The sequence below is a fragment of the Tiliqua scincoides genome, chromosome 3, assembly GCF_035046505.1.
Source record: "Tiliqua scincoides isolate rTilSci1 chromosome 3, rTilSci1.hap2, whole genome shotgun sequence".
NCBI classification, from domain to species: domain Eukaryota; kingdom Metazoa; phylum Chordata; class Lepidosauria; order Squamata; family Scincidae; genus Tiliqua; species Tiliqua scincoides.
Window position 1 is genome coordinate 128,252,302 of NC_089823.1, and position 71,262 is coordinate 128,323,563.

The window sequence follows — 71,262 nt, forward strand, 5'->3', positions numbered from 1 at the left end:
CCTAATAAAATTGTGGCTATAATAAAGGTGAGATAATTATGCAGATGAACTCCAGTTCAGCAGCATCTAGCTTCCCTCTTCAAACATATGATGTTAGCAGCCAGAATGGAAGCAGCCTATCCTGGGAGTCGGAAAAGTTCTCCTAAAGTCAGCTTTGCTGGACATTTCTAAATGTCCCGTTTGTGTCAATTCATTCTCTTTTGTTGCCTCTTCTGCTTGTCCTACATAACTCATAAAAGATATTGATTTTCTAAGATCCATATATATAAAAAAATATATATATATATAAAAATAGTGGTAATTTAGGAAAGATATGTGAGCTGGAGCCAGTAGGAATTCACTATTGTGTTCAGATATCTTTCCAGAGAAGAATCCTGTAGATGCCCTGTTCCAGAGTAACATCTTTGACATGTCTGCCTCCATGCGGATCATTCCAAAAGTACTTCCATGGGACCGAATGTGGCATGGGAACTTTCCTCTTGCTTCTGTAGCAAATTCCACCTTTGGTCTTTTAAGTGGGGCTTATCAAACAATGGGGCATTTACCAGCTGTGAGCTCATTTTTTGTAACTCCTCCAGGAATCTGGCTTCGATTGCTTAACTTGTTTTACAAATGTCCTTCTCCAGCCATCAAGCCATGACCACTTTTGGTCACCACTGGCCTTGGTACAGTGTCAGACGCTATACATCTCCCTCCCTGAACACGAAGGAGATGGCAGGAGTAGGAGTGCTTTCCAAATGTCAGTGTTTCAATTTGCAAGGAGGCACTTTGTTATCAGATAGTTTCCATTCAAGTCATTTCGCAAAGCTCACTGGCTGGCGTCGTTCCTTCGACTTCAAAGGAGAGGCACCAAGCATGCATCTAGCCCAGGGAAGTGAGCGTCCATTTATTGCCTGCATGTTTTTCAGATGCCACTGCCAAGGGTTAAAATGTTTACATACCCCCTGAATTTAAATGGCCCGTTACATGTCAAATGCCAATGGGAGAGACAGCTGGAGTATCTAAACTGAGTGCTTTGATCTTACTATCTGTAGAAAGAGGTCATTTGGTTTCCCCAAGAACCACAGACATTTAGATGATCCATGTACGACTCAAGCAAGTATATTATTGGCTACATTTTTATTCATGTTTTAGTTGTAACACCTATTAAATATTAACTTAATGTACTTATTTACTAACCTATTGTGTATCTATGCAGACACTGAACGTGCTATGCTTATTGTGGATAACCCTTCGCAGAGAGTTTATGTAGCATGGCTCTACTGAGTGTTTTGCTGAATGAGGCATTTGATCATTCACAATGGAGATATTCTGATCGTGATCCTGAAAGTTAATTTAAGATAGTTTCTGAGCTTCTCAGAAACAGGCACTGCATACTTGCATGCAGTCAGTGCCTAAACCCCACTGAGTGCCGAAGGATTTAAGTAATCATACTGAGACCGAGACTGCAGCCAGTGTTCCTTCCAGTATATTCAGATCTAGCACTGATTTGCAAAGGGAGACTTCTCCAATAAGATATTGCACAGGGGAGAGATTTTACTTCGGTTCAGGAGCGGTCAATGTGCTTTAGCTGCAAAGCTGTTAAAATATCCAGTAGATGTTTGCTCCTATCTGCAGTCAGCAGATAGTTTGGGAATCTGTATGTAAGATAGTACTGTACTCTTGACCCATCCTCTTCTTACTGTGTTGGGAGAAATAAGTGAAGCCTTGAGCCTAAAGACCAACAGTTTCATAGTAAATGTATTGGAGAGTGGTTCTGGACAGATTCTGCTAAAGTTCAGTGATTGGTGCCCAGCTTTGGGACAACCTGTAGAGGTGGTTGATAGCCTGACTTTGAAACACCAACACTGACAAGTGAAATAAACAACGTTTGTAGTCACCACAATTATTTATGTTTTGAGGTGGCACATTAGGAAGAACCTTTTCCCAGCCTGCGAAACTTTCATGTATTTTTATCATTTTGACAACACTTTCTCTGTTATTCTAATTTCATACTTTCTTGGAGATTTTTTTAAAGATTGTTCTCAAAACAATATATTTAGAGACAACAAAATAGTACAGAACTACTGATTAATACAGTATGGTGATAATTAACTCAGGTTCTGTAAAGTTGTTTTCTCAGTTTTGTCTATATTGGTTTAGCTAATGCATTCTCAGCATGCAGGGAAGTATTTGTAGCTCCATTTTGGAGATTAGGGGCCCAAGGACATATGAAAATCACTAGCATTACAAGACAGAACCAGCAAGAAAGGCTAAAACAGTCATATAGACAGTTTTCTTTGAGACAGGAGACTAGAAATAAATCTGTCCTCACGGTTTGTTCACACACAGAGAGTAACACTAATTGTATTTCTCAGAGAAGCAATCCTTCCCTCCCACTTGAGGGAGAAGCCTAATGATGCAGATAGGAGTTTCAAATATGACCAATGGCAGAGAACAGAGGCAGTCCTGGGACTGTTCTGCCCCCTTACACTATCAATTTCAGTTAAGGGGAGTGGTCATTAATGAGGTAAACCTTAGAACTTCTAATATGGGATGGAGCCAGTCTCCACCCTTAGACTTTTCTTTCTCGTTCGTTTTATTTGCTAGCTTAGTTATGTTCTGCCCTACAATAAACATGCTTGTTTGAGTGCAATAGTGAGTCCATTATTTGTTCTGGAAAATGGGGCCCTATTCAAAAGTGGTGACTAGGAACTATAGTTATGGCATACTGTGGAAAAACTGGTGAGTTTGATCCTTAAAAAAAAAAAAAAAAGAGGACTGGCAACAATATACTGAATGGCTAGGCCACTATTTTTTTTTAGCAATTTTACGTAGACTTTGTGGCAACAAAACATACAGCCTTTGAAGAAATTGCAACCTCAACAAAAGAAGGAAAAAGTCTAGCAGATCTGCAAAAGGTCTTAAGAGATCCTTAAGACCTTAAGGCCTGAAGAGAGGTCTTAAGAGAGGTCCAAAGCCAAACACTACTGTGAAATATTTGAAATTCCATAACAGGGTACAAGCTAACTGAGCACTGCTCATTTGGTAATGTCCTCGATGATCTGTTGAGAGATAGGTTTGTTCATGGAGTAAATTAGGAGAAAATTCAAAGAAAGTTGCTGGTACAAGGAAACCTGACATTGGCAGCTGACCCTGCTTGGATGGGGTCAGCACTTTAGCAAATTGGACATGTCCCAGTCCAACCAGCAAATGAAACTGGAATACTATAAAAAATTTATTGCAATAAACACCCACAAGGGTTTGAAGCAATACAATAGAAATAGATTGTTTTGTGAAGTTTCTTCAACACCTGGGATATTCCAGAGCATGATGGAAAATCGGTTGAGGGAGATTCCTGGAGAGGTGGTGAGGACTGATGATATCCTTATCATGGGCAAAAGTGATCAAGAATGCGTCTGTTCACTGGAGAAGATACTTCAAAGATTAGAGGGACAGAACTGCTGTTGAAACAGAAGAAATGTTTTCTTCATGAGACCAGAAGTATACTACTTGGGATACAAGACTGACAAGGACAGAGTCCATCCTGTGGCAGAGAAAGCCACAGCAATTGAGAAAGTCTCTTAGACTCTAGGTGACTATGCCGAACTTTGGCCCTCTGGGTCTTCAAAACAGTTTGTCTACATGACACATTGACTGCTACTAAGATGTTGATTATGAGGGGATCAATCCACAAGAAAGTTCTGCTGTGCAATCCCTATTCAAATGAACAGGACACATGTAAGGCACAGAAGTGCTGTGCAGAAGAACTTTCTACTGGATTGGGCCATTCACCATTTCAAAGAGTACCTTCTAGCTACAGAAGAAGGTAGCTCAGCACAAGTTCCTTTCCTTGTCTGTTTAAACATTATATATGTATTCTCACACACTGAAGTTGCAAATTATATTTGCAAATGACATTGCAAATACCATGTTTGCAGAAGTAATTTTAAATAACTTTTTTGACAAAGCTATGTATGAGTCTGGTAGAATGATCTATTTATAAATGAGTGAATAAATGGAAGGAGCCATTGCTTCATTGCAGAGGACATGTAGAGGGGCCTAAAGCACAAGGACCTCAGGTAGGAAAGCTGGGAAAGACTCTTGCTGGAGAACCCCTGCCAGCTGGAGCAGACACTACAAGCCTAGACAGATAAATGGCCTGCAAAGGCACCTCCTGATGTTTGCAACACTAAAGAGCCAGGTCCCTATAGGATGCCTCAGCTATGCCCATAAGAGGAATGCAAAGTGTTTTATTAGAACTGTTACTATTAGTATTTCCGTGCAGATGAAACATATTCAGAACTCTGAGTCACAAGAACTATGGCTGTTATCAGTGAAGTCCCAGCAGGGTGGAATTATTTATGAATGAACAGTTTTTTGGTCTGGACAGCAGTCAGAAAGAAAGTGTGTTAACAATTGTGCTGACTACAGTAAAATGACACATCAAAGACTCAAGAGAGTACTTTAAAACAGGTGATTCGTTAAGTTGTCACTTTCTGCTGTTACTGTGGTCATATTTTATGGATGGGGAAGGAGAATGGTAGTGTTTTCTGGATACATTTGAGTTCTGCATTGCAAAGAGTCGAATGGTAGTATTTCCCAGCATGCACGTGCTGGTATCCCCTTGAAAAAGAGTACTGGCAAGCATGACTGAGCACTAGCAATTTGTTCTTTTAATCATGAAACAACTGAAAAACTGTCTTTTATAGTCGTTTGGTGAGTCAACACAGAGTGGGGCTGGGAAATATTCAGTCTGACTCATACAAAGTACAGTACTTAATGAAATCTTGTTTGCAACCAGGAAACGTGGCCTTCTGCTCTGTAGAAATAAATGCTGGGGAAGCTCCTGGATATGAATATAAAAGAAGAGCCTGGAGTCATGAGGGCCCTGAATTCTTCCCAGGCTGGGTTAAAATTCAAGCAGAGGAAGAACTCACTCCCTGCTATGCTCCAATCCCCAAACGCTTCCGCCTCTTGCAGTGTACACAACTTGCAAAGTTGGTTTGTTTCAGGAAATAAACCAAATTCGTTCAGTGATTTTTGTACAAGTATCTCAGCTTGTTTTCTGTGCAAGTTCAGGGAAAGCCATACATAACTAATGCTGAATAACTCTTCATTGATGTATTCAGAACACACTGGTTGGCAGTCTTGGAAAAGCTAGATATACAGTTCTTCAATCTTGTACACTGAGACCCTGAGGCAAGGGTTACATCAGGAGGTAGCCAGATAGGACTATGACTGTGCACATCATCTTTCTCGTTCTCCTAATTGGAATAAGGGAGTATGTGCAATCCCATTCCTAAATGTGGTGGGGTGGCTCAAAAGGTATCATCCAAACCAGTTCAATAAAATGTACCTTTAAGAGGCAACCAAGAGGCAATATTCAGACAGGATAGTCTGAACCTGCTCTCTAAAACCTGGGAAGAGTCAGGAGAAAGTACAGGTGTGCCCCCTTATCCACAGGGGTTCAGTTCTGGAACCCCCTGCAGATAGCTGAAACCGCAGATACAAGCAAGCGCCCATCCCCTCAGTCTGGAGGGCTGATTCTGGAGGGACTTTTGAGCTCCACAGAAGCCAAGGATGTCCATCCCTGGCCTCTGTCAGGTTCAGACTGAGCTTTAGAGCTCAAAACACATGACTTCTGGTTTTACAGAGTAGCCCTGGAGGGTTTTCCCAGGCCTCCTAATGCCTTATAAAGTATTGAAAAGCTAGTTTCTTCATGAAACATGTTTTGAGCTCTGAAGCTCAATTTGAGCCTGGCAGAGATCAGGGATGGCTCTGCTGATCTCAGATGCCCCTCCAGAGACAAGGGGGCATGTAAGGGGGGCACAGGGGGGCTCGGACCTGATCCGCGGATAACCGAATTTGTGGAAATGGGTGCCCTCTGTATGTGAATTTCCTCTCTGCTATAACACAATTTTATACAGCATCATAGTTCAAGAAGGTACCAGGTACTTAGCACTGAGTCTATCCCTCTTGCCCCATTTAAAGCCACTTACAGCCACTCCCCATTAAGACAGTAACAACAAAATCAACTTTAAAATGTTTTCATTTTCTTCTCCTGCCATGTATTTCTACTTTGAAACTTAGCACACTTCATTTGAAAATCTAGCACGTTTTATCCCAAACTCTCGCAATAATTTAAAAAATAATATAATAATTATTTTAATTATTTAATTATTATTTATTTTAAAAATAATAATTAAAAAAATAATTTAAAACAAATGTATAAAACTTGACAAATGGGATGTTAAAATATCCCAAGTAAATAAACATACTAGAGAGCTAAACCTCTGCAAGTGAGTCCCACTGTGCTCTACAGGACTTGAGTACATTTGCATAGCATTGTAGTTGTAAAGTAACATGAGCTACAATATTATCTTTCAGGTAGCCCTAGGAAAGACCATGGCCCAGACATTTAAAATATGTACATTTCTTGATGCTTCAAAGCAGCACTTGAGTGTTCCAACTGATGACATCACAACTCCTGCTGTAGGACACATCCCAGAGCTCCATTTCCCCTCGAGTACAGCCCTGCTTAACATTACAGTTGTTTTGCCGCCCATCCAAATGTTGGCCAAATATTGTTATTAATATTTATATACCACTTTTAACCAAAACTAGTTACAAGATTACTTTTCAATCACAATGAATATTTATTTCCCTCACACATGTACTGTATTATGAATCAGTAAGGAGAGTTGCATCTCAGAGATGAGAAGGATAGAAATATTGGGTCAAAATGAGCAGATTATTATAATTAAATGGATCTTCATGCTTAGATTCTTCAAGCTGCAACTAGTGAAGATGCATCTGTTGCTTGCAGAAGGTCACAGTGCAATAATTATATCTAACAGCAATCCAATACACCAGCGGCTCCCAAAGTCCTCTGTGGGAGGAGGGAACCACTTGGGTCTTTGCGGGGGCGGGGCTGCAACAGCAACTTGATCTCCAGGATTGTGCCCCTGCTGGAACAAAAAGGAAGCATTTTACTCACCAGGAAGTCCAGCTGGCTGGCTGCCAGAGTACCTTCCCCCTTTCCCGCTCCTTAAAGGGGCATAAGCCAGTGCTTCCTGGCTGGCGGGTTGTGACCCACCAGTTTGGGAACCGCTGCTATACACACTAACCTGGGAGTCTCACAGTGGAACTTAGGGCCCAATCCTAAAGGCCCTCCGCATCAGTGCTGAGTCTAGTGCTGGTGTCGTAAGTGAGCTGTAGAGCATGTTTACAGCACCTTCCATGCGGGAAGTGTGCGCAGGCCCAGAGCTAGATGGACGCTACCCAGAGCAAGGGAAAAGCTCTTGGTGGCAGTAGGTCTGTTGGACCAGGGAGTGAGGCATTCTGGGGAGGGCAGGGTGGGACAAGAGGAATTGGGATGGGAGGGGGTGGGACCTGCTCCACCTGTCTATCTACCTATCTAACAGGTCTGCTCCACCTGTATCCTATCCTCCGTGTCAGGCTGCCAAACCCGATACAGAGGCACTCAAGTCTGCGTAGCTAGCATAGACTTGAGAAAACAGCCGGAGTAGACTTGAGAAGCCCCACTGCAGGGCTTGGGGCTTTCCCTGGAGGAAGGGGATGAAAGTCTCCTTCCCCAAGGAAACCTCCAGTGACACCAGTGGTCCCACTGGATGCAGCAGTAGCTGTTTTGGCACTGCTGCACCAGGTGGCGGTACTGGGGATAGGATTGGGCTGTTACTTCTGTATAGACATGCATAGGATTGTGCTCTGTATCTTTAATATGCCGCAAGACTTTTTGTTGTTCTTTTTTCATAATTAAATGCATGACAAAATAAGCTTTGAGTAATAGCTGAGACATGGTAGTTACCTCAGAGAACAGCTTTAATTAGATAATTAAGTACCAATCTAGAAGTTTTTCCCCACAGACAGGATCTTGTCCATTCTCTACTCCTGAGGGTATCAGAAAAGCTCAGATCTTATTCAGGGGAAGTGGCTTCTGGTGAAGAGTCCTGCTTCAGGCAGCAGACTGTGGCCCTGTTTTGATGGGCTTGTACAGCAGCCCAACCAGCTCACACACAGAGGTGTAATGCTTCGCCCCAGCACCTGGTGCACCAATGTCACAACATTGCGCATTGTTGTGACGTAACTGCCCCAGGTTTTCCCTGGGGACAGGGCTTCGTGCACCTTGTCCTGGCTTCTGTGAAGGCTCCTACCACCTGCCTCTCAGGCTTCTCCTAAGGTACACCTCTGCACACACACACACACCGAACAGATGACCTACAGAGGAAGGAAGGTGGGCAGCAGGAAGGCAGCATGGTGCTTTTCCTCTCCTCTCCCCTTAGGGAAGGAAGGAACTGGGGACGCCTTTAAAAGGGGATTGGACAAGTTTCTGGAGGAAAAATCCATTACGGGGTACAAGCCATGATGTGTATGCGCAACCTCCTGATTTTAGAAATGGGTTATGTCAGAATGCCAGATGCAAGGGAGGGCACCAGGATGAGGTCTCTTGTTATCTGGTGTGCTCCCTGGGGCATTTGGTGGGCCGCTGTGAGATACAGGAAGCTGGACTAGATGGGCCTATGGCCTGATCCAGTGGGCCTGTTCTTATGTTCTTATGTTAAGTCGTTTTAGGAGAAAGACAGCAACTCTCTCTATTCATATGGACATTAGTGGACAACCCTTTAAAGCAGGGAACTATCTTCTTATTCTTTTGCTATGTAAAGTACTTTGAAAACTTGTTTGCTGAAAAATGGAATAGTAATAATTAAAAATACTTAATGGAAAAAAGGAGAAAAAAAGTCACCATATAGTGTTCTGCTCCAAGCAGCAAAATGTTATGGGCCAGCACTGCTTATCCCCTTTGCAAGTTGGGTCAGGGGGAGAGGAGTTGAATTTGGTTATGTACAGGAGTGCTGTCCTGAAAACTTTGACATGAGCACAAGTGGATGGGCTGGACTTTTAATGTGGCACAAAACAGAAATGTGTGGCCATTCTTCATCCAGTTTTCTGAGTCCCAGAAAGATCTGAAGAAACAGACTAGGTGGGCCTGCCCTCTAACTGCAGGCAGCAATTGGTTTTAAACTGTAGCAATCACAGTACAGCCACAGTTCTTTTATAGATTGTAAGTGCCATTCTTTCTCTCCTGAAATATTTGACCAAGTATACAGGAGCTGGCTTTTTTTCAGTTGAAATTTTAGGCTGCTAAAATTGAAGTCTAGTATATTCCTAGCACAAATGATGGTCCACACATTGAGAGGAGAAACAAAAGAAAATGTATTTTGTAGAATTAATGTAATCAGATTTATCCATGTCAGAGAGAAAGCAATTTGCTATGGAAAAAAGATCTGGAAAGAATCTCTGGGCCTGCTTAATCAGAAGCCAGACTGGCCTGTGGTTACTGCTTATCATTAGCATGTTGTTAGAATTTATTTGGAATTTTGTAGCAAATACAGTGGTATTTCAACCACTTTGTTTGCATGTTTGCCACTTTAAATTGCTATACAATTCCTTTTACTAGTTCTGGGATGAGAAGCAGGGAAAATGTAACTTTAACTTGTGAAATCAGCCTGCTAAGTTACATCAAACTTGCTCCAGCATTTCTTTATTTTTCCCAGCCTTTGCCCATTTAAACAGAAAATTCTGTGGGGACCAGTGTATTATGGTAACTGAACTATTTTTATTCATAGATGCTGCTGCAAATGGTCATATTTTGAGCCTTGAATACAAAATGTTCCTGATCCTTTCCCATTTGGATTCTTCTGATTCAATGTTCCAGTACATTTAAATTCCGCTAAAGTCATTTTGAAACAACTGAAGTTCTGGCACCATTATACTCTTCTAAGAAACCCGCATGATTGAAATCAAAGCAAAGCTACACATACCCAGCGAAATCACCACTTTCACCACTATTGATGCTAGCTCTGCTTTGCAGGCCAGGTAACTGCTTCAAGGAAAGTTTGTTACCTCATCTCCCCCCCCTGAATAATGATCTCAGACATGCAAGCATGTACATGTTCATCATCAAAATATCTCTTTTGGGTTCTTTTTGACACAATCTTGGCAGAAAGGACAGTTCATAAGCCCCTTCATCTGAGGTCACGGTTGCTGTAAAATCACACACTTATAATATCCAGACGGTGCTCTGCCCCTATTAAAATGCTGTGTCTCGTTCCTATGCTGGGCTGGGGAAAAACTCTATTAAGAAAAATTAAAATATTTTTAATTGCCATATGATTTCCAAAATGTTTGCTAAATCACTCAAGCAATTAGTAAGTAAAATGTTAAATATGGCTTGTCTGTATTTAATGACTCTAAACATACAGCCGTTATTGAAATGGTGGGTTCCACTCAGCTCAATACCTGGAACAGAAGAGATACTTTTTTCTTATATTAATCATACATACATTTATATAGTGATTTCTGAATCTGCAAAGTGCTTCACTTTTCTTATCCTAATGTTGTCATTATAACAACCCTGTAAGGTGAGTAAATATAATTATCTGGATGTTGCAGCTGGAGGACTGGAGGCTGAGAGGAATTGCCTGAGGTCCTTTTAGAGAGCATTCATAGCAGTGGAAAGATTCAAACTGGGGAAGTTCTGATTCACAGCTCCAAATAAAGAAACTTTTAAAGTCTACAGAATTCCATCATTTTGACTGTAAACACTGAGGCTGCAATCCTAAATGCACTTACCTAGGAGTAAGCCCAATTGAACAAAACGGGGCTTTGGAGTAGACATGCCTAGGATTGCAATGAGTTGTATTCACAAGCAAAATGAAAGGAGACACTTGGATGGCAGAATAAAATCCTGATTTATTTTATTTTATTAAACTTTCTTATTTTTTTCAGTTTTCTTGAATCCCTTTGTTTAGCTGTACAAATTTTTAAGTGCTTACCAAAACAGCAGTTTTGTTGGGGCAGGGGGGTGCTTTTCCTGAGGGTTTTTTTTTGTTTTTTGAAAAAATAATTGTTGCAACAGTTATTGAAGATGGCCAGATTCTTGATTTTTGCCTGTCCTTGTTTCCATAAACTAAATTGCCATCCAAACATTGGGAAGCGATATGATGGTTAACATTTTGCAGCAGTTTCACAAGTACTGTTTGCATACTTATTGAATGTAATATTCAATATAATATTTAATAGACCTAATTCTTCTAGCAAAGCAAATTTTTTAGTAGCAGGGCAAGCTGAAGTCACGTATTGACACAATTTACAAAATATGTCAAAGTGATAATATAAATTGACAATATTTTAAATAATGAACTTATGGCTACATATTGTTTTATAAGAATTATGGCTGCTTCTTTCTTTATGGTTCTCATTCCCTGTCAGTTCCAGTTATAGTTCTCATCTTTTATAGTTTATACCTTTTAGTAATAACCTAATTGTTTGATTTGTATAAATATTGCCCTTAAAAGTAACATGCCTAAGATCAGCCATGGGTGAATATTTAAAGGAGTACCTGTATATTTCCTAGCAACACATTATGCTTATATTCTTCATTTCCATTTTTTTTTTTTTTAGAATAATGATATAGGTTAATGTAATAATTAAAGTGATATAATTATAAAAAATAAAGTGCAGGTCACCAAAGTACAAAAATGTTTTAGGTAAGTAATCTGACTAATCTGAGTAAGGCTGCAATCCTACAGACATGAATCTGGGAGTAAGTTCCATTGAAAAAGTCAATGGAACTTACTTTTGGGTAGGAAAATTGGAAATTGGGTAGGAAAACTAAGGAAATTGGAAAAGGTTCTGAAAATTGATATAATCGGAGGACTTTATATTTAGAAAATGCGACTATTAAGCATGTATCCGGTTGAGTCCAACTGAATTCGCCCAGGTAACAGAGGATTGCAGCCTAAATGTAACTAAAAAGGAAAATTCCTTTCCAATAATATTATTGGAATTTACCCCACAAATAATTTTCTTTAAATGACAGAAGTGAGGTTGTATAGAAATCCCATGGGGAACTGGTTGATTAACTCTCCCCCCTCCCCAAAAGAAGGAAATGATCTGTGGAGGAATAGAGAAGAAGAGTCACCAGACCGAACAAATTCAACAAATGTGAATGGAGCAGGTAAACTTGTCCAGCCTACTACCCAAAAGATGGCAACCATTAATTGCATATTGGAATAGAATGAAACCTGAAGTACCTGAGCAATTACAATGATTGTTCTTGTTATCAGGTAATATACTTTTGCCATCATAACAGTGGCTGAGTTACACATCATTTGAAAATAAAACATGGAACTGACTTGGTCTTTATAGCACTAAAGGCCAATTTATTTTATCTGAAGAGAATGTTTTTTTCCTACTATGTCAGATGCTAAAATTGATCAAACAGCAAGTATACAAGTGCTGTTTTAAAGAGATGCTTCGGTAATATCTTCATCTGTTCAGAAGTGATAACATTGGAAGCTTTATAATCAGGCTTTATAATGAAAAAGGTATATTGCCCTGTTGAAACCTTTGTCTATGTAATTAAATCTTCGTTTCAGTTCTGCCCCTTCACTTTCCATATGTTCACCCAAATTAATTCATTCTTTCATGGAATGGCCAGGAAGATTAAAGTTTTTCCCCATATGACTGTTGGCATTCCTATTCTTAAAGATCACATTTGTGAACATTCACCCTCTTGCTTAAACAGTCTGGCCTACGGAGACTGCTGCATTAACTAGACTAAAATTTTGTTTTGTTTGTGTATTTTTAAAATATATATTTATTTGTACACCTGTAATTTGTAGTACTAATTAATAAAAATAAAATAAAAAATCAGGTAGCAAAATATCAATTTCTAAATGGCATTATAATTATAAAAGCTTCAGACTATTTGACTAGCGGTACTGCCAATAATTTTGTACCTTTTTTTCTTCATCTGATGACACCTACGTATATCATTATTGTCCCATATTATACTATACTATTGTATAAATCCTACTCCTGTATTATTATTCATTAAAATTATACATAGTCATCTTGCATTAAGGTTTAGGGAGAAAATAAAAAAGAAGAATAGTGAGAAAAGAAACTGCAGGGACAAAATAATTTCCAGATGAATCAAATGGATATTTTGTACAATGCTGAAAATTATTTGAAGATTGTCCCATGACATTTTGACCTCTGAGAAGATAAATCCTGATAACAAACCCATCCCATTAATTAACAGGAAGCACATCCATTGAATATGATCTCCTATACAAACTTCAGGGAAATATACAAGGTACTTAGCAAAATGTTCTTGTGCAGCTCTGTTCACATCAGTTAGGCTTATACATGGAGTCGTCACTATGCATTGTGTCTTGTGGGATCGGATCTATTGGACACCAATTTTAACACAATTTCTAGCACCCAAAATTCACCTAATGGTAGGGGCACCTCTGGTGTCATCATCACAGACACATTCCTGGAGATACTATAGACACTATAGATTATAATTTGATATTAATTGCATGGAATCATGAATTATATGGATTATTCTGTGAACTGAATCAGAAATATTTGCAGTATGTAATACAGAAGCATAACTCTTGGACAGATTCAAGCATGGGCAGTGTGCAGACAATTTAAAAAAAATAATTTCCTCCTGAATAAGAAGAGTCCAGTTCAACAGGAGAATCCAATTGCCCTTGTCCACAGAATCATGGAACCAGTATGAGGACCTATGTAAATTGCTACTTGCACATTCACACTAATCACATATCTGCAAACCTTCGGCACTCATGGATCTGTCATGTACAGAACAAATGATTGTTTGGATGGAAGAAAGTTGCCTTCATCGACAGAGAGGGGGAGTTCCAGTGGACATAACAGTGGGTGTGCAGATCTTGGGATTGGGTCCCCTTCCACAAATGCAATCTGGGCTGGTGGCTGGAGGGTATTTCTTTGCCCCAGCAGCAGTATTTTCTTGTACATGTGGTTGGACCTCTCTCTCTCTCTCTCTCTAGAGAGAGAGAGAGAGGAATATGTGTGATGTGTTACTAGATTACCAGAATTTAAAAGATACTTCTAAGTCTTGTCATAAAATCCTACAACTTTTAATACAGTATAAGCATTTAAATATTGCTATCATATTCAGAAGTAATTTTCATTTAGGATTACTTTTGAAAACATATTTCACATTAGAAAATAATGAGTGTTTAGTACAGGAAGTTTAGAAATAGGATTATTTATTAATATTTAAACCCATGTCCTTCATGTGTAAATGGTACAAAAAAGCCTCCAATATTATTTTAACTAATTCTGCTTTTGCTTTAATCAGTAGCTTGTGTGTTTCACAGGCAGGAGCTTATTCACTTTGATTATAAAACTTCACTAAGGGCACAATCCTAACCAGATCTACTCAGTAGTAAGTCCTATTTTATTCAATGGGGCTTACTCTCAGGAAAGTGTGGTTAGGATTGCAGCCACAGATACTGCATTAAAAATTAGAGCAGGAAACAAGGGCAGTTGGGGACAATCTCAATGAAAGTGATGACAGAGCAAGGAAACTTGTTTCGCTCCCATATTATTTAATTTTGGGTAAAATAATTTGGCCCCAGAATTACAAAATATTGCTTATTTCCATCTTTTTGTATTGTCACACCAAACACATGTATATCACTGATTCAATGTTGTTCCCTGTACAAGTTGGCTTGAAACAGCAACAGAGAGATATTGGGATGTGTTGGTGGTCAAGGAGCTACCTTAAACAAATTTGCAGTTTTAATTATATTGAGAGACATTTTCTCCAGAAAGAGATTGTTAGACTTGTTACTTAAATTCACTGCTGCCACTAAACCAGTGGTATTCAAACTGGGGCATTGCGACGCCCCAGCCTGTGGGTCCTGGCCTCTGCCCCCTTAAAGGGCAGGGGCAGCCAGGAGACAGGGGGAAGGCAGCGGCACAATCTGATTGCGCCGCTGAGGGGGGCTGCAGGGGCTTGGGTGCACTCGCCCAAGCCTCCTGCAGCCTCCTGGGGGTGCGGGGAGCCCTGCGCAACCTTCGGCAGGGCTCCCCAGGTCAGAAAAAGTGAAAGCAGAGCGATCACGCCCCACTCCGCAAAACCGGAAACAGAGCACAATCGCTCTGCTTTCCCTTCTGACAGGGCTGCAGGGACTGGGGTGCACCCTCCAGTCCCTGCAGCAGCCATCCCTGTGTGTGGGGGCCCTGCGTGAGTGGGGTGATCGCACTCCGCTTCCACTTTTGCGGAGGCAGAGCAGATCGCTCCACTCTCACTTTCCCTGACCTGGGGCGCCCTGCGGGCACACACGCAGGGCTCCCCACGCACAGGGACCGCTGCTGCAGGGGCTGGAGGGTGCACCCCAGTCCCTGCAGCCCCCTGAGCGACGCAGTCCTGGGGATCGCGTTGCTGCCTTCCCCCTGCCCCTACTGCCTTCCCCTCACCCCCGCAAAGACTTACTGCGGGTTTCAAACTCCCGGAGAGTTTGAAAACCACAGCACTGAGTGGTAAACATTGAGGTTTTAGCAAATGGTTCTTGGTTTTGCAAGAAGTAAATGGGGACATTTCTCAAGAGTGTACATAGTTTTGGGGTTTGTTGAAGTTAATGCTAGAACAGCTCAAAATCATTTTTTCAGCTCCTTGCTGCATGCAGTACAACGGGAGGAATTTATGCCTTTGAAGTTTCATACTCTTATGTCATGTTTCATGAATTGCTATAAGCTTTTAAATATTGATACTGAATTACCAGTAACAAAAAAGGAGAAAAGATCTAGAAATGATTGATCAACTAAGTGCAAACTGAAAATGCAGGTATTTGGCATCGTCACCCAAAATTTAAGAGACCTGGAGTCCAGACCAGGTGTACAAAAATGTTAAAAAGAAGCTGAGGAATTCTTTTTCTAAGCAAAATATGTAAACAGGTTCAACCTCTTTATTTAGTCTTATCTCTACCTGATCAAACCGATCATGCTCTTGAGAGATGCAATCATACTTTTAGTTTTTAATCACTGTTATGTTTTACAGAGCTCAGGTGTCTTTGAGCATGTTTGGAACTATGAGCTCCATTGTGTGATAGGAACAAAACCTAAGGAAAAACGGATTGAGAAACTATTAGGGTGCTTGGCCAAATGATTTAATGAAAATAGCTTTAATCCTGCTTAATGGAGAAAAATCTATGACATGTAGAGTTGCAAACTTAATTGTACTTATTTGAAATGCATATGAGATTTGTTGAAACAAATATAGTAGTGAATAGTGAAACTGAGCATATAATGTTCTGCATTCCATTGGAGAAAATCATGAACCCTTGGGTTTTATTTTGGTCTATGATAAACGCACAAATTTATCAGTGTCTGCTTGTACACAGATTAAAATGTTTTAGAAAGATGCAATGTCTAGATATATTCATGCTAATACTGCAATCCTATGCATTAATTAGACACAGTGAAACTGCATACAAGTAAGCATGCATAAAACTGGGCTACAAATCTCTCTTTTAAAGGCAGTTATTCAACTGCTTAAGCTAAAGCTTGAATATTTTCTTTGACTTTCTTAACTTTGAACTACAACAAAATTCAGTAATTTTTATTTTTCATTGTGCACGTTTCATCAATAAAAAGACAGCTAGTACACAATAAGTCAAATAATAATTTTACTATTGCAGTCCTCACTTTAAGATACATTTTATGTTTGTTCCAGTTGGGCCTTGAAGAAAAATGGCATTGATTATTTCATGTAAATTATGGTGATGATCTTTCTAACCAAAATCAGGTGAACAACATTTTGACTAAATAGTGATTTGGATTATTATTTTATACTTTGTTTCCTTCCTGCATCTGCTGAATTCAATAAGATATACAATTTTTTTCCATTTTGTTCCAGAAACTAATGCTGTATTTCATAAATATGTTGCCCACCAGTCATAATGGTTTACAGATGGCTATGTAAAGCTAACTGACCTCAAATTATTGACTGTATCTTGGCCCATAATTCAGAACTGTTCATTGAACAAGAGTAATGTATGAAATGTGTTTATCATACAATACTCTTGTTCTATGATTTGGTATATTTATTCTGAACCTTTCTCACCCCCTCATTAAAAGAGATTCTGGTAAATGTCCAATCAAAGGCTTCAGGTTAATTTTTTGTTGCTTAATGTGATGATGTCCAAGGCTTGACCAGCCAAAGGTGAAGATCGATGCAGACAAGTTGAAGGGCAAAAGTGTGAGGTAGTGACATGTTCGCAAAACAAAAAATAAGGCTTAACAACAGCTGTGTGGTGTCAGCTTTGCTTGATGCTGCAAAGACCTGGAGCATTACGCAAGCTGACAAGAAAAGATTTGATGCATTTGCTAGCAGGTGTTTAGGAAGGATGTATAATGTCAAATGGCACCACTATACTGGGAACATCAAGTTTCAGAAGATAAAAGGAAAGGATATTACATATTTCCTAACAAGGCCATAGCTGAGGTGGTCAATGGTAATGAACTCCGGAGTAACCTTTGACAGAGAAACTTTAATGGCTGGTCTAATGGCTCAAAAGATAATGATCAGAGTTAAGCCTGAACATCTGGCAAGTCTAGTCTGTGCATCTAGAATACATGGGTGATAAGGAAATAAGAAACATTCTGCTGAATCAGACATGCGGTCCATCTAGATCAGCATTCTGTTACCAGCAGTGCCCCTTCAGAGTCTTCTGGTAATCATACAAGCAGGCCATGAACTCCCCCCCCCCCACTTGTTTTCCTCTGAACATGTCACTCAGAGGTATTCTGTTTCTGAATTTGGAGGTGATGCTTGGATAGTAAGAAGACATCTTGTCAAATGGATGAACATTGCCAACTTTTTGGTGTAATGTAGAAGGCATGATTCACAGCCCCAGTTAGTCAGACTCTCTCTTTTGTTCTCTATGAGGAAACAGGACATGCATGGTGTTTTGCCAGATTCCCAGTCCAAGCTCCACCTGGAGAATTATGCCCACTTTGAGCTAATTAGCTTCCCTTTTTTACCCAACAATGACTCTACTTCTGCCTTGCAGTCCTGCTAGACCTCACCACCAGGGTAGCTCGCCTGTTCAATCTGCAGAGGTCCTCTCTCCTGCCAGCAGCCTCCCACCACTACAGCAGCCCCTTGGTCTTCAGCAGGTCTTGGGCACGGCAGCCACACACCAAGCTCCAGTGTCTCCAGCAGTCTCTGCTCCAGGAGTCTCCAAAGTCCATTAGTCTGCTGCTCCAAAGACCATCAGCAGTTCTGTAGTTCCAGCTGTTCTCAGTTGTATCAGCCATTAGTTTCTCAGTCCATTAATCCAGTCTGTCTTTCCTCCTACTGCTACCCACACCAAACTCTCCCTTCATCAGGTGCTTTTATGCCTGAGGACCCTATTGCCTTAAAGCTGTGTAGTACACTCTCTGCTGCTGAACGCCCAGGCCTTACCCTTAAAGGAGCCACTGCTGACACCACATCCTACCTCCTTGCCAGATCTTCCGTGATTACAATACACATGGTGACTTTCCAATACGTATCCAGAGTGTTTCCTTTTACAATTAACACAGTCTGCATTAATATGTTTCATTTAATGTGAAAAATTTAAAATCAAGATACTTCAATATTTAAGGACGTCATTGTATAGATCAGGGGTGTCCAAACATTTTGGCAGGACGGCCACCACATCAACTTTCTGACACTGTGTTGGGGGACGGGAAAAAAAAGAATTAATTTACATTTAAAATTTGAATAAATTTACATAAATGAATATATTCGAGATGGAACTTAAATGAATGAATGAAGGTCTTGCAGTAGCTCAAGGCCTATAAAAATCCTTGCACAAAGCAAGGCCGGCCTTTCCTTTGCTGCCACTGCTGCATCACAGATCTGAAACAGCAAGTAGTGGAGGGAGCCCTCGTCCCACAGCTCAAGTGAGAGGTTGAACAGTCATCCTCACACTGAGAGCAGTTGTGTCGGGCCAGCATGGGCTCCAGCAAGTCTTTGGAGGGCCAGAGGGTCATTGAAGACTGGGGGCTCACTGCGGGCCAGACTGGGAACCTCTGAGGGCCGCAAGTGGCCCCCGGGCCAGCGTTTGGGCACCCCTGGTATAGATCATTCTGATTTACAGAAGCCTTTCATGAATATGAACATTAAAGTGAATCAGAGTCCAATCCTGTGGTCGACGGCATGGCTTCGTGCCGCTGACCACAGTCACAAACGTGCCATAAGGCACATTTGCGGGGCTCACTGCCGGGCTCCCGCCGGTGCGAACCCAGCGCCGGCCAGTGCTGGGTTAGCGTGGGGCGGTTGCCCAGGTTCCGCAGCTCAGCAGTCTCCCAGACTGCCAAGCTGCAGAACAGCAGGCAGGGAGGAGGCGTTTTGGGGAGGGGGAAGGCCGGCGGGAGGAGGCGTGCCGGGGGCGGGCGGGAGGAGGATCCGTGGAACTGCGCTCCGCAGGATCCAGGGCGCTCGTGGAGGGCTGCATGCCCTCCACAAGTGCCTTTACTTGTGTAAAGTGAGTAGCCCCATTGCAGGGCTGCTTACCTTACTTGGGGGAAGGGGACGGACGTGGGGGAGCCCCCAAACCTTGGGGAGCCCTGCATAAGGCTGCTGAGGGCCCCCTGCACCTCCTGCTGCTTGCCCTAACACACAGTAAGTAAAAGCACCCCTCTAGCGACACAATCCTGAGGATCACATTGCTACACTTGCCCCTCCCTCACAAAGACTAACTTTGGGAGTAAAGCTCCCCCAAAGTGTGAGAACCACAGCTGTTCACCATGGTGTCACATACCATATTCCTTGACACTGATGTCAGTGGAGCACTGTTGCCTGGGATACTTCTTATTTGAAAGAATACTATGGTGGTTTTTTTCTGCAGTGCATAATATTTGCTAGCCTTGACCATAAATATATTTTTAATCAAATTTGATGCAAGGAAGGAGGAGCTGGTCAGTGCACATAGTTTCCTACAAAAGTACAGGCCAGGTTCCTGAGGTCTTAAGTTGAAACATGTATTCAGGGACTCCGAGAGGAATTTTATCAGGGGGTACAAAATTTCTTTTGGGCCTCTTTGCAAAGGGGGGGGGGGTGAAACAGAGCAGGGGGGGTGATGGGTGAGCAGAATAGGGGCAGGGAGGGGCGACACATGGTGGGGGAGGGTAGAGACAGCTGGAAAAGTCTTTGGAGCCCAGGTCTACCCACCCATGTGACATCAGTAGTGTCCCCAGCATCCCATATGAGCAACAAATCTGAGTAGGCAGGAAAATGTCAGATCCCAGGAAATTTCTGGGCCCCCTCCTTTGGCTCCTGGGCCCCCCCTTTTGACTCTGGGCCCGGGTACAAATGACCCCCTTTACCCCGTTCTCCTAGGTCCTGCATGTATTTGTTTGTTTGTGTGATGTAAACAAAATTATGAACAACTGTCTGTAGTCATTGAAAAACAGTACAGAAATATTTATTTCAATAAATAACTATCTCTAAAATGGATAATAATTACCCCCTACTGAAGGTATACTCTGTTCATGAGCACAGTTCCATTATGGCAGATACTAAAGTATAAGTCAATCTCACATACAGAGGGCAGGTTTTGAGCCAAATATCATGAAATTTGTTATGTTCCTCAGATAAGTGGGGGGTGGTGGTAAACTTAGGGGGTATCTGACTATAATTTTGTCTGATTTTACCCAAGGCCAGATCTTGAAAAATAATCTTCCAGTAATTGTTACCTAAGAACTGTTCAGTCTCTAATTTGTTAAAAATTTAGAGAATTTAAAGATCATAAAATACATTTTTATTCATTAACTTTTTTAATTCTGCTGTTCGCAAACTTTTTGTAAACACCATCAGAGTAAGTGCACTGTAAGCAACATAGCAGTAGAACCATTCATCAAATCCTTCTTTCAGGTGCCTGGTATGTTAAGCCAGAGTCTCTACATATAACATACAATGTATAACATATAACTGAGAATGTGCAATTCAATTCACAGCAGAGAGATAAGCAACAAGGACTGAGTGTGAGCAAGCAACATAGCTGCAAACTGATTTCCTCAGAAGTTTCCTGTGTGACTTCTAATGCCTGCAAACCCTTAACAAGGGCATGACTTGGCCAACCTCTGATGAAGCCAACTTGGAACTGATGAATCAGGGCAGGTTTTAATCTGTGACTAAAGCTTTTGTTTAGTTATTTACTTAGTTTAGCTTGTTTAAATTAGGTAACTAAGTTACTAAGTAACTAGTTTATTTTGTTTAGTTATTTAGTTATTTTATTAGTAAATAATAAGATCTTTGGCAGCACTAGCAAGAAAAAATGTGTGGTTGTACCTTCCTGTTAACTGCTTGACAACCAGGCAGCAAAAATAGGTGAAATAAGTGAAGTTTTTGTTTGTTTGTTTGTTTTTAATTACAGTAACTCAGTGGTTCTCAAATTTTTAGCACCAGGGCTCACTTTTTAGAAGGAGAATCTGTTGGAACCCACTAGAAGTCTTGTCATGACTGGGAGTGACATCATCAAACAGGAAAATTCTTAACAAGCCTAGGCTGCAATCCTACCCACACTTACCCAGGAGTAAGTCCCATTGACTATCATTGCTAAAAGGCAGATGTGTAACATTTCCCCAAATGCTGTCACATACCATGGTAGCATCAAGTCTAATATATTAAAAATAAAATATTGAAATGAATGGAGACCCGCCACCAGTTTGAGAAACACTGCAGTAACTTATTCGGAAACCATGTAAAGAGGGAGCTGTTCTCAAATATTCCTGTAGTTGGTTCCAGAGACAATGTGTCGCAACAGAAAACTCCTTGCACCTTGCCACCATCCTGTTGGCTTCAGATGGCAGAAGTATCTTAAGCAGAGTCCTATCTAATGATCTTAGGGGATGTGCAGGATTACATGGGAGAAGGTGGCCCTTGAGGTGTCCTGGTCACATGCTTTATATATTTATTCTCTCACACTTGAACTTGACAGTACCAGCTACATACTTAGGATAACGTTTGCTAAGCCTAAGCTAAGCTTTGAATAAAAAAACTTCTATTGTGGTTCAGCGACTGTAGAATCACTATTTTGTGCGCTATGGCTGGCCAACAAGAAATTGTTCTGATTCAGGATGTGGTTTTGTAAATATACGAATAAAATTATTATAATAGGTAAGCAGAATCCTGGACAACATCTTATCAGAAGTATAGCCGGGGGGGGGCAGTACGGTAAGTACTGCAGGTGCTGCAATCCCACTCACCATAGGAGTCATTCTGGTCAGCAATAGAATCAATAGAGCAATAGAGCTCAGGAGGTGCTCCAATGGAGAGTGGGAGGGGCCACTTACACAATTCACTGCAGCGCCTGCAGTACTTACTACACTGCCTTCCCCTCTAGCTGCTCTACTGCATCTGATCAGGCACAGGAGAGCTCACAACCTGAACGATTTGACGTAACTGTCCAGAATATGCTTGGACATTTTAATCCAATGCAAAAGAGAGAATGAAGTCAGCAGCACGGAGCCTGGTCAGTCCATGCATATATAGCCATATGGTGATGTCGTCTTAGGATTTGCTTCATACTAGTTGACTTTTAGAAGAAATGCAAGGATGTATGTGGTAAAGGGGAAGTGCAGAGGGTCAGACTGTCACAATGCCTAGTGGGTAGCAGTGTCCTTTTCTCCCTGGCTTGCAATTTCCCACTTCCTCTTACTGGTCAAACTGTGTTTAATAAGGAATTGTTAGTTTTCTTCTGTGATCATCCATGGCTAGGAAGCTATTAAAAGGCCAGCAGGAGAGGAACCCTTTCCTAAGATAATCAAGGAGCCCCTAAAATCTGAGGGTCACCCTTGAAACGAAACAATAGCAAAACTGAGGCAGTCCAGTAGACTTGACAACCTACTTTCTAGTGAACTGAAGCCAGGCAGGTAGAACAGTTTAAAAAATATGAAAGGAGTTTATTTAAAAGGTTCAAGAAGCAAAACAAAGTGGGAATATCTTTCCTCTTATTTTCAGGGTGTTTTTTTTTTTTTTACTGTAACCTTTTCACTTTGCTTCAATACTCCAATGTTTCATTCAAGTAAAATAAATATGATTATGCTAGCAGTTGACACCAAGATCTGTTCTCCTTCTCCAGCTAGTGATTTTTTTCCCCTTATATTTTTTATAGCTACAGTTCAAAAAAGGCTTCCAACAATAATAGATTGTCTTTTTTAAATGCAGTGCACATCATTTCTCCAACGCCTGTGTTGGAAAATAACACTTTTTCTGAATCGTTAAACAGAAACAGTTATAAAATACATTCTAGCATATGATGTGCATTGAGGCCTTGAAAAGACTTTAGCTTTCAGCACTTTCCAGTGAGGATCAAAAGGTTTCCAAACAGCAAACTAAACTGAACACAACTCAACCGATTCAGCAGACCTTCAGGTCTTTGTGGAACGAACACCACTTTACATACAAAATGCATGTTACTAAGTCTTAATGACATTTGAAAAATGAGAACCACCCTTTTAACAGTTGGTCATAAAGGGGGGAATTACTGGTGCACAGAAAGATGGCCCATGGGCCTGGCTCAAGGAAGGTCGTACCTCTGACCTCAGATTCCTGGAATTTTCCCCATTGTGATGTTAGTCTACATCTGGGAACAAAGAATTTGGGGATTCTGTCTGCTCCTGATATAACAACCAGGCTGTGGACAATCAAGCAGACCTCCAGATTACCTAGGGTCATGTGGTTGACCTTCATCATACAACGCTTTCAAAACAATGCTTTGTTCATTGGGAGTCATGTATCTGTGTCCAGAACCAGTGATGTGCAGTGAGGTCCAGGCTGAGGGAGGTAATACACATACACACTCACTCTCCTCCTTCCCTTCCTCCTTAAGTTCAATTTCTGGAACACTCTTCCTGCCTAAATAAGTAAGTAAGTAAGTAAGTAAGTAAGTAAGTAAGTAAGTAAATAAATAAATAAATAAATTACTCTCTTCCCCCCATCTCCTGAAATAATTTTTTAAAGAATCTCACCTCTTCTTCCCCCCACTCAGAGCTAGGAGAGCTCTGCAACATACTCCCGGAGGCAACTGAGAAGCTACCTCTCCTAGTGATCAAACAAAGTGATCGTCTGCACAGGCTCCCTGCTTTTTTCATGGCTTTTTAAAAACAGAGCTGAGGCAACTCTTCCTGCTGCCTCCCCAGAGCTTGTTGATGCAGGTGTCCCTGTTTTTTTATTGGAAGTCAGCCCCCCCCCCCAAGCTTTTTTTATTTATTTATTGGAAACCAGTCATAATGACAGCCTAATCTGCTGGAGGCAACTTTTTCTGTTGCCTCCCCTGAGATTGCTGACACAGGCACCCTGCTGGTTTTTTCATTGGAAACCAGCCATTATGGCAGTGAATCAGCTGCTGGCTGCTTCTCTGTGTATTATAGTGGGTGTATGTGCTGCATAATCTGACTGGCTGTGCTGGAGAAGAAAGGAGCAGCATGAAAAGGCAAAGAATTTTAAAAAAACTTGTTGGTTCCTTGTGCTTTGTCGGGTCTGGTGAGGCTCTGCCTCCCCTGAATACATGTCACTACCAGGACAGCATTTCTGATGCCCCCTCTTGTTTACAGGTAGCATGTTTTCAGAAACTGGCAGCCTTTGCATATGTAAAACTAGAAGCAATGCCTCACGATACTCTAGAATTTAACTATACATATGAGGGTGCAGAATTCTGGCATTTTCAGTTAGAGTAGTGGTTCCCAAACTTTATCGACTGGTGGCTCCCTTGCCCTACTGGGCCATTAGTTGCAGTTTCCTGTTAGGGCTACAATCCTATACACTGCAGCTCTGATTCACAGTTTGGGAACCACTGGGTTAGAGTGTCACTTGGGAGAGGTGTGGCCTGTCCCCAGAGAATCTAATGTAATTTTGTGATGCATCTTAGAGGATGGGCAAGGCTGATACCCTGCTAATTGGTTACCTGCAGCCTTGATATTTTCAAACCAAAACAAGTACCTTTCTGACGCCTCCAAACACAACAGGAAGGCAGTTCCAGTCATGTCTGGAGGTGCTATTATGGGCCAAACCCACAGATTATCCATGGGTTTTAGTATCCCTGGAGGGGGGGAACAGACCCCCCCCAGTGGATTCTGAGGTTCAACTGTACTGTATAATGAGATCTATTCAATTCAAAATTCTCTCAGGAAACAGGAAATCGTAAATGTTAAATATTTCTGCACTCTGATTCAAGAAGACTGATGTTATTAATTCCATAGTAGTTTTGTGCTTCTACAAAACTCTGCATAAACCTTGGTATGGCCATAATTTGAAATACTATTGTTCATAATATATTTGACCATGATAATTGGATTTCCACTCGCCATCGTCTCGTGCTACATCAAGTGAACGCCAATTACAAGTCACAGATGCTTATGTTATTTATATATAAATGTGTCACACATGTGATGGAGTGGCACAGAGGGATGTTTTATGAGTGTGGGATGAGTGTCTGACTCACCAGTGGCAAGGCCCCAAAGTGAGTAATGTGGATCATCCCAAAGGAATGGCAATCAAACACACTGGGCTGTGCAATCTCATGTTCTGCATGACCTCCACAGATTGCTGAGCATCTATTTTAGCAATGTGTTTTGCGGCAGTTGAACTTGCTTTTTAAAAAGAAAAATTTGGGAGTATTTTTCATGGTTGTGTGTGTACAGAGACAGGTGCTTGAATAACCACCTGTTGGAACTGAGTTTGGAAGCAGTTCGAAAAATGTCTAAAAATCTTCCCCTTTGCAAATAGGCAAAACATCAGAATCTTGAAGGGGGTGGATGTGATACTTGGCTTTTAGTGCATTCGTATGCTATTGTCACTGGTTAAAAAAATTACACATGTAAACATAAATTAGGGCGCAATCCTAACCGGTGGTTATGTTGGCATAGGAGGCCCTGGAGGGTAGCAAATGTGCCGTAAAGCACATTTACACCTCCGTGGGAGGAAGCTGTGTCGGCGCATCCAGATAGATAGATAGATACTTTATTTACGGTCATCCGACCAGCTCGTCACAAACAACAAAACAAAATACACAGAATTAAAACCAACACCCCGTTACACATATGTAAAATCATAAAATCAGAGATTTACGCTCTCAATTTTCTTCCTTACCAACTGTGCAGCATAACAGAAGCGGGCAACCCTGAGTGATATATCCGAGTAAACATCAGAAAGCAGAAAAGCAAGCTGCTCCTCCACCTGCATCCCCGTTTCAATACCGAAGATCGGGGAGATAAATTTAGATCTCAAATCGTCATAGTATGGACATTGCAAAACAATGTGGGCAGTTGTCTCCACCACATTTTGAGGGCAGGGGCACAGTCTCTCTGAATAGGGACGCCTTGCATAACGCCCCAAAAGAACTGCTGATAAAAGTGCATTACACCTAGCTTTAGTAAAAGCAATCCTAAATTTAGGTATAACAATATTATAAAAATATCTAGCAGGAGAAAATGCAAGAGCTTGATCCCCAAGAAAAACATACACTGAAAGTCTGGCTCTCGCAGATCTCAATTCAAGGTCTACCAACCTCTGACACAAAATTTCTTTTGCGTCTCCCGGGCTCTCATCATTAAAGACTCTGGGGAGAGATTGCAGAGTTTGAAATGATCCAAGCACCTTTTTTCCCAGGTGCCTACAAAAGGATCCGAAAAGATCAAATAAGTAAAGTTATCCTGTCGCGAGAGAATCTTCAAAAAATAATGTAAGGCATTTAGCCACATCGACATCTCTATACTTGGGGTACCGGATTCCAACCTGACCACAGTATTTGGCACACATCGGGGAACATACATCAATTGGCGCAAAAATTTGGTCTGGATCACCTCCAAAGACCTGGTATTTAAATATGGGGCAATCTCAGAGCCATAGAGCAATTGAACCCTAGTTTTAGCAGTGTGCAGCCTTAAAGCTGCAGGGAGAAATTTGGCGCCTTTGGATGAATAAAAACGATAAATGGCACCAGATGTTTTCTGTGCTGATTGACTGACATAGTTTTTGTGGGCCAAACAGCCTCCTTGATAATGAAAGATCACCCCCAGGTATTTTATTATTTTAACCTGCTCAATAGGTTTCCCATTTAGGAGCCATCGAAAGGCCTTATAACGTCTAGCAAAAACCAGCACCTTTGTTTTATCAGAATTTATAATTAATTCCTCCTGTGAACTGACCAGGGCTAGATGGCGAAGAGCCCTCCTCATGCCGACCTGTGTTCTTGATAATATAAGCACATCGTCGGCATATGCCAAAACAGGAACATGACGATCAGCAAGCTTTGGAGGATGTAAGGCCAGATCATCAAAAGAAGTGATCAATGAATTTATATAAAAGTTAAATAAGAGGGGGGCAAGAACACAACCCTGTCTGACCCTTTATTAACCAAAATTGGATTCGTTAGATGACCATTAGATGAACACCTAATCCTTATGCCAGAATTGCTGTACAAGCTAACCATAAGCAGCAATAATCGACGGTCAATGGACGAGGCTGCAAACTTATCCCATAGCCTTGATCTAGGAATTAGGCCAAAAGCAGCCTTGAAATCAACAAAGGCTGCAAAAAGTCTAGAACCCCTAGTGGCCAGATGTTTTTCGACAAGAAATTGCAGCACTAAAGTCTGATCAAGATGTGATCTTCCAGGGCAAAAGGCTGCCTGAATATCGGCTATAATGTCTTGAGATTCCATCCAGGCCAATAGCTTCTCTCTCAGATGCAAGGCATAAAGTTTACTGATGACATTGAGCAAGCTAATAGGCCTGTAATTTGAGGGAATTTCATGACCTCCTTTTTTATAAATGGGAACTATAATCGCCCAACCCCAATCAGAAGGCATATTGGCTGTTTCATCAATATACGAAAATAGGGCAGCCAAAGTTGGAGACCACCAATCCTGATGTTCTTTAAGCAAATCACTTCTAATAAAATCTTCCCCTGGAGCTTTTCCACTTTTAACTCTCCTAATAAGAGAGACAACCTCCTCACTGGTTACAGGTTCCCAAGATGGAAGATCTTCAGCTAGTAATTGAGATCTTAAATCTGGACAAGGGGGTTCTTCCGATGCATAAATCCCCTGAAAATGTTCCACCCATTCTGATGCTGTAATATAATTTGGGGCTCCTGAGGGAAACACCTTCAGTAGTGGATTAATTATGTGCCAGAAGAGAGATGTATTTTTCTGATTAGCTGCACTAATTAAATCTTCCCATTTTTTCTTTATAAAGATTTCCTTCTTAAATTTAATAGTTTCCTTAAATTGTTTTTTTTAAATTTTTTAAATGCACATAATGAACCTCCAATTGAGATTCTCTCGCCATAATCAAAGCAGCAGTAACCTGCTTCTTCAGGATCCTACATTCAGAATCATACCAGTCATAAGATCTACTTCTCAGACTAATATTGTTGCGCGTATAATTACTTAAAAAAGGTTTTAAGGCAGCAACAACATTATTATAATGTGACAAAGGATCACCTTCCTTAGCTATAATTGCATCCCTAAAGCCCATTACCCGCTCACAACTCAAAAGCCCTTGAATTTTAGCACTAACATGACTGGTCCATTTCACACAACTTGTCACAGGACCTAAATGGTCAGTAGGGTGATGGATCTCTCTTGACTTAAACTGCTCAACTGTTGACAATTTGAGCGATAAAGGGAGATGGTCGCTCTCTGATCTACTGAGTACCCTAAAATCCAACAAATCTGGTAGCAACGACCTAGAAATAGCCACATAATCTAGAAGTGAGGGTTTAGTCCCCTTCCAAAAGGAACACACTGCTGGGTGATCCTCTGGCCATGAGCCGTTAAGGATTATTAGATCTTGCTTTATGCAGCATTGGGCCAAAAATAAGCCCTGACGATTACACCTACAATCGTTAGAAACACGTTTGCGCAATGGAGGAGGGTCAGAAAAAGATGGGGGGAAAGCTCCAAATTTTGTAAAAAGTTCCAAATCATTTCTGCCCATTTTAGCATTAAAATCCCCCAAAATGACCACCTGAGCAGAAGGATATGCCTCTTGGATCTCCCCGAGATGCTTCTCAAAATTGATCCATATTTGCCTTAAGGTGGTTAAACCCACAAGTGGCGGAAAGTACACATTTACCAAAATTAAGGGAATTGGCTGTAAATTAAGTTTTACCACCAGAGTATAACGGTCAAAAGCGGGCAAGGATTCCACTACAATAGACAAATTCGTAGAAACCAATGAAAGTAATCCCCCCTTAAGTCTGCCCCTTCCCAAACCAGGGACCGCCGGGGTTAAGAAAGCTCTAAAGCCATCTACTTGGGGGGGAGAGGAAAGCCAGACTTCCTGAAAACATAAAACATCCCATTTCTTGACGAAATCAAAAAAATCAGACTGCCCAAATTTCCCGGCCCACCCCGCCACATTCCATGAAACAAGATGAAGTACATTAGCTGCACTTGGGTCAAATACCCGCTGAAGGAGCCTGACTATTTGCAACAGAGGAGATGGTAAAACTAATATCGGCTGCCACACAGGGATTCAATACTGGGGTCACAGCCCCCACATTTCTACAGGGAACCCCATTGGAAACTCTTTGGATCCCAACTGGGCTTGAGCCCAACTCCACAACAGGATACAAGTTTGCAGTTTTTGGAGAACACTGAGTACCCTGAGCTGGATAATCCAAAATTGTCTGATCATTGCCAGATGAAGGTTCATCAGCTTCCAACACAGTCAAATTACTAGATAGATGACTTTGCTGTAAAATATCAGTTTCTATTAATCCAGGGGTTTGACATCCACTTTGTGCAGATAGGAGCACCAAGCCATGGACAACAGACGCAGACTTTACTTCATCCAGGGTATTCTCTCCAACCTGAGAAGGGAGTAACAGAGAAGTTGAAGAAAGAGAAGATATCATGGACTGTTCTTTAAAGTCCATTAGACACTGTAGGTCTGGATGAAGAGTCCTAGGAGTAGGTTGCTTCGCAGCTACCTCCATATCCATCGGATCTTCTGGAGAAACATCCTGTTTCTGGAAAGGAGTAGAAGCTGATGTGTCTTGTATGTTTTCAAAGTCTTGCACCAGTTCTTTCAAGGCAGAAATCAAACGCTCCTGTTCTAGCAAAGCTAGCTCTGAAAGTGACTCTTTCAATTGAAATTCAGAAGTGGGGTCCAAGAGTTGTGAATCCAGATGCTCAAAAGTTCTAGGCCTAATAGGAGAAACCTCTGTCCTAACTGTATCGGGATGTCTAACTCCCTGAGATTGGGTAAAAGCAATAATGGGAGGTTCATAATAGACTTTCTTAGGTCGTATTCCAAAATGACGTAAAAGAGAAGATGACTTAAGAAGCATTTGAGGTATAACATCCTGTTGAAAAGACAGCAGGATATTTTGCCATTTGGGAGAAGACCTTAATGTGGTCACATTCTGCAAGTCCACTTCGTGCAAATCACAGCGTAGAAGACTGCTCAGAGAAGATTTTGCTCTGAATTTTGTGTGCCATCTGCCATAGTTTAGCAGGCTTTGAAAAATGGAGAGGGTGATCTTGTAAGGTTGCAATCTTCTTCCCGTCTTCACTTCCGACGTTGAGGAAACAGCAGGAATGTCACCCACACAGGGAGGCCTGTCCTTCACTGTGAGTGTTTTCAACTGACGACACAAAGCCTCTAACTTACAGGCCATAGCCTGCTGGCCTCTGAAGATAGTAAGCAGAGTTTGTGAGATAAGAGCACATTGTTTGCCAGACAGGGCTTTCAGTTCCTTGAGACCTATCCATTCCAAATTATCTGTGCTGGTAGCTGCATTACACACAGAGCTGGATTTCACCGCCCCCTTGAAAACACCGGAGGATAATGGCGTCTCACTCCTCTCTCCAGGATGACTTAATGTTTGACTCCCTTCTTCTACCACCTCAGCACCCTCTGAGATTAATTCCACAGTCTTACTCACTTTTCCATGATTAAGTGGACATTCCGATAACAGCAGCTGTTTAGAGACCTTGACGCTGCGTTTCTTCTTCAGGGCGGTTTCCCCGGAGGCAGCTGGGCTGGTTCTCTGTCGTTTACTTCGTTTCTTCATACTTACAGATAAAAGCTGATTTCTTATCCCCAATAGGGACATTTGCAAACCAAAACACTTGGCTTGCAAAACTGCATTCAGAGGTGCCGCAGAAAAGAAAATATTGTAAGAAGGCACTCATAAACAGGAAAAAAGGAAGTTTTTAGACGGAGCTCAAGTAAACGTGTGCAGCCCCGGAGGCAGCCTCTGTCTGGCGCATCCAGATGTGCCAACGCACGGAAGCCGACAGAGGTCTCCGCAGTGGCTTCCTCCCCGCCGCTTGTGCCAGCGCACCCACGCTTACACAAGTGGTGAAGGTAGGCGTGGGGGGGCAGGGAGGAGGTGGGAGGGGGCGTTTCTGGGCAGGGGGAGGGTTGGTGATGGGCGGCCCCAGGGCGGGTGCACGGGGGTGGGACTGGGACCCGGCGGTTATGCTGGATCCCAACCCCCATCCCTGGGGTGAATGGAGCAACTTCGAGCCGCTCCACTCTCCTTGGACTTGCGCCACCTCCAGAGGTGGCACAGGTCTGAGGAGTCCCATTGGGGCGCGCAGCCCTTACCCAGGGGTAAGGCAAAGAGCTTCCCCTTGCCCCTGGCTGAGCCACTGCACCAACAAACCTGCGTTGGTTGCAGCGCAAGCCTCCTGGCTTGCCTGCACCAGTGCAGGCTTGGATTGCGCCCTTAATGATTGAAGTATGCAGATATCACAATATTCTGTAGAAATACAAGGGTTGTTGGGGTTTTCTTTTTATAATGCTAGATTTAGGTTCAAATATTTTAAAGTAGGCAAAACAAATGCTGGATTTAACTATAACGTACTTGCCATGGTAAAATAGTACATGGTAATGTCTCTGCAGCATCCATGCCACAGGTTATCTTATCAATGAATTGTAGCATCAAGGCACATTGCAACATCTGAATTGTTGTAGCTCTTGAAAGATAGAGCCTTCTTTCAATTGTAAAAATCCCTACGGGGATTTAAATTAGCCTGCCTATGTAAACCGCCTTGAATAAAGTCTGAGGAAAAATCTGAGGACCTAGAAAGGCGGTATAGAAATACCTGTATTATTATTATCATTGCAAGGGAGACAAGGAAAACCATTTCATCTTACTGTGTTGTCAGTCAAGAGTGTGGATTACAACCTAAAACCAAGAATTTATGGCAGGGGTGTCAAACTCATTTCATCCTGGGGGCCACATTGGATTCAGGGCACCTGCTGAGGGCCACACTCCAAATGTGGCACCCGGAAGTGACCTGAACACTTTTAAAAACTTTTTTTTTTAACTGAGGCTTCCCCTTCACTCTGCTACTTCACCCCACCCCATCCCCCATCCTACCACAAAGCAACACCTGCCTGCCAGCCAGCCAAGCCTCCCAGTCACCCCCAGCCCCCACCTACCTGCCACTAGTCAGGGCCAGGGAAGACACAGCGAGAGAGCTCTGGCCCCGGCCGGAAGGAGGACTGAAGGCTAGGGATGCCGCGCACAGCTGCTCCAGCCCTCGGAACTCTCTCTGGCTGCGGGCAAGCCCTGCTCACACCCAGAGGGAGGACCAAGGGCCGGTGATGCCGCGTGCCACTGCTCCAGCCCTCAGTTGCCCCTTCCAGCCGTGGGCAAGGCCCGCTCACAGCTGGAGGGAGGGCTGAAGATGCCACACGCGGCTGCTCCAGCCCTCTCTCTGGCTGCAGAGCTCTGCTCGCTGTTGGAGTGAGCGGGGGTGGGGCAGCCCCAAACTCCCCCAAAGCCCAGGGGGCCATCCAAAATGGCTCTGCGTGCCAGATCCGGCCCGCGGGCCTTATCTTTGACACCCCTGGTTTATGGTATCATCTTATTCATCCAAATGGTTATAAGTTTATTCAAACATTTGGAGAGCTAGTGGTTTTGATGAATGGTGTGTGATAAGCTGGCAAAATGCTGATCTTCAAGAGGCAAAGTGAGGTGACCACTACGGGAAGTAAAATGTTTGTACCATTAGGACAGCAAACAAAGTGGGAGATGTGAAACAGTCTGTCAAGAAGTTCCCCTGTCAAGCCTCAGAAAAATGAAAAAGAACTCCATAAGAGCACAATAAAGCAGTTCTCTCTCCTTTTGATGAGACTGGTGCAGACCAGTGGATTGTGCCACCCACATCAATTAGGGGGCGGCAATGGGTGCTGTCAGGATTTTGCACCTCATGGACCAAATTACCTGGGACTGGCCTGACCCCAAGGAAAATGTGCTCTTCTATTCTTTTGAAAACCTCCTACGTAACCAATTGGCTGCTACCAGAATCAGGCCCCTTCACTCTTCTCCATTGCTGCTAATTAAGTCATATTTTTATTAACATTTTATTCATAAAACACAAAGCCTTACTATGACTCAGATCTTCTGTGGATGAGTCAGTGTTCATATTAAAGATTTGATCACCTTAACAAATCATTTCCATAGCCTATAAAGCGACATCTGGAAAACTGTTCTAATAAACTTGTCATTTTCAGTCATGGTCTGTTAATTAACACTGTTTACTAACACTGTCTAATTTAAAGAGCAAAACTTCCTGTCAAACTATTGGTATTGCCAAAAACAAATACTAAAGACTGAGAGAACTCATTGATAGTATCCCAAAGTAAAATAAGGGAAATGGGAGTTTTTGTTGCTTATTAAGATAATTAAATTACAGTACATTTCAGTACTGTTGCATATTTTACTACTTCTGGCTTCATTGCTACTTCACTAGACCAAGTAAGACGAGAACTTTTGTATTATGAATAATGGTAAAATATGCTTAGTTTTCCCATTCTCTGTTTAGAAAATACATCTAAATTCACATGAAGTAATAATGATAATAATACTTAGCTGTTTTATAATGTTTCAAAGCAGTGCTTTCCAATCTTTTTAGTGCTGCGACCCACTTAATGGGTCACAGCAGCCAGGTGGTGCCCCAGAATGCCTTGCGGTTTCTGGGTAGCACCCCAGAACACCTTGCAGTAGCGGCTCTCAAACTCTCAGGAAGAGTTTGAGCTTCAGTAAGTATGTGTGGGGGTAGAGGGGAAGGGCTGGGGTGTTGCGACGCCCCAGTTTGAGAACCACTACCTTGTGGCATCACAGCCATTGTCAGTTACAACCTACCAAAAATTGGCTTGTGACTCACTTGTGTAAAGCAAGCAGTGGTAGGGATGCAATTTAAAGCACAGAGGATTCTCAGTAGAGGTGCTGAATAACCTTCCCTATCTGCTCCTTTACCATCTGGAATCCAGATCAGGATTCAGAATGTTCAATTTTTTTTTAAAGCATTCACCATAGAAATAGAAGTGACCATAGGCAGCTCAACAAAGCTCATGCAACTTTGGAAATGTCATTTTTTAAAGTTGCGGTGAAAAGGAAACATTGACCCTTTGTTCAAACCATAGCCTGTGTTTAAACTGGAACTGGCCTGGCTGAGGTTTGCGTTGTTTAATTCCTCCAATATAAACTCTTGACCTCTCACATCTCCCTACCCAGGGTGTGCCAACACCCTGAGATGACTCACTCTGGAAATTATGTGAGAAAACGCCATCCTGGCTAGCACCTACTATGCCCTTTTGAGCAACAGGCATGGATGACATGTTTCGCACCCTTCCAGGATCTGGCTAAGTTCTCCCACCCGACCCTACCTAGAGGAAGGCCAGGGCTTGGGCTAGTTTTCCTGCCAAGGGCAAGCCAATGAGAGAGACTGAAACCCAAGCTCAGAGACACCTTTAAAAGGGAAAGATGGTGTGTTTTTTGTTTAACTGGGGAGAGCAGAGCCAGCTGTCCAAGATGACCCCACCTCTATCCTCATCAAGGGACTCCATTTCTTCAAGCGGGATTGAAGAAATGTGGGAGTGGATTTCTTAATGCAGTGTAATTAGAAACTGCTTTTGATTTATTTTTTATTTGCCCTGCCTCTTATTATTTTCCTTCTTTTGTACTTCGCCTATTGTCCCCCATTTAATAAACCTTTTCCTCTATTTTGAAATAACGCTGACTGTTTCATTAAGGCAGAAGTCAAGAACTGTTTGCCTGTTTCTTCTTTCTTTGACTACTTGTGTCAGTGCAGCAAGTGTCTTTGCACGTGGGAATGCAAAGCAGGGGGCAGCTGGCACCCCTGTTTTCTCCTCCAGTACTGAGGAATGCCTCAGTTAACTGGCTAAGCCCAGGCCAGGAAAAGGCTTGAGGTGAGAGAGACCATCAGTTCTATTCTACCCCAATGGTTAGACTGGAATAGCCAGGTTCAGTTGCTGTGGCAGGCTTTAGTCTTCCTGGAGCCAGTTCATCCATCGGGCCAACTGAGAGTTGGCTCAGGCCATACATTGATGAGGGAGGGCCCACTTTGCCCACTCATCTCCACTCTTCTCCTTCTCTCACTCCCTGGATTGGAAAGATGATGGGGATGAGAATGGAAGTGTGGTGCTGATGGGAAGTCCACTTCTTCTCTGACGCCCTCTTCCTTTTCCAATACAGGGGAGGGAACAGAGGCTGGCACATCAACAGGTAAAGACGGTATCAGGAAGTCTTGGGCTGACTCTTAATCTCCCCCTAATCCTGTATGCTGCACAAGGAGCATGCTTACATCACCACCACACAAGCTATGACATTTCATCAAGAGGCTAAACTCTAGTTTTGTATTCTGTTTCTTTTACAGGTGAAGATACATAAAGAATATTGGTGAAACAGAAGCCTTTGGACATATTATGGACATATTATGAGGAAAAACTGGGTGGGAGAAAAAAAATTGATATACATGATATAATCCTTGATCTTTTAAAATGTACTAACCTCAAAACAAACAAAATGTTTTGCTTTGATTTTTTTTAATTTTAAAATATAATTCTATTTCTGAATCTCCCAGAATAATTATGTGTCAATTATTTTGCAGTAAGAAAGTAAGTAAGTAATTAAAGATGACTCACCAAGAAGTTTTCTGGCTACCCACTGAACCCCCAAGGTTTGAAACACAAATACAAGGGCCAAATAAATCCTAGAATGATTTGATTCCTACTGAGTCTGTTGAAGAGAAGAAGTCTGGATTTTTGAGGAGGCATAATTGGCCATTGGAACTCTGCCTTGAAACCTGCAGAGGAAGATCAAGTGCTGAAACACCCTAGTGTAGACAAACTGTCGCCTAGCTATACATTGGAGTGTTAAAATGCTAAACTGTGCTCATGGAAGAATTTCAGCTGTTTCTTAAAAGTCAATTTATGGCTCTGAATTAGCCACTGTGTTTTACTAGTGGGAGTCCCTAAAAGTCTATGGTAAGAGGTAGATGCTCAGGGAGAGACAGGGAAACCGCTTCCCAGCTATTATCCACACAACAGTTTCTACGGATGTGTCTGCCTTTAGGAATTCAACCGTCAATGAGAGCAGCAATTCCTTTGTCTGTACAGCTGCTCTGTATCAGAGTCTCCTCAGCTACCACAACAGGTTTGACCACCTCCTTGTATCAAGAAGCTAGGGGACAAACTGTTCCATATGTTACAATGTCTCTACTACTCACTCACTCAGCCCAAGCATGCCCATGTTCAGTGAGTGACTGGTTGTGGACAATCTCTTTCCATTCTCCCTACAGTAAACGTGTAGAACTGGAAGGGCTGGCCCACCAATTAGGCCAGGTGAAGGGTCTCCTTCAAGTGGTGGGGCCTGCACTCCATGTTTGCCTACTGACAAATCCACCATTTCCCTCAGTTGAAGACAGCATATTCAGCAAGCACTGCAGCTCTGGCAGTGGTGGCTAGCAGCCATTCCTGGCAGTTTGGGGGGAAAGGAGAGGCGATGGCTTCATTCCTTCCACACCCAATTGGCCCCCTCCCTTGCCAGCTGGCTATAGCCCCACAAAACAAATATATTTTGTATCTTCCAGCTTCTGTGAGCTCTCTTTTTGCTGTGTTTAAATTGTTTCATTGGCTAGTCCAGTTCCACTAGGTGTAATGGAATCAGCTGATGACAAGATAAAAATAATTTGCATTGGTAAATCCAACACCAGATACATTTCTTACCTGGAGACAATTTAATGGCTTATGCACTTATACACACAGGCAGGTTCAAAAGAAATCTGCTCAACAGGTTGGCAAGTTCTGAAGGCATTTTTTAAAACCAATGTTCTGTGGAATTCTGAAGAATAGTAATTCCATTTCCTGTTCTCCCAAATGTTTGCTTCAGGCACAATTTATAAGCATATTTGTCATTTCTGTATAAATGTTAACAGTACAAGGGCATGAATAAAGTGGGCACCGTCCTTAGAATCTCATGTTATAAATCACATTAAGCATGTTCGCATTGCTCATGAAAAGGAAACCGCTGCATTTAAAATAACAAAAGTCGGGACTTTGTGCTTCAGTGTAGGCGCTCTCAGATTCCTGGTGAGTTTAGTTAGGAATGCTTTAAATGGACTAGTTCATGGAACTGAAATACTGTAAGTGCACGCTTAAATGAAAAATAAACCCCTCCTACAGCTTCAGACTGTGCCTGTAATACTTTTCATCTGCAGTTTTAAAAATTCAACTGAATTTCATAGGATATGTCTTTTCTTGTCTGGTGACCCAATCCTATCCAACTTTCCAGCACTGATGAAGCCATGCCAATGGGGTATGTACTATATCCTGTGGTGGGGCAACACTCATGGAGGCTCCTCAAGATAAGGGAACATTTGTTACCTTACCTTGGGGTTGCATTGTGGCTGCATCAGTGCTGGAAAGTTGGATAGGACTGGACCCTGAATCATCACTTAAAATCTGTTACACACACATTTCTCCACATTAGCCTTTAACATACATATCATTATTAGCCTTTCTTTACTTTAAAATGACAATCATTTGGGTGAGATTTTAAGAGCCTGCAAGTTAACATTTAAGGAAAATGAGGAATACTTTTTGATATGAATCCTAGGGCCTCACCTGCTTTGCATTTATACTAAACTGGTTTACCTTGGTAATTCAGTGCAACCACCTATATTTAATATTTAATAACTAGTGGAAGAGCAGCAGTGTGGTTTGAGGATGGAGGTGAGAAAGGCATTGAAGCAAATGGTAATATTGGACGGAAGCAACAAAGCAAACAGGTACATGTCTATTTGATACCTTTTCTCCCCCTTTCACTTAACAGCATGGGAAGGGAAGGCTCCCTACAAACTGCAGGGCTCAGGAAAGACAAAGGAGGTGAATCTAGGAAGCAAAGCTTTGTAAATTTCCAGGTCTTTGGTTGCGTTCAATGAGCAAGCATCACCCTTCAGGTGACAAGGGCAGAGTTTATTTCTGCCCGCCCCCGCCCCCCCAGCCATCCTGTGCCACCAATAGAGGACTGTGTGGACAGGCAATCTAGTAAAAATGTCATGAGCAAAGCCCTGCTGGATCAGTAGGGAAGTCCACAAGCAGAAGATGGCATGCTTCTCCCCCACCATTGCTCCCCTGCAATTGAAATTCAGAGGCCTATTGCTGCTGAACTTGGATGTATTGTTATTTTCAAAACCCTCCAACGGCTCTAAAGAAAGAGACATGCTTTTAATGGAAACCATGGTGGAACTATGGTTGGGCAGCTGCAGACCCTGCAGGTCACGTGGTGGGGTCGTGGCTGTGGCAGTGGGGGGGCATGTGAGCAAGGAGGGAAAGACTCTGTGGTAAGTTGTTTCTTACCCCAGCTGGCAGGGTAGCATTCTGTGAAGGAGGGGCCTCTCTGCTCTCAGTGTGTGCATTATCCTTACTGTTTGGTTCCTTGGACTCCAGAGGGGGGGATGGACCACACTGGGAAATACCAGGGAAAAACACACCTCTAGGCATGACTGCATGCTATGGTGGGGAAAAAGATAGGATTGGGCTATTACTCTATTAAATTATTGTTAGCCAGGTGTCAATGTAATTGCTGGGACTCACTAGTGCTCACATAGAGGCTGCTAATGCTGAAGTGCCTTCAGCACTTGCCTCCAATCCTAGGTGGACACACACACAAGAAAGTTGGATGAGGAGGGATAACTGGAAGAAAGGAACTGAGTTAAAGCACATACTACAATCTCCTACAGACATTCACTTCAAGAGGACTGAAACCTATCAGAGAAAATAGCTAGTCAACTCAATATGTTTTCTCCTTTTCATTGCTCCCACCCAAGAATCACACCAATTGAAAGAGGAAGAAAAAGAAGCACCAATTAGCTGCATTCACTCTGCTGCTGTGAGCCTCACTGACAGCTGAGAGTTGACATTCCATTGTCCCTTGCCTAACGTCGTCTTCCTCCTCCCTCTGTTTGGAAACTATATTCCATATACAGATAGAACCTATTTATCCGTGTTAGTTCTGTTCCGCAATTAACAAAAAACACGTTGTGCTGAGTCCATAAAGCAAATAGACTGCAGCCTGACACTTCTGGTTGGAAGGAAACTAAGGCAGCTGTTCTCAGTTCCCTCCCCTCTGTACTCAGCCCTCCTGTTGCCAGCTGTCCTGCTTCTTTCACATTTGGAATGGTGAGCTTGCTTGGGAAGCCTCTGTGTCCCAGGCGGCCTCCCAACAGTGCTGCAGGTGGTGGTGGTGCTGGTGGTTCTTCTTCTTCTTCTTCTCCTCCTCCCTCCCCTCCTTCTCCTCCCTGCTGCTGCTGCTCCTGCAACCCTCCCTGGCCACCATCATGGAAGCTCCTCTGCCCCAGAGCATTCTGGGACTTGTAGTCCAGCTCCCTGCTCACCAGTCACCTGTCTCTCCAAGCCTTCCCAAGAGCCTGCAAGGGGGGGGGGGGAATTCAGCAAACACTCCCTGGGTTTTTTAAAGCAATCCCCTCTCCTCCCCCTCCTGCCTCCGCCTCCTGAGCCCTCCCAGTTGCCAGCTGCCCAGCTTCTTTCACAGGTGGGATGCTGATCTTTTAAGAGTCCAGCCCTATGCGTTTCTACTCAGAAGTAAGCCCCATTCCAGTCAATGGGGCTTACTCCCAGGAAAGTGTGGAGAGGATTGGGCTGTAAATCGCATGCTTTGTTTGGTGGGAAGACTTCGTAATAGTCTGCAGCATGGGGGGGGGGGAATTCAGTAAACACTCCCTGGGTTCTTTAAAGCAATCCCCTCTTCTCTTTTAAAGCAATCCCCTCTATTGCTATAGCACCTGCCCCTGTGTGAGCAAGTGAGCTCCACCTCCCTGCACGTGTCCTGGCTACAGAGATTCTTGCCCCCCCTTCCCCTTTTCAGCCTCGGCTGGCTCAGGGGCTCCAGGAATGTTACTGTTCCTTTGCAAGGGCAACCTCTTCCAGGGCTGTTCCCTGCCTGGGCAAGGCAGAGCCTTTTTGCAGTGTTTTGGGCTGCCTGGAAATGGATTGAGACACCAGCGCAGGGCAAAGGTGTGTGTGACATTCAGTATCCCACCCCATTCGAGTTGAGACAAATCTGCACATAAAAAATCTGTGGATAAATAGGCTGCACCTGTATAGGAGAAAGGGCTCCAGGTAATCTGAAACAGACAAAGAAAAGTTGGAGGAGACAAGCTAAACAAAGCAGCCAACCATTTAAAGAGGCCCTGCTAGAAGTGTATAATGCATTGCATTTTACATTCAGTCTTGTAATTCTTATAGAGGAGTACAAAAACCAATTGCTTTGGAATACCCCAAACTCTCCTATAGATTAGGAATTCACTTATGCCGAAGTGGTTCCCAAACGTTTTAGCATTTAGACCCACTTTTTAAATGACACTCTAGCAGAACCCACCTAGTTTTACAAAACTGAAAAAAAAGTTCCACTTTATCAGCTGCTCAAGCCTGTCTTTATCCTTTTTACTAAGGTCGGAGGGATTGCCTTGTGCAATATTTGTTGAGCTTCACATTCACCAAATTAGGACCATTCTGGTGACCTTGCATTCCCTATAAAATGCCTTTGATAAGAGCCAAGGTATATTTGCCTACTTGTGAGAACACACACACACACACCCCTACGGCTCAGTTTCACTTTCCATAGGGTTCAATTTCCTTTTCAGTTGGGGGGGATGACTTCCTTCTTGAGAAAGTCGAGAGAGGCCTGTGTTTATCAGATCAGGACCATTCTGATGCTGTTGCATCCCTCTTGGCCTACCTTTCAAAGTGGGCTGAGGAAGGGTTGCTTGCTCATTAATAAAATCATAAATGTGACTCAGTTTCACTTTCCATAGGAGTCAATACATTTTCCTTGTCAGCTAACAGCTAGTCTGTTTCGCAACCACTAAAAATCAGATCGAGACCCATTGGTAGGTCCTGATCCACAGGTTGGGAACCACTACTCTAAGCAATGTACCTAAAGAACAATGGCTATATTTCTTTATTTCTAAACAGTTTATCCCTGTGTCTCACCCAAAAGGCTCTTAGAGAGGCTCAGGACACATGAAGCGAACAATAAAATATGCCAATATACGAATTGCCAATATGCCAATATTATTTATTATTATTATTAACAGTATTTATATACCGCTTTTCAACTAAAAGTTCACAAAGCGGTTGACAGAGAAAAATCAAATAACTAAATGGCTCCCTGTCCCAAAAGGGCTCACAATCTAAAAAGATGCAAATGAATACCAGCAGACAGCCACTAGAACAGACACTGCTGGGGTGAGGTGGGCCAGTTACTCTCCCCCTGCTAAAAAAAGGAGCACCCACTTTAAAAAGTGCCACTTGAAAAAGTGCAGGGGTATTTAATTGGCATATATTTAATATGCCAATATTTAAAAAAATTAAGTAAAGCATGAAATGCCATCTTAGGACCCAATCCTATCTAACTTTCTAGCCCTGGTGCAGCTACCATGCAGCCCCAAATGTTCCCATACCCTAAGGGGGCCTCTGAGACTGCCTTCCCACCATAGGATTCGGTGCACTCTCCACTGGCACAGCTGCACTGGCACTGGAAAATTGGATAGGATTGGGACCTAAAATAGCAATCCAAAAAAGGTCAGTTTTCTTCAGATGGCACCACTCTCCAAACTGAACTATAATTTAATGCTACTCCAAATACAGAATGAAATGGCTGGCAAGCATTAAGAGGACTTAATAAAAAAAAAAGAAAAGAATTGGAACATCATTAATTAGCCTTTTTATTTCTCTGCTTTGTCAGCATTCCTCCACAGACATTGTATGGCCAAGTTATTAGTGGATGCTTTTAGCCTAGAAATGTACATCCATCCATCTGGACATCCATTTTCATACCCAAGTTCGCCTTCCATTGTCACTGCTATCAAACAATCCCAGCATTGAAAGAACTGATTCTTTGAAGGAAAGTGTGTTGTTGCAAAGCTTCCACACTGGGGAAGAAAAGCACCTTTCAGAATGCCCAGGTTGCACTTTATGGCTCAGTTGGCGAGAAGGTTAATGGAGGGGAAAAGAACCTTTAATAAAATGGAACGTAAGCTTGCCTGTGACTTTTGATTCCTGTTTGCAAAAGAAATTAGATTTGGCAGATCTAAGCAGCACAAACTGTGCTGGTTTAAAATAAGGGGTTACTTTCACTCATGGAAAGTTTTATTTTTAAAAAAGAACAGAAATATGGTAATATACACTGCAAGGCAATAAAGACATCCTCGAATGACGAATTGGCAATGGGCAATGTTTTCCCCCCTGTAAAAGGTGGCCCTGGGGAATTCTAATTGCATAACTCAAAATGACATACTTTTAGGCTTTATTTTGTCTTAAAATAAAAGAGAGAGAAATTCTGTCCACAAAGAACGTTCCCCCCCCCCCAAGTTCCTGTAATCAAAAACAGTCTTCCACAAAAAGAAAATGTTACATTTTTTTTAAGTGCAGCCCATATGCCCTCATATAAGTCCATTATAAAGGAAGTTTCCTGCTTCAACTAAAATTTTAAGAGCTTCTGGAAGAAATGAAACATGCACTGGAATGCAGAAGTGTACACAAACTATCTTCATGAAAGTTACAATTTAGTATATGGGCTGAGTTGATTGGTCACATTTTGTCTGAAAGTTCTTTTCATCTTTGACTGAGGTGGGTGTATTAATCACTAACAAACACCCTTTCATTTTCAATGAGAACGTACAGCAAGCTGTTTTTTGAAGCCCCCATATTTGCCCACTAGATGTTGGTCAGAGTGTTCTTTTTTTTTTTTGTATGCCAGGTCAACATATTTATCAGCCAAAAGTAATTAGCAAAAATAAGCCTGATACAAGACAGAGCTGCATTTTTTTTTCAACTTTTGTCTTCATCCATCTGCAAGAGTCCAGGGACATTTCCTAGAACATCCAGTGACCAAGATGTTTCTGTGGCAGGTGACATCTGGGCATGACAAGTGCAAAAGTGATTAAAACCCACTGGACGAGCCAAAGCAAATGGTGACTGTTTCTTCTCCTCCTCTGAGTTGTGCAAATTAAGCATGTTTGGGCATATTTGTTTGTCTGCAAAATTTGAGGTGCTGGTGGAGATGGAACCCACCTTGGCGGCTCCTCCTTTGGCCTGGGAGGGTTTAGAAAGCCTAACTCAGATTTTCCCAAGGGCATCTCTGCAGGCACAAATGCTACATACTTTTAATTTGTGTTTGTGTGTGCTTACCTGCTTGTGCACACTATTGAAAATGATGCTATGCACATCTAGTTTGTACTCAGTAATAGGTGGCAATATGTGTATTCCATGGAGTTAGTTTCCTAATGTTAGGGGGTGTTGATCATTGTGACACATTCCAAGTACATCTGTCCCTTCAACTGGAACTTTTATGCTTTTTGATACATAGCACCAATAATATTTATTACTACATTTGTATGCCACTCTTCCTCCAAGATGCTCAGGGTAGTGTACATAGTCTCTTCCCTCCTTTTATCCTCATAAAAACCCTCTGAGGTGAGGCTGAAAGAGGCTGAGCCTGTCCCAAGATCACCCAGGAAGCTTCATCGCTGAGAGGGGATTTAAACCTAAATCTTCCAGGTCTGAGTTCAACTTTTGAACCACAACACCATACTGGCTAAGTAGTAACCTTTGCTAAAATACCATACTGGCTAAGTAGTGACCTTTTCTAAAGCTTTTCTGTAACTTTGAAGATCTGAAGTACAAAAGCAAGACTTGCTGAATTTTCCAAAAGAAATGTAGCTCTATAGAAAAAGGTCACACTCTGTGGCCAGGTTAATACAGCTCAAATTTTATACATTCAGTTAGGGTTCCCACCAGTTGTTGGCATCCTTCAGTCTCAGAAAACTATGGTATCGTGCTCTGAATGGTGGTTCTGGAACAGTGTGTCCTCTCTAGTGCGCGAAGCCTCGGTAAAGTAGATATGGAGGATAGACTGTTTCCCATGCAGCAAATCCCCCCTGTCCACGTCGCTGAAATGGTCCAACGGAAAGGCAGAGGCCAATACAGTTGGTTCCAGCGGCGTCGCAGGAGTTGCCCGAACGTGACTGTGTTCAGCCATGAACTGCCTCAGGGACTCCGGCTCCGGATTTTGCCTCGAGGTTGACTCCTGAAGCCTTTTCCATAACTGGATGTAGCCACAAGGCAGTGGAGGTTTGGGATCAGAGTTTTCCTTCTCTCAGATGAGCTGCCTTCCCAGGCTGACGAGTCCCATCCACCCGGTGGCTGTTTAGTCGCCTCTTACGACAAGTACAGCCAAACTGAGGGCCTATTCTTATCCCCAGCCCCCTATTCTTATCCCCAGCCCGCATAGTATCTACCATATATTTGGTGTGTAGAGGGAGCAAAGAACCCATCAACATATTAATGGCATTTTACAGAATACCTGAGAGGATCTGGACTTTGTCTAAACAGAAAATTGGAACTTCCTGGTCAGATTTATCATCAGTGTTTTTGTCAAGTTTGCATTTACCTTGTCAGTCATCAAAGAGCTATCAGCACTCTTTTCACAAAAGATTAGATCACCGCTCACCACTCGGGTACCATAGATCTTAATCCGGTAGGCAGCAGCTTCATTCCAAATTTTACTGTAATAAGCACGAATGTAGAAAATACACATAGAGTGGGGAATGCTGAGCCATCCTCGGGTGTACCCCTCCTGATTTATACCGTAACGATTCAATGCACGAAGCAGCATCTTCTCCCTTACTTTATAGTCAGGGAGCATTGCAAGGGTGCCCTTTGGGTCCTCCGTCTGAAGAAAGTATTTCTTGGCCTTGTTTACAGGATCATCTGCATCTTCTGGTGTAAAAAATAATTGCACAGCTTTAACCAGTTCTTTGTTCAGCAAAGCCAATCCAATTTGATCTGTCTGTACGCTCTGCCCTTGTCCAAATCGCTGAGGTCCGCAGTAATTTATAAAGCCATTTCTCTTGATATTCTCAATTGCTTCAGATACTCTCTTTTCCAGGCTGGCAGAACAATCATTACTCTGGTGTTTTAAGAGTTCCTTTAAGAGGTCTTGGGTTCCCACCAAGACCATGAATTTAGTAGTGAATTTTGGGGTCTAACTGTGCGGGGATAGGACTGGGAATCCACCAGAGCTTTTGAGTTGATTAGTTTGGGTTGATTGAATTGATTACCCATATCGTATTAAAAATAATTTCTTCTGCTTATTTCCAGAGAAATTGGTGGATTCTAGGAAGGAATGAGATGAAAAGGAGGATAAATAGAGGTGGACTGCATGGAATTTGGTGGCGGATGCCCAGCAGGTTGAAAGTACAGAAAGTAGAAGCCAAGGGAGAAGGGATGAGAACTGAGCAGGGCCTTAATGCCACTTTCTGCAGAAGCTGCTCCCTGCCTTCTCTGAGTTTCAGAGCTATCAGCCAACACTACCCATGCATCATGTATTGGTTTTTCTTTGTAACTATGTGGCTAAAAGCATGCTATTTCTAAAATAATACAAAACCAAGATTCTCACAATGCCATAGTCTACCAGATATTGCCTAAAAATGTACACAGTCTCAGATATTTTCCAGAAGCAAGCTATTTTAAACTATTGGCTTAAGGCTTTGTAAAACCAAGAGGAAGTGGAGCTGAACCTGAAGTTCTATCGCCTTTACTTCCTAACTATCTTTTCATTATGGTTTTTACCAAAGTGATATCCTGCATAAGGCTCAAAGAGAACGTCTACAAAAAAGTAAAAGGAACATGAAGTCTAAAAATTAAAACCCTCTGGGGGGAAATGAAGAAAAACAGAAAGGACTTCAAAGGTTTTAATATCCCAAATTTGGCAATTGGTTTGTTTTTCATGGAAGTAGAGCTTTCAGTTCAAAAAAGTAATGAATGGAGCTTGGTTTCCATCCATGGATTTGTGCCCCAAATTCAACACTTAGTGCAGTTTAAATGTGCAAGCCACAATGAAACAGGTCATTGCTGAAGACTGCGAAGAGAACAATTCTGTGAAGCCAGAGATGGTGTCAGCGGCTGGCCAGGTTGGGCACTGGCTGAGGACCCATGTCTGTCAGGGGCACCCTTGAGTGGGTCACCCCCAGAACTATCAGTACCAGTGGCAATGATCGCAGCTAGTTTTGGGGAAGCACCTGAGGACCCCAGCCCCAAGGTCCCAGAGCCCTTGCACCAGTGCTATTAAATCCTTTAGTCTGGAAAGAAAAGATTCAGTGCAACCTAGTAACTAATTTTTTTTTCAGTTGGAGACTGAAGCCCCATGGAGGGGTAGTGTTTCAGGGTGACTATCAACACAGGGCAAGGCTTGACAGCATGTTTTCTACCCCACCAGCATCATCACACATTCATCTGCCTGTGAATACAAATGTCTTCAACTACATATCAGTTGGATCAGCTTATTGATACTGAAGACTGTGTTGGGAAAATGGTCTACATCAAGTAGAGTCATACAGCAGAAGAGCCTTTACCTGATTGCTCCCTCCCAACCCCTGCTAGTTTGCTGTTAATGAAACCAAAGTAGAGGCAGCCAAAAGGTTGCAAAGAAAACACTTTACTTACAATTCACAAACATGTACATTTTATTGGCTGTACAGGTCCTAGACTTTGGAATATGGAATCCTAGAACCAGAGATGGGCAAATCCAGTATGGCTTGACTTAAGTCGAGTCACAAGTTTCTGCCCCCCCCCCCATGACTCAAATTGAAAATGAGTTCTAATGGGGACTGTTTCCAAGTTACCTGGAGCATTTTCGCAACTCGAAAAGACTTGAGTCACAAGTCATTCCCTTTAAAAAGCCTGCTGTGGAAAAAACAGGGCTGCTGTCAGGGTGTGTGTGTTTGTGTCAGAGTTCTCTTTAAACACTTCCCTATTGCCCCATCCCAGTAAACAAAGGGGGGGGGGTAGAGCGAACTGCATGAGAGCTGAGACAGAAGCAGCAAGAGGGAGGAGGGTCATGCACACAGCTGGGAGGCATAAGGATGACCCAGTCCTTTGCAGCTCTACTCAGAAGTAGTCCCACTTGCAGCTGGTCATTCAATGAGGCTTCCTTCCCCCAAGTAAGACAGAATTCACAGCAGCCATGTATTTGGAAAGTATGATAGCTACAGACCGCCCCCCCATCCCTGCCTTCTCCCCCTCCCTGGGCTTCTCCAACCAATCCTAAGGCAAGAACTCCCTTGGACTCCTCCTCCTGCCCTCCCTCATCCAAAGAAACAAACCAGTCCTCCCATTCTTCGTCCAATGACCATGGTTCCTTTAGAGATGGGCAAGACAGCCCGTTCCCGCCCTCCCACCCAGTGCAAAAGCAAACATTGCCCCTTCCCTGCTTTCCAGCTGGAACCTCCCTGCTGCTCGCCCAGTCTGAATGATGGCCCCACAAGGTTTTTCATGCCATGAAAACAGTAAGCAAGCACAGACAGACTCAAGTCTGCATGTGTGGGGACTAAGTTCCAAGTCAGGGGCCCTGGACTTGAATGTTTTGCCAAGTCTTCCACACGCCTGATTCAAGTGTACATGAGTCAGGAAAGAACGCTGATTTTTGCAACTAAAGTTTGCATCCCTGCCTGGAGCTACTCCCTTTACATCTCATGGTATGGTGAACTCCTTGTGGCTGGTCAGAGTTCATGGAGAGAGGTCCTGAATGTTGGAAGATAAGGAGGAGAAAGAGAAAAGAGGAGGAAGAACAAAGCCAGATAGGGACACATTACCACAGGTCAAAGAAGACAAGAAGAATGGTCTGAGACAGGTCACCTCCAAGTCATCTGCTTCCTAGACTCTTGCAGGTGGCATTGTGCCTACTTTCATCAGACCGATCACCAGTTCAAAGGAATGCCAGAATCTCATGTGCATTTTTCCAGTAATGCAGAAGTAATGCAATTCATCAGATTTCAGGAATGGAACCCAAGGAAGGAAAGTCCACCCATCATTTTGCAAGAAATGCTTGTATTCATTGTGCAGTAATGAAGTGGTTTTCCCAATGATCTAAAGAATGTAGCAGCATATTTCTGATCTTTTGGACCAGGGCTGGCCCATCCATGAGGTTAGCTGAAGCAGTTACTTCAGGCAGCAGATAGGGGGGCTTATGTCCACCTACTTGCCTCTACTATTCCTCCAGAACAGCCCCGCTGGATCAGGCCATAGGCCCATCTAGTCCAGCTTCCTGTATCTCACAGTGGCCCACCAAATGCCCCAGGGAGCACACAAGACAACAAGAGACCTGCATCCTGGTGCCCTCCCTTCATCTAGCATTCTGTCATAGCCCATTATCCTACCATGTCCTGAACTGGAAAAGAAAGACAGGGACAGACATAATATTTTCACATTCAGGTTCATCAAAATGATGTTATGCAGGAGATTTTTGGCAGAGCCTCATTTTCTAGAGAATCCTGTATTGTCACACAAATATTACAGGCAATTGGCATTTGATTCCCCCAAGGAACTCTGGGTGACATACTGGATTTACCTGTATTTGACTCTTGTAACAATGCTGTGAAATAGGCCTGTCTGATAAATAGTAACTGGTACAAAGTAATGCAGCAGGCTTCATAGCTGAGTGGGAATTTGAGCTGAAGTTTCTCTGACCTAAATCTAGCTCACTATCTACTACACCACACTGGCTCATAGGAGGATTGAAGAAACAGATCTGGACATCTTGTGTGTCTCAAAATATTGCTTAAACCACTGTTCGTGTTATTTGTTGCATGTGGGGAAGACATCCAAGGTGGTTTTGCATTCACAGTCCCAGAAACCTGCGTGAGTGCCAAGTCCCAAGGAGCAACCTTTCCTGACTCATAACACAATGGAAACTCCTTTTTTGAGAATGGATACAGTTTTTGGATTGCAGCCTTGATGTCTGGATTTATTCATATAGTTAAGGGAGACTGTGGAACATCAACACTTTATCTCAAAAAGATAACTAGGAACATTGCAGGCAAATTTACTCAAAAATGCTCATGTTTTTGTAATAGTGTCATATGGAGGCCAGCTGGGCTTTGAAATGAAAATACAAACATCTTGATGATGGACATGCAACACTTCTGTTAAAATAAAGCCCACTACTGTGTAAAAGGACCTTGGCCAATCTAAAATCTACAGATGTTCACAGCTCAACATTTTTTTTAACACACCTGCATAGAAGAATCTATAAGCCAGCAAGTTCAGTAAGTCATGGAGAAATATTGTGATATTAACCAGTGCACATCTGGAAAACTCAAAGGGGACCTGACAAGGGTGTGTGTGTGTGAATGTGCATTACTCTTCATACTTTTTCTGCTATCATTGTCACTAGGACAGTGGTTCCCAAACTGGTGGGTCACAACCCACCAACCTGACAAGCACTGTCCTTTTCCCTTCAAAGGGTGGGGAAGGGGGGAAGGTAACAACACAATTCCCATGATTGCTCTGCTGCCGGGGTCAGAGTCCTGCAGGCTCTCCAGGGGGTTTTGCCTCTGGAAGGCTCCCTGTGCCCACAAACAGCGGAAAATACTGAAAAATAGCCACTTAAAACTGGAAGTGTCTCGTTTTCGGTATTTTCTGCTATTTGGAAGTGTAGGGAGCATTGCAGTCTGCAGAGGGCTCTGCAGGCTCCCCAAATCCCCTTTGCAAACCCCTCTGGAGGGCCTGTAGGATCCACAGTCAGTTGTTTATTTTTTTTAAACCCTCTGTCCCAGGCACTGGCAGGCCTGGCTATGGGGCAAACAGGGCAAAAGCCCCAGGCGCTGAGGCCAGGCAGCCTGGGGAGGGGCGCTGAAGTTGCGCCCCTCCCCTGCGCGTTTCACTTTTTAAAAAAACAGTGCTTCTGGGAGGCTTTTTCTGAGTGTTGGGGGGAGGGCGGGCTGCTTCCCCTTCCGCCCTCTGAGCTCACTGCCCACTGCTCACCGCTGAGGTCCCTTCCCTTCCCCCAAGTCTTCAGGAACTCAGTGTATTCAGGGACCTTACAAATTACTCTTGCATTATTTCTAGCATAATTAAATTAAGTTAGGCTGTACTTGTCGTAAGAGGCGACTAAACAGCCACCGGGTAGATGGGACTCGTCAGCCTGGGAAGGCAGCTCATCTGAGAGAAAGAAAACTCTGATCCCAAACCTCCACTGCCTTGTGGCTACATCCAGTTATGGAAAAGGCTTCAGGAGTCAACCTTGAGGCAAAATCCGGAGCCGGAGTCCCTGAGGCAGTTCATGGCTGAACACAGTCACGTTTGGGCAACTCCTGCGACGCCGCTGGAACCAACTGTATTGGCCTCTGCCTTTCCATTGGACCATTTCAGCGACGTGGAGAGAGGGGATTTGCTGCATGGGTAACAGCCTATCCTCCATACCTACTTTACCCAGGCTTCGCGCACTGGAGAGGACACTCTGTTCCAGAACCACCATTCAGAGCGTGACACCATAGTCTTCCGAGACTGAAGGATGCCAACAACAAAATTAAATTTCCTATAGACATGATGTCTTTTGCCTATAGAACAGTGATTTTCAACCTTTTTTTATCTCATGGCACATTGATAGGGCACTAAAATTGTCAAGACACACCATCAGGTTTTTGACAACTGACAAGGCACACCATGCTGCCAGTGGGGGGCTCACATCCGCATTGGCCGTACTAATAAATTATCTTCCCCCAAACTCCTGTGGCACACCTGTGGACCAGTCATGGCACACTAGTTGAAAATGTCTGCTATAGAACCTGGGCAGTGCTTCACAGTCTATGGCATGTGAAACTGGCTGTACAAAATAGTAAGAAATGCTCATTAACTCTTCGTAGTGAAAATCTCTGATTTCCCCCTATTTTTTCCCATCTTCTACCTATTTTTGGACCCTTCTAACCCTTGCTTTCTCTACCCATAAAATTGCATGCAATGTACTTTACAGTTGCTAATCAGCCTGTGGTTTAGAGGGTCCCATCAGTAAAACTGTTTGATTAGACAAACAGTACTGGTACCTGAAAAGCTGGTAAGCTATGCCCATGATTATACCTTTCTTGGATCTATACCTTCCTTGGTTTGCCAGTTGGATCCAGCTAGGAAACCCCTGCCAAGTTGTGAGAATGCTTCATTCATATATAGATAGGGATACAGATGTAGACATGCAGAATTTATAATGCTAGTTCCATAAAAGATAATATAGCCAAAGGAAGGCAATGGCAAATGCAAAGTAATTTCAGCAGATAAACATATACATATATAAATGTTCCTGAATTAAAATGAACAAGAGCGCTGTCTGAGGATATGTGGGCAGAATCTGGCCTTTAATGCTGACGCCTGTCAAATATTTGTAGATAACTAGATTAGGCCAGCAACACCTTTTAGCCAAGCTATATACACAGAGGATATTGCCAAAAACACTCTTTCCAACCTGTCTGAAATCATAATTTTTAGCATGAGGAAAAATATATTGCATGCCAGTGGACTCTTCCTGAATAAATTGGTCAGTGTATACAGCTGCCTCTCTGCTTGATTTTCATAGGTGATACCTCACAGGAAAAAAATTATTACCATGTACAACATGGTATGCTTAATGCTGCAATCCTAAGTACACTTGCCTGGGAGTAAGCTCTGTTGAATAAAACAGGATTTACTTCTAGAGTAAACATGTATAGGATTGTGCTATTTGTTTTGCTGAAAGACAAAGATACATGCATAAACTTTAACATATGTTGGCAACCTTCAGGCTCGAAAGACTATGGTATCGCACTCTGGATAGTGGTTCTGACACAACGTCTAGTGTGGCTGAAAAGGCCAATTTGGGAGTGACAATCCCTTCCACGCTGGGAGCAAGTGTAGTGTGTCCCTGGTCTGTCTCCCTGGCTATGGGCCTTCCTTCTTTGCCTCTTTGCCTCAGTCTGTTGGCAAAGTGTCTCTTCAGACTGGAAAAGGCCATGCTGCACAGCCTGCCACCAAGCAGAATGCTCAGAGGCCAAGGTTTCCCATCTGTTGAGGTTCATTCTTAAGGCTTTCAGATCCCTCTTGCAGATATCCTTGTAGCACAGCTGTGTTCTACCCATAGGGCGCTTTCCCTGCACAAGTTCTCCATAGAGGAGATCCTTTGGGATGCGACCATTGCCCATTCTTATGACATGACCAAGCCAACACAGGCATCTCTGTTTCAGCAGTGTATACACACTGGGGAGTCCAGCTCGGGGACTGTGTTGTTTGGAACCTTGTCCTGCCAGGTGATGCCGAGGATACATCGGAGGCAGCGCATGAAGAAAGCGTTCAGCTTCTTCTCCTGTTGTGTGCAAAGAGTCCATGATTCGCTGCAGTACAGAAGTGTACTCTCAAGACGCAAGCTCTGTAGACCTGGATCTTGGTATGTTCCGCCAGCTTCTAGACTCTCTTTGCGAGTCTGGAAAACATGGTAGCTGCTTTGCCAATGCGTCTGTTTAGCTCGGTATCAAGAGAAAGAGTGTCGGAGATCGTTGAGCCAAGGTACACAAAGTCATGGACAACCTCTAGTTCATGCGCAGAGATTGAAATGCAGGGAAGTGAGTCCATATCCTGAATCATGACCTGTGTTTTCTTCAGGCTGATTGTCAGTCCAAAGTCTTGGCAGGCCTTGTTAAAACAGTTCATGAGCTGCTGGAGATCTTTGGCAGAGTGGGTAGTGACAGCTGCATCATCGGCAAAGAGGAAGTCACGCAGACATTTCAGCTGGACTTTGGATTTTGCACATATATTCTGTAAACATTATAATTTGCTGGGTTCTTCACTTTGACTGCAATCCTACACAGAGTTACGTGCAACGCAATCCTATCTTGCACTAGAACAGGCAAACCAGGAGGCTAGCGCTGTATCCAGTGCGAGATAGGGTGCTGAAGTTGCTCAGCCAGAGGTAAAAGGAAACTCTTCCCCTTACCCCTGGGTAAGCCACTGCAGCCCCTATGGGTCTCCTCAGACTGCCGCCACCTCAGAAGATGGTGCAAGTCCGAGGAGAGCAGAGTCCACGCTGCTTGGGGAACAGGGTAGGGATCCAGCATAACTGCCAGGTTCCAGCCCCACCTCCCTCTTCCCCCCCACCTGCACCCAGGACCACCCTCCACCTGCCCTTCCCCACCCCGGAACACCTTCCTCCTGCCTCCTCCCCACCCACCCCAGAGTCTTGTGTTGGCCAAGCTCAGCTGACGCAAGACTCCTCAGAAGAGCCGGCGCAGAGGCTGGATGCAGCCTCTGTGGGCCGGCGCACCTCCACACACCAGCCCAGCCAACTCTCAAGGGACTTGTGCTGACCCAAGTCTAGCTAGAATTGCGCCCATAGTTAATTAAGTCCCACTGAAATAAAATGTACCATTAACTCCATAGGATCCCAGCCTAGATCTTTACTAATTACTTGTTTAAATCATTCTTAATCTTACAGTGGCTCAAACCAAATTCTGACGTACCATGTGAAACTCTAAATATCTGCGATGTCATAGCTGTAGAACAAAATGGAATATTCACATTAAAACAAACCACCCATCTAATTTGCTTATTTAAATGTGAACTTGCATACATAGTTATCTTTGAGTATGCAAGCTTCAGATGAATGGAAATTTTGCAGACAAAACGGCTCAATACATAGTACTATTGTATTCTCTCACTTCCTTATGAAAGTCCACTTTAAAGCACCATATCTCAAAATGAGAACATTTCTCACTACAAAATGCCATGAGTTACAGTAATCCAAACTGGCAGATGTTTTCTAGAAGAGTGCCTGCAGAGTCTGACTCAGCACAGCACATGAGAGATCAACACTGTGGCTCAGCAATGGAGAATGTTCCCATTGGCTCCATTCTTTCTTTAATTTGGAAAATGCAGCCCAGCTTTTTAAAAACAAAAATGTCTTAATTACCAACATTCTATACTGATTATCTGAAAATCGTCTGACATGCTGCATCCATACTGAGGAAATAAAATAAAGCAAGCAAGAGTAGAGTGCAGTTCCTGGTGGCCATGTCTACACACCACACACCACCACATAACTGAGGTTCCTTGCAAATCTAGAAAACATAGTCCTGTGAAGGGGGCTGTGCTGATCCAGTGAATCCACTGCAACCCACCATGTAAGGACAGGGAAAGGGGTAAGGCACGCATCCCATGCATCTGACCTTCCCATTCACCATTGAGTACCATCTAGGATGAATGTAACACACACGGCATCCTGACACAGACAATCCCAGAATGGGTTGTAATTTCCACTAGGCAGGAAAACAAAAAAGGAGTACCCGCCCTTGTCCACACTTCCATCTGAAGGGAGCCCAATTACTGAGGTTCCATCAGTTGCCAATAAATAAAAGCAGCAGTAAAATAACATGCAGCTTTTGCAAAATTTTGCTTTCTTAAAAATGGAGGGAAATATTTGTAGCCATCAAGTGAATTAGTTAAAAGGTAAAACACAAGAATACAAATTCAGCTGGGTATGGTTTTTTTTTTGTCTGGGAAGAGACTCTTTCCATTGGCTTCAGTGGGAGATAGGCAGAATCTCAAATCCCTTGCCAAATCCTAAACTACATCCAAACTGGGCCTAAGGAAATATATAGTCAAGCCGCCTCCATGAAGAAAAACAACTCACTGGCATTTGATCTCTCCTATAAAATCAAAAGCAAAGAAGGAGTCATGTAGTCAACCATCCAGAGCATCAAGTGTCACTTTGCTTTCTACACCTTGCAAGAAAACCAGTTTCTGCAGCCTCAGCACAGTATCAGGTATGAAAGCAAGAAGCTGAAATTTACCCCTTCAGCAGTTCAAGATTCAAAATTCAAGAAAATTGAGTTATATTTATTTGAGGTTTGGATCAAAATGGATAGTTTATTTCTGAACTACTATAGCCCTTAAGTCTCTTTATATACGTCTACATCCGCTGAGGAAAAGAGGAGAGCTCAAGCAGCATACAAGGCCTGTCCCAGTGAGCACAACCTGCAGGTCCTCCGAGCTGCTCGCAGCAACGTTCTGCAGACTGCCAGGAGATGTGCTAACGACTACTGGCTCCAGCTCGTCTCCCAGATACAGATAGCAGCTGACATGGGTGACATCAAGGGGATGTATGACGGTATCAAGCAAGCCCTAGGTCCAACGCAGAAGAAAATTGCCCCTCTGAAGTGGTAGGTGTGTCACAGGGCATTGCTCTTTTAAGATGGATTCCCAGTGACTGGTTGGAAGCTGGATAGAGTAAGGTCAGGCTGCTCTCAACTCCAGGCAATGGCCCACCGGCTGAGATGGAATCGACTCTGTTCTTCTCAGCAGCTGCCAAAAAAGAGACAGTGGGGTGGCCATGACGTCTCAACTCCTCGCTTCACACCTTTTGGTGTTCCAACAGTGACTGCTTCTGCTACCCCACAAGGTCCGAGAGTCAAACAGACATCAAAATACTCAAAAAGGTAGGCGAAAGGTCTGGAAAATATTTTGGCTCTCCTAGAATGCCATTGCTCCAGGCAGTAATGTTCACTCTGCAAGCTGATTTAGCCCTATAATAAAATTTAAGGTGAAAGCATTTTAAATATAGACTAACATCCAAAATATACACACAACTCCCACTCAGAGATCTTTCATGTCACCAGCAGCCTCCTGGGGAAAGCATTAATGTGGAGGTGCCAATCCACTGTCCAAAAATCACTACTCACAACCCACAAGTCTTCACAACAATATTTAGAGTACTGTCAAATTTCTTCTGTAATACTTTTCAGACCTGGAATGCAGCTGAACTTCCAACATCCTGAAAATTGAAAAATGTCATTTTAAGTATCACAATGAAAGTTGATATTATTATATTAGTAGCCGAATCACAAAGCATAGGCTGAGAGGAAGGGTAGGGTGGAGTGCCATCTGCTCATTCAAAATGGCTGTCTAGGCCTTTGGAGGAACATCTTGTACTAAGCAGACAATGACCATGCCACTGTAACCTACCCAAAAATCAAAATTGGCCCAGTCTATCATCTACAAGCATCTCTCTCATACCAGCAGTTCCAATTCAGAGGTTGCTTAGAGTCTGTCTCAAAGCATTCTTCATTACTTTTGGGAAATGAATATGTGTATGGCACATACCTTTGCAGTGGCAGCCAAGATCCACGGCTCACATTTGGCCTCACCGGCCTCACTTAACAGCCTGGGCAAACTGTACAAAAGCAGCCCTGTTTTACAGTGGAAGAAATGCAGCCAAGGGCTGCTCAGACCTTCCAGCTCCAGCCTCAGCGCTCTGCTGTTGACCACAACTGAAGCAGCACATTCACAGAGTTGTCCACAACAGTAAAGCTTTGTGCTGATTCAGAGACAATATTGCACAGTGGGCAGAGCAGAATCAAAGATACCAGAGGCAAAAGCTCTGCTCACTCATGGGTGGATCTTTAGCCTCCCGACCTAAAATTATTCAGGGGGTGGATAGAAAGACGCTCGTTTCCCTCTCACATAACCAGAACCAGGGGACATCTGCTAAAACTGACAAAAGAAAACATTTCTTATCCAGCATGTAACTAGTCTGTGGATCTCCTTGCCACAGGAAGTAGTGATGGCATCTCGCCTAGATGCCTTTAAGAGGGAATTGGACTAATTTCTGGAGGAAAAGCCAATCATGGGATACAAGTCATGATAGGTATGCGCTAGCTCCTGATTTTAGAAGTGGCTACCTCAGAATGCCAGATGCAGGGAAGGGCACCAGAACGCAGGTTGTGTGTTGCTGTCTTGTGTGCTCCCTGAAGCATTTGGTGGGCCATTGTGAGATACAGGAAGCTGGACTAGATGGGCCTTCAGCCTGATACAGCAGAACTCTTCTTATGGCCGTTCACTCTCGGCCTCAGTTCGCCATCTATAAAGTTGGAGTGTCTGCACGTCTTTTTATATGGATCAACAATTAATAACTATGTGGAGGATTCAGCTGATCCAGAATGTGGCATATGACTTCTGGTGGATAGTGATCACAGATCAAACATTATTACGCCATTGCTCCAATATTTTCATTGGCTTCCAGTAACCTTTAATGAATATTTCAAGTTGCTGGTAAGGATATGGGTAAGGATATGCTGGTAAGGATATAGCTGCCTTGAGTCCCTTTGGGGAGAAAGGCGGGGTAAAAATAAAGTATAACAACAATAATAACAATAATATGGGTAGCCTTAAATAGTTTCTCTCTATGTATCTTAGACATTGCCTTCTCCTCTATGTTTCATCACCATCATAATGGTAAACTAGAACACATGCTTTAGTGTGTCACCAATGTGCTAAGTTTGAACATCAAGGGTACATTTATTCTTGTGTTTTAGCAGATATTTGCATGGACTTTAAAAAATCCTGGTTTTAAAGCTTTCCAATGGGCAACCTGCCCCAAGCCCTTGTGATGAGTTACTAGAAATTCAAATGAATAAATAATTTTCTGAAGTTACAGTATTAGTGAAGACTAAGGGCGCAATCCTAACCAGCAGTTATGCTGGTGTAAGTGGCCCTGGAGGGTCGTAAAGCACGTTTGCGCCTCCTTAGGTGGGAGCTGCGTCGGCGCATTCAGATGCACCAATGCGCGGACAGAGGCAGAAGCCTCCACCGCAGCTCCTGCGCCACTGCTTGTGTTGGCGCGAGCATGCCGACATAAGTGGCAGAGGTAGGTGTGGGGGGGCATGGGGAGGGGCGTTACTGGGTGGGGGAAGGGCGGGCCCAGGGGTGGGCGTGCAGGGAGCCGGGGGCGGGGCTGGAACCCGGACTTCAAGCCGCTCCGCTATCCTCGGACTTGCGCCACCTCTGGAGGTGGTGCAGGTCCGAGGAGACCCATAGGGGCATGCAGCCCTTACCCACAGATAAGGGGAAGAGCTTTCCCTTTGCTCATGGCTGAGCCGCTGCTCACTGCGATCCTGCGTTGGATGCAGCGCAAGCCTCCTGGCTTGCCTGCTCCAGCGCGGGTTAGGATTGCGCCCTCAGAGACCCAATCTTACTTCACCCAACACAGCTGCAACTGCCATGGGACGCATGCTGCATTCTGTTGTGGGAGGGCAGTCACAAAGTCCTCTTTAAGGTAAGGAAACTTTTGCTCCCTTACCTCAGGGTAAGCCTGAGATCTCCTCAGACCTTACCCAGCTATTTTTCAGGGGTCTGAGGAGAGTAGGGGAGAGGGAACAGGGATAAGAAACTCATGCAAGTTACACCAGGATCTGACACAGAATTTCTATGATGAGGAACCAGGATTTGCAGCAGGTTAATTCTTTGCCATCAGCTCAGCATTCCTCAAGTGATACATGCCTTTGAGGAGTTTGTCTTCTCTTTTTTGAAGAAACAAGACACAAACAACAAGTGTTTTATTTGAAACGTATTCAAACTGTTTCTCTCCTATCTCCTGTTACAATTCAGTGGACTGGGACTGCCTCCAATTGGAAAGACTGAACATACAAATTCAGAAGGGAAGTAGTTAATGTGAAGATCATCACATTAGTTGAAATTCTGTCTTCACTGCTTAAGGTCAAGCAGATGAAATGAGGCCTTCCTGTTGATCCTTCCCCATCCTAGCACTTTCACCCACTGGCCTCAATCATTCTGCCTGTCTTCTCTGTATAGAAAAAGGTAAAGACCAACATTCTTATATGTCCAGTGAGAACAAGTTGCTGGAGATATCTAGTAGAAATGTCCTCTGATTAAAAATATTTTGGTTGATTAGTCATTTGACATATTCTAATTTATAACAACAATTAGTGTGAGTTATAAATTAATCAATTACATTTATGCATATTTGCATGTCACCAAACCATTGGTAAAAATGATTTTTAAGGAGGTGTGAGATGTTTTAAAATGAGTTTTATTTTCTTTTAAAAATAAAGTAAAAGATTTACTTGTAAAAATAAATGCCATCTAGAAATTACAGTCAGAAGGAAAGGCCATCTGAGTTTAATATTCATTTTTGCATTCCACACACCAAGAACAAACCAAAGCTAAAACAGCTTCCTAAGCGAAAAAGTGAGCCTTTCAGTCTCAAACCTGCCTCTTAAAATTGTTTCCACTAAAGCTTTTAACACACTCCGCCATCCAGCACTGACTGCTCAAAAATGACAATGGTTTATTTTACCACTTGTAACTAGAGATATATTCATTTCCTTGTGTTTCCCGTATTATCTAAAGATTTCCCAGAGGAAACATCCTGAATAGCACAATCTCCGCCTTGGTAGGTTGGCCCCAGAGCTCGCTTTGGGCACTGTAAAATGCTGTACTTTATCACTAAAAGAAAAATGAAGACTGAAAGGTTGCTCACAATACAAGTTTATCAAGGGGAAGTTTTCTTTGATGAAACCCACCTCAGCCCAACAAAAGCTTTTCCAGCCAAGTAACAATTATTGGTCAATTTTTATGTAGTTTCTCTAAGTGGAAACTGCTCAAGATAACATCCGAGACACAAAATCCGCACCTGAGTGCACCTGAGAACAGCAAGTTCCATTAGCAGCCATCTTAGGACCTGATGTGTGACTGGGCTGAATTTCCAATGGTGGTATTTTTCAGATTATGACACAAGTAATGATGAACTGACAAATGAAAGCAACGGAGTCCCATTTCATTGACATGATACCTTTCCCAGTTCTTATCAGTGCAAATAAGAAAAAGACCAAAACACCAAGTACTCCACTTTGGCTCCCAGCCAAGACTTGAAATGTTAAAGTCTTTGACTGAGCTAAAACAACAGCAGCCCAACCCAAATATTTTTGTTCACCCTTTCAAGAGCTCATCTTCCAAAGCTGGACTGAAGAAAGAACTCTTCTCTCAACATCTCTTCTTCAGCCCTTTCTTTTTTTATTATTTCACAGCTGCAAGGCTGGTAAAGGGCATTTAGTATATATTCAAAAGAGCCCATAGTCCAGAAGCATCATCAACACCTTTTAAAAATTTGTAACACATTTACTGTCCAGAACCCTTTGTAAACATTGTTTCATTCCACCTCACACTGGGAGGTAGATAACTAACAGCCCAGTCCTGAGCTGCCCGGGGACTGAGAACGGCTGCGCCGGATCCTGTGCGCCCCGGGCTACCGTGGGAGGCACCTTGGGAGAAGGGGATTTTCATCCCCTTCCCCCAGGTAAGGTAAGCAGCCCTGCAATGGGCTTGTAAAGGCACTTGTGTAGGGCACAGAGCCCACCACGAGCGCCTTGGATCCTGCAGAGCAGAGCTCTGCAGACCCGCCTCCCTCCCTCCCCCAGGCACACCTCCAGCCCACTCCCCTCCCCCAGGCACACCTCCATGTCATGCCTCCCCCCACCCTCTCTCCACCCCCTGCCAGCCTCCCCATCCCCTGGACGCCTCCTCCCCACCCCGCCACCACTTACCGTGCTGAGGCTCGGTGGTTTAGGAGACTGCCATGCCGTAGAGGCTGGGCAGCCACCCTGTGCTAGCACAGGCTGGAGCCCGGCAATGAGGCTCGCAAATGTGCCTTACCGTACGTTTGCAACAGTGCTTAGTGGCACAAAGCCGTGCCGCCGAGCACAGGATTGAGCTCTAATACAGCTGAGTATTTGAGGCTAAAAGTAATGACTTTTTGAGGGTCAACAGATTATTTGTTATGCACCTTGATCTAACAGTGATTCTTGCAAAGCAGTTCACAATATCATAGTGTTGTACTTGACATTAAAGGCAAAAACAGCCATCACAGGGCCCAATCCTATCCAGTTTTCCAGTGCTGGTGCTGCTGTGCCTATGGGGTATGCCATTGTATTGGCAACCTTCAGTCTCGAAAGACTATGGTATCACGCTCTGAAAGGTGGTTCTGGCACAGCGTCTAGTGTGGCTGAAAAGGCCAATCCGGGAGTGACAATCCCTTCCACACTGGGAGCAAGTGCAGTCTGTCCCTGGTCTGTCTCCCTGGCTATGGGCCTTCCTTCTTTGCCTCTTAGCCTCAGACTGTTGGCCAAGTATCTCTTCAAACTGGGAAAGGCCATGCTGCACAGCCTGCCTCCAAGCGGGCCGCTCAGAGGCCAGGGTTTCCCACTTGTTGAGGTCCACTCCTAAGGCCTTCAGATCCCTCTTGCAGATGTCCTTATATCACAGCTGTGGTCTACCTGTAGGGCGCTTTCCTTGCATGAGTTCTCCATAGAAGAGATCCTTTGGGATCCAGCCATCGTCCATTCTCACGACATGACCGAGCCAACGCAGGCGTCTCTGTTTCAGCAGTGCATACATGCTAGGGATTCCAGCATGTTCCAGGACTGTGTTGTTAGGAACTTTGTCCTGCCAGGTGATGCCGAGAATGCGCCGGAGGCAGGGCATGTGGAAAAAGTTCAGTTTCCTCTCCTGTTGTGAGCGGAGAGTCCATGACTCGCTGCAGTACAGAAGTGTACTCAGGACGCACTGAGTACAGTGCATATAGAGCGTATAGAGGGGTATGCTTCCTGTTTTGGGGATGCAGTCAAGAGGCCTCCTTAAGGTACGGGAACATTTGTTTCCTTACCCTGGGGCTGCATTGCAGTTGCACCAGTGCTGGAAAGTTGGATAGGATTGGGCTGACAGTCATTTGTTCTGTTCTTTGTTCATACAGGCCTGAGCCTGAGGCTTTAACGTACTTGAACAAATTACCTTTTTTTTGGCTACTGACTGGCAACCCTAGAAATTTATGACATGTGCCATCCAAGTTTTGCAGACTTTGGCCCTGACACAGTGGTAGTTCCAGTACCAGCAGTGAATGACCCTTCAAACACAGATCAAAATAGAGAGCTAGCAAATCTTATGGAAATGTATGTGTGCATATACCATACCATGTCTGCAGCTGGAGAGGAGGAAGCCTGAGGGTAGCTGTTTCTCTTCCTATAATTGGCATTAAACAAGCCACTGCCTCAAGAATACTTAAGAAAATAATTATGGCAGATTAGGCATTACAGAAACAGCTTTGAAAAGTTGAGGAGTTGAAGAGATGAGCAGGAGTCTATGAACCCTGCCTACAACTACATGCCCGACCTAATGTCTATGCCAGGGGTGCCCAAACCCCGGCCCTGGGGCCACATGCGGCCCTTGAGGCCTCTCAATGTGGCCCTCAGGGAGCCCCCAGTCTCCAATGAGCCTCTGGCCCTCCAGAGATTTGTTGGAGCCCACACTGGCCCGATGCAACTGCTCTCAGATTGAGGGCGACTGTTTGACCTCTCGCGTGAGCTGTGGGATGAGGGCTCCCTCCACTGCTTGCTGTTTCATGTCTGTGATGCAGTAGCGGCAGCAAAGGAAAGGCCAGCCTTGCTCTGTGCAAGGCCTTTTATAGGTCTTGAGCTATTGCAAGACCTTCATTCATTCATATAAGTTAATCTTTAATATATTCATTTATGTATATTTATGTAAATGTATTCAAATTTTAAATGTAAATTAATTCCTTTTTTTCCACAGCCCCCGACACAGTGTCAGAGAGATGATGTGGCCCTCCTGCCAAAAACTTTGGACACCCCTGGTCTATGCATCCCTGTCTTGGCTGAGGCCAGGATGGATGCTCTGGAGTTGTAGTAGGTATCATAGAGATGCGGAGAAGGTGCTGCTCCAGAGAAAGTTTAAGAACTGTGATTAACCTTTTCACATTATAATATATTGCAGCTGGGGGTGGGGGGAGGCAGTGCAGTTCAGCTACCTCCAATCTCCTTGGGGGGTTGGCTTAGAGAAGCATGGATCAGTAGCAGCCGATCTATGACTCTGAGTCAGAGTGAGAACTCTCAATGGGAAGAGATGGCGGTGAGAATAGATGGTCTCCTCCAGGCAGGAGCCTGCATGAACATGGGAGTGTCTGTAAATAGAACCCACAACCTGTTGATTGACATTTATTTCAGTAAATGTGGCCCAGATTTAAGGCAAAGTTTGTCTTGTGTCTTATTGGGGGATATAAGGGCAAGGAAGGCAGAAGCCGAATTACCTGGCCAAGTAAGATATAAAGTGATCTCTATTTTGCGGACTGCTTGTGTGCTGCTGGCTGGGGAGGGGGGCAGAGGAACAGTCTAGCCTGTCACTAGGCAGGACCTGCTGCTGAATGTAAGTGGTGCCCATGCGTGGCAATGGCAGTGGGTGACTGTTGTGCCCTGTAGTCTCCTGTGTGCCTGGTGGGGCTGCAGCAGTCTGATGTAAATCGCATGTGGGCGTTGTGTGTTGTTGCCTGCATGTTGTTGCTCCCCCGCCAGTGCAGCTGCTACCCCCTGCACTCCCTTAGCTATATGACTGAAAGTATCCCTGATTTTAATGGAACGACATGGGAACAAAGGGTTGGTCCTGTAAAGACACAATGTGATAATCAGAGGCTTTGCAGGTGTTACCTGTGGCTGCTTCAAGAAAGCACACATAGTAGTGTTGGAGATGTTGTCACTTGGTGTCTCCTGCACTGCTTACTGCTGGTGTTCGTATTTTAAAAAGCATGCAATAGTCACATTTCTGTGGCTTGTAAGTGCCATCAGACCTCTCAGATTACACAAACCTACAAAAAAATTTTTTTTTAAGGTGGCAAGGATTTTTGAACGATTTTAGGATATCTTTGGGGTGCTGAATCAAAAACTGGCATTGATTTGGCCCAAATGGCTCTAGTTTGGGGGGGGGGTACAGCATAGCCACCTTATACGATGAATCAAGCAGCTTTCTCGTGAGGAAGCCAATGTGATTCATGCATAAGGAAGCTGCTTGAATCAGCATATAAGGTAGCTATACCATACCCCAAAACTAAAACAAAATTGGGCAAAACTGATACTATTTTTTAATTCAGCACTTCCAATACCCAATAAAAAATCTAACTATTAGCAACATGTGCATAGGCCTGCGTTATCAGGGTCTAGCACCATTCTTGAGCAATTACTACTCATTTACTACACAGTGTCCCAATTCTTGTCTTCCACACTGTGTTTCTATTCTGAGAACAAAATTTTCCCAAGTCAAACATTCCAAAGGATCTGAGCGGCAACATTTTGTCACTGGGAAAGTGCTTAGCTGGCATGCCTCCCGCAATCAAGGAGAGAACGTAGGGGCATCCGTTGATATTGAGCTCTTATGTCATTAGTGACGGCAATGCAACTCCCCCTCCATACTTGTACCATTTTGTTTTGTTATTATTTCTGAAGCACTAATTTCAACTGCTGGGATGCAGCAACATTTTTTAGCAAAGTTTGAAAAATAGCAAAATTCCTTTCACCATCCCCCACGCACACACATACGTGAGACCCTTTGCTTGATTTTTTAATTCCTTTGTGGCTGGGCAGTCCTGCAACAGTGCAAAGACAGTAGTGGAGCAGCCATCCAGTCCAGTTAGGTCTGAATGTGAATGTTATTGTCACACTGAGAGAGGATGTCATATTATTGGTACTAAACTGGCATATCACCACATTCCTGGCTCAGCAGTAACATGTCCAGAATAAGAACAGTATAGCAATGAAGTGAGGGGTACGCACGAGAACATTTCTTCTCAAGGAATATAATCTCTTTATCTTTTGGCCTACTGTAGTTACAAGCTAGTTTTTAAGGGGTGTGTATGTGTGTGTCTGTTTAAATGCATTTTGTATGTCAGGAGGTAAAGTCTGCTAAGCTGAAAACCAACATTAAAAGCCAGGTTTGCTGCAGTTCTTGCACAAGCCAGGGCTCAAAATGGAAACCACTGTGGTTTTTTGACACATGGAAAAGCAATCACACTTTTTTTTTTAACAGCATCTACCCATGTGTTTTTGTTCTCCCCTGAGTTCAACTCTCAATGGTTTCTTTATCAGGTAGAGGAACCAACCTGAGAAAGAGGCATTTGAGAGCTAGTGAGAGGAAAAAAAACACACACACACACACACACAGAGTTAATACTATACTTACAAAAACATCTCTCTTCTCCAAAGGGAAAAAGGTCATGTGTGCTCTTTGCCTCCTTCTTGCATTGGGGAAGCACATTGCCTTTTAATCAGTTAGACCTTCAACCCAACATATATCTGACTTCACATTCATTTTCTTGGCCTTTCATGTTTGTAGATATAGATCAGAGTACCACCAGAAAAAAAGAGACCATACAGAAATTTGAAAATTTGGGGCTGAATATGGAAGGTTTCTAATCAGTGTGTTAACTTGTTAAAAAAAAAAAAATCCTTTACCAGAATGCTATTGCTAGTAATTTCTGGCTTGTTTTATTTTGTTAGAATTTGACACTCACAGTGGTAGTATAACAGCCCAATTCTAACTTGCACTGGAACAGGGAGGCTGGCTGGCCTGCCCTGTGCAAGTTTAGGGCCAATAGTGACTCAGCCCAGGGCAGGGAGAATCGCTTTCCCTTAGCCAGGTAAAGCGGCAGTAGACCCAGTGGGGCTACTCAGATCTTCACCACCTAAAGAGGTAGTGCAGATCCAAGAGGCCAGAGCTGCCCTGGGCTGCCAGGGAATGGGGGTAGGATCTGGCATAAGTGCCAGATCCTGGCTCCAGCTCTGCTTTTCCGCTGCCTGCTCTCCCCCCACCCCGAAACACCTCCCTATGCCTCCCCATTTGACTGAGTAGAATTTACTTATGAATAAACATGCATTGAATTAATCTGCAATTTACACGCCTTTTCTATGCCATTGTTTTACATGAGATCATAGTCTCCCAGATCATATCAGTCAGTGGTATAGCTAAGGGGGCAGGGGGCTACATTGCCCTGGGTACTATGTGTAATGGAAGATCACAGATCTGGAAACAGATCAGGGAGGTGACAAGGAGGGGCAGGGTTGTAATCATGGGGGACTTCAATTATCCTCATATAGACTGGGTCAATTTGTGTTCTGGTCATGAAAAGGAGACCAGATTTCTTGACATGTTAAATGACTGTGCCTTAGAGCAGCTAGTCATGGAGCCCACCAGAGGACAGGTGACTCTGGATTTAGTATTGTGCAGTACTCAGGACCTGGTTCTCATTTAATATTGTGCGGTACACAGGACCTGGTTAGAGATGTAAATGTTACTGAGCCGTTGGGGAACAGTGATCATGCTGTGATCTGTTTCGACATGCATGTCAGGGGAAGAATACTGGGCAAATCTCTCACAAAAACCCTTGACTTCCAACAAGCGGACTTCCCTCAAATGAGGAGACTGGTTAGAAGGAGGTTGAAAGGGAAGGTAAAAAGAGTCCAATCTCTCCAGAGTGCATGGAGGCTGCTTAAAACAACAATAATAGAGGTCCAGCGGAAGTGTATACTGCAAGGGAAGAAGGGCTTCACTAAGTCCAGGAGAGTGCCCGCATGGCTAACCAGCCAAGTTAGAGAGGCCGTAAAGGGCAAGGAAGCTTCCTTCCGTAAATGGAAGTCTTGGCCTAATGAGGAGAATAAAAGGGAACATAAACTGTGGCAAAAGAAATGTAAGAAGGTGATATGGGAGGCCAAGCGAGACTATGAGGAATGCATAGCCAGCAACATTAAGGGGAATAATAAAAGCTTCTTCAAATATGTTAGAAGCAGGAAACCCGCCAGAGAAGCGGTTGGCCCTCTGGATGGTGAGGGAGGGAAAGGGGAGATAAAAGGAGACTTAGAGATGGCAGAGAAATTAAATGAGTTCTTTGCATCTGTCTTCACGGCAGAAGACCTCGGGCAAATACCGCTGCCCGAACAGCCCCTCCTGACCAAGGAATTAAGTCAGATAGAGGTTGAAAGAGAAGATGTTTCAGACCACATTGATAAATTAAAGTTCAATAAGTCACTGGGCCCTGATGGCATCCACCCAAGAGTTATTAAGGAATTGAAGAATGAAGTTGCTGAGCTCTTGACTAAAATATGCAACTTGTCCCTCAAAACGGCCACGGTGCCAGAGGATTGGAGGATAGCAAATGTCATACCGATCTTTAAAAAGGGAAAGAGGGGGGACCTGGGAAACTATAGGCAGGTCAGCCTAACATCTATACCGGGTAAGATGGTGGAATGCCTCATCAAAGATAGGATCTCAAAACACAGACAAACAGGACTTGCTGAGGGAGAATCAGCATGGCTTCTGTAAGGGTAAGTCTTGCCTCACAAACCTTTTAGAATTCTTTGAAAAGGTCAACAGGCATGTGGATGCAGGAGAACCCATGGACGTTATATATCTGGACTTTCAGAAGGCATTCGACACAGTCCCTCACCAAAGGCTACTGAAAAACTCCACAGTTAGGGAATTAGAGGGCAGGTCCCCTCCTGGACTGAGACCTGGTTGAAGACCAGGAAGCAGAGAGTGGGTGTCAATGGGCAATTTTCACAATGGAGGGAGGTGAAAAGTGGTGTGCCCCAAGGATCTGTCCTGGGACCAGTGCTTTTCAACCTCTTCATAAATGACCTGAAGACGGGTGAGCAGTGAGGTGGCTACGTTTGCAGACGACACCAAACTTTTCCGAGTGGTGAAGACCAGAAGTGATTGTGAGGAGCTCCAGAAGGATCTCTCCAAACTGGCAGAATGGGCAGCAAAATGGCAGATGCGTTTCAGTGTAAGCAAGTGTAAAATCATGCACATTGGGGCAAAAAATCAAAACTTCACATATAGGCTGATGGGTTCTGAGCTGTCTGTGACAGATCAGGAGAAAGATCTTGGGATGGTGGTGGACAGGTTGATGAAAGTGTCGACCCATTTTACGGTGGCAGTGAAGAAGGCCAGTTCTATGCTTGGGATCATTAGAAAAGGTATTGAGAACAAAACGGCTAATATTATAATGCCGTTGTACAAATTGATGGTAAGGCCACACTTGGAGTACTGTGTCCAGTTCTGGTCGCCACATCTCAAAAAGGACATAGTGGAAATGGAAAAGGTGCAAAAGAGAGCGACTAAGATGATTCCTGGACTGGGGCACCTTTCTTATGAGGAAAGGCTATGGCATTTGGGCCTCTTCAGCCTAGAAAAGAGGCGCCTGAGGTGGGACATGATTGAGACATACAAAATTATGCATGGGAAGGATAAAGTGGATAGTGAGATGCTCTTAGCACTCTCACATAACACCAGAACCAGAGGACATCCACTAAAATTGAGAGTTGGGAGGGTTAGGTCAGACAAAGAAAATATTTCTTTACTCAGCATGTGGTCAGTCTGTGGAACTCCTTGCCGCAGGATGTGGTGACGGCATCTGGCCTGAATGCCTTTAAAAGGGGATTGGACAAGTTTCTGGAGGAAAAAATCCATTATGGGTTACAAGTCATGATGTGTATGTGCAACCTCCTGATTTTAGAAATGGGCTATGTCAGAATGCCAGATGCAAGGGAGGGCACCAGGATGCAGGTCTCTTGTTATCTGGTGTGCTCCCTGTGGCATTTGGTGGGCTGCTGTGAGATACAGGAAGCTGGACTAGATGGGCCTATGGCCTGATCCAGTGGGGCTGTTCTTATGTTCTTATCAGAAGAACATCAGGTGGATGATGTGTGTTGACAACGATTCCCATGTTTTGACATCTGTTTGACAGCTCTGGGAAGGGCAGGGCTAGCTCCACTGCAGTGATCAATCAAGGCCAATGGATACTTTGATGGGACACCTGAGCTTCATTTTACATTGATGGGCCTTTGTATGGACATGGTCTAATGAGGTAGCTCACAGCGGAGCTGCATCTTGGATAATGGGACATACAAGAATAAAAGGCAACTTCAGAAGGAGCAAACCCAGATCTACATGCAGACCTACGGGACATGGACAGACTACGGGACATGGACTGGGAGAAGGGGACAGCCAGGACTCTGCTGGAGGACACAGAGGCGTTCCCTTTGTGCCAGGACTCTGTTGAAGGAGACACTCTGCTGGAAAAGACAGAGGAAGGGACTCTGCTGCATTGGACTGCTACTGGGAAGACTAGACTGGGAAGATTGGACTGTGGACTTGGACTGGAGGCTTCAGACCTTTACCCATTAAGTTAAGTGGAGTTTTGGGGAGGTGAAAGCCTCTGGACAAGAGGAATCACAGGGAATGTCTGTGTTTGTAGCAATAAATTACTGTTAATTGCTCAAACTGATAAGGAGTTCTGGTCCTTCCTTTGCACACTGCAGCTGTTGTTTCTAGAGATAAAAGGAGGTGTTAATTAACCAAAAAGCAGGCACTGGGAGACAGAATTTTTTTGGGATGGGACAAACTGGCATAGTCGGCAGGATTGCAAGACACCATGTCTTGAGGGGATGCCAGCCCATACCCCTGACAGCAGATCTCGAGGTGGGGCTTGTGCAGCCTCCCTTGGCCTTAAGTGATGGGGTTCACTTAACAGGGTCTGCAAGTGACGGGGTCCTTAAGTAACGGGGTCTGGAAGTGATGGGGTTCTATGAGTGCTTGTAGAACAATTGTTGTAAAAACTCATTTGAAATAAAGATGCATTTTGTATAGCCTGTCTATGTGAACTGCCTTGAGTCTGTAAGACTCTCACAGTGTTGTGAGAGTCAGTGAGAAAAGCGGTATACAAACACTGTTGTTGTTGTTATAGTGCTCAGTGCACCCCATCCTACTCTCCACTTCCCTATTAGGCCAGATGCTGAAGGGGGTCAAACTACTAAGTATCTGCTGCCACCATTCCAGTCTGGGGAAACCAGGCTGGGTGGGGGCCATCTGAGAATACTCCCAGAAGAGCAGAGAAACTAACAGTTCTTTTAAAAACCAAGTTACGGCAGCTCCCTTGAGCACTTAGGCATGACAAACCACTGAATCACTGGTAGACATCAACTAGGCAGGCAAGACATACAAATATAGTTTATTAAATCCCAAAAGAAAAGGGAAATAAACAAAATGGTAGTGGTGAAGATGATTAGTGCAATCAGACCTGGGGGGAAAATATGTTGCCTTTTTAAAACTAGGATCCCTTGACAAAATGGTAACAAAATAGAGTTACTAGTAATGTCCAGCAGGTGGAGCCAGATAACTCAAGGAAAAAGAAAAGTAACTTGCTGCTATGCAGGAAACATTTGACAAACTGACTTGGGGTGGAAAGGGCAAGCAAAGAAATTAATTCCCTAAATGTGTCCATAGAGAAATATAGTCTGTCTGCAGGCTACTAACATTGTGCAAGGAATGCCAGCCATCAGCACTTACTGGAAGTAGGTGGATGTGCCTTCCACAAACCAGCAGCTGTTTCCAATGGTAAAACACATCTCTCCTGCTGCAAGAAGGCATTTATACCAACTAGATTTGATGATGATGTGGGGTTACCTGATGGGAGAATCACATCCTCTTGGGGCACCTCCAGTTGATTTCTGACCTGGTCAGGTGAATGGGTATGCCCAGTGGGCAGCTGGAGGCCTATCTCAGCAGGTTGACTAAGAACTATTGTTTCAGCTGGTCCCTAACACAAAGACAGCACAATCCTCATCCTGTCCATGTGGCTTTTGGGGAAAGGTGTTTCAAAGAAAGAACCTGAGGGGACCATCCCAAAGTAATGGCTGCTGCATCTAGGATGCTGGACAGTCTCTTTGGGAGGCTACCACACCTGAAAGTCCTCTGGAAAAACTAGAAATGTCCAAAATGAGTGAATAGTGGAATACAAAACGTGCAACAGGTTCCAAATGTGATGGATCATTTGTGAATTTTTTTGCTGGCATGCCTTAATTATTTCATTAGCAAATATATTGACCACATGCTTTGCCTAAAAATTGCCCAAGTTTCAATACAGTCAACAAAAACTATCCATTCAAATTAGAGAGTAAACAGAATAAAAGCACACAACTAAAAATACAAGGGACCACAACAGACTTCATTACCTCTGCTGAAGATGGCAAAGAAAACAAAAAAAGGGTCACTCTCTCTTCCTGAATTCTAAAAATGAGGGGCTCATCAGGTTTCTCTGGGGAGCTGGTTCCAAAGTTGCATTACTAGCTCTGAGGTTGGCCTCCCCAAGCCCTGCCAGATTTTATAACCTGCAGTTAGCTAATGGTAGTGAGAGGACTCGGTGCAGACTGTGCTTGCTAGTCCTCCTCTTTTCTCCAGCGTGACCTGTGGCCTGGTTATGATCTGAGAAACCCTGGGACATCTTATGTGCACTTTTCATATTTGTGCATCTCTCACATAAAACCAGGTGTGCCTATTCATCCGCAGTGGAGCTTTTCAGTAACGCAACATTATATAAACACACATTGTTATGCTCTCAGAACCGTACTTCAGTAACCAGAGATCAAAAGCAGACAACCCACCCCACCCCCCCGGCACCATCAAAGAAATGTATACCTTTTCTGTGAAAGTAGCCAGAGTGCCGCTTTTCTTGTCCCCTGGCAATGATAAAAGGCTTGCTTTTCATATTCTGCCATGATGAATAAGGAACGGACAGGACAGTGACTCAGGAGC

General features: G+C 43.6%; 1 protein-coding gene and 1 long non-coding RNA gene across 2 annotated transcripts; one reads left to right on the forward strand and one right to left on the reverse strand.

The window, feature by feature from the left end:
- Nucleotides 1-829: 829 nt before the first annotated feature.
- LOC136645387 (uncharacterized) lies at nucleotides 830-37,355 on the forward strand. The gene is made up of 2 exons (XR_010794124.1): nucleotides 830-1,084; nucleotides 35,544-37,355. It is a non-coding gene; the product is annotated as an uncharacterized lncRNA (long non-coding RNA).
- A 5,665-nt stretch (nucleotides 37,356-43,020) lies between these two features.
- Nucleotides 43,021-45,211, reverse strand: LOC136645120 (pseudouridylate synthase PUS7L-like). The gene is made up of 2 exons (XM_066621367.1): nucleotides 44,642-45,211; nucleotides 43,021-43,284 (listed from the first exon to the last, which is right to left on the reverse strand). The coding sequence occupies exons 1-2, from the start codon at nucleotides 45,209-45,211 to the stop codon at nucleotides 43,021-43,023; spliced, it is 834 nt and encodes a 277-aa protein (XP_066477464.1).
- Between the last annotated feature and the right edge of the window lie 26,051 nt (nucleotides 45,212-71,262).

Excerpts from the sequence above, each read along its gene's own strand:
- LOC136645120 (XM_066621367.1), bottom strand. The coding sequence starts at position 45,211 with ATGGTCTTGGTGGGAACCCAAGACCTCTTAAAGGAACTCTTAAAACAC. Across the intron at positions 43,285-44,641 it reads GCTCTTTGATGACTGACAAG|GCCAAAGGAGGAGCCGCCAA; the intron begins GTAAATGCAAAC and ends AAACCCTCCCAG.